The following is a 51810-nucleotide window of genomic DNA, read 5'->3' on the forward strand; positions in this document are numbered from 1 at the left end:
TGACAAGTCGATTGACAGTTACACAAATTCGTTAAGGCGCCGGGGATCATCACGTGCAGATCGTTAAAGAGTTCGCGAAGCAGCAACAGGAATTGCAAAAGAAGGATCTTGAGATTACGAAATTGAAGCAAAAAATGGCAGAACATATGTTGCAGAGAGGCGAAGGGGATTGCATGATTCAAGAGCAGATAAGAAAAAGGATGCTGGAGAAGGAAAAGGTGTTGGAAGCTATAATAAATAAGAGAGACTCGGAGATTGAGAGACTGCACAAGGATCTTCTCGCGTTAGAAAGCGAAAACGTTAATCTCTTCGATACAAATACCGCGCAAAACGAAGAATTAAGAGTACAGAGAGAACAGATGCGCAAATTAAATCAACAAATAGATGACCTACAGCAGACCATCAATACTTTAAAGGACGAAACGAATAATATCGACAATATGAAAAAAAAGTTAGTACCATCGTTAATTTTATCGTTAAAAATATTCGATCGATCTTTCTTAAAATCGATATTTATCGGTTTGACAGATTGATAGAACTGCAGATGAAGAATAATGATCTTAAGAATAAGCTTACACAAGCTAACGAGATTATCTCTAAGAACGCGGAAATAATAGCGGATCTGAAATGTAAAGATGAAAAGAATAGAATGGCTTTAACGCACGAAAGCATTAGATACGATGCTATGATAACGCAAAAGCAGGACGATATCGTGAAACTGCAGACCGAGAATCAATCGTTGTGCGACCAGTTGAGCAAAGTTGTAATTGAATTCGCTCGGAGCAACGACACGATTTCATTATTGAGAAGAGAGAGCGACAATATGGTCGTGATAAATGTTCTGCAAGCGAATCTATCGGATTTAGATCTGGATAAAGAGAAGCTATTGGCCAAAGTGGACTATCTGAAGAGCGAGATAGCGAGTTGTCAAAGTTCCACGGCGAACATCGAAAATGAACTACGGACGTTATCGGAGAGAAATGAGACATTGAAAACCGACATAGACACTGTAAAAGATACTAATGATCATTTGTTACATATAGACGAAGACACGATCAAACAATCCTTGAAAGATACATTGTATACACTTCCTGGGAAAATTTATGAGAAAATCATGCGCTTTCGAACGGAAACTAAAGAACATGACGAAGAGATGGAGAACGTGCCTGAGCAGTATCAAAATAAAGAAATTTTGGAAAATGTAAAAGAAAACCAACATGCGAAAGTATATGCTGATAAGGTAAATAAATTTACTAAATTTTATTGTTTCTTTTATCGTAATAATTATTTCGGATGCAATTTGAATAATGATAACAATTTCTTCCAAGTCTTGTCAACAAGATGAGGAATTTTACACGAGTCAATGCACGCGTAATGAATTAGTTTCGACCGTTCAAGAAGGAGATTCTAATAATGATAATGAGAATGTTGTGCACAAGTTAAGATTCCTCGAGGAACAATACGAGAGCAAACTGCATGAAATTAAGAATTTAATAGATGACGTAAAACTAAGAGATTACGAGATAAAGAATCTTCAAGAGTGCATTACTTATCTGTTGCAGGAGAAGAACGACTTACAAACTAAAATTAAAGTACATATATTTTTTTCTTTTGTGGAATTTTTCTTTTGGATAATTTCTTATAAATATTTTTACTTTGATTTAACAGTGCCAGGTAGAGGAATATCAAAACAAATTAGCATTGTTGAAGAAAAAATATGATAGCAGTTTGAACGCTTTACGTAAAAGACATAACGAGAACGTTGAAAGACTGCAAACAAGATTCGAAGATATTATGAAAGTCGAGAAAAGCCCGTTTGATGCGGAGAATTGGTTACAGGTATGCATGTGCAGAAAAGGAAATCAATTAATGCATCTTTTACAACCTTTATCATCCTTTCTAGTCGTTGAAATTGAAAGAATTGACGGAATTACATAATCGAATCAACATTTTGATCTCACACGCAGCTGAGAATACTGAATCAAATATTACACATACCGAAACGGAAAATCATTACAGACCTCGGAATAATTCCGAAGAGCATAAGTTCTATAATAAGTTCACTTTACATAAACAGTACACGAGAGAGAATAAATTGTCTTTAAATAGAAAAATAAGTAAAGATAAACTCATTTCTGAAAATCTGAATATGGAAAATAATGAGAAAATTGCTATAACAGAATTATACTCTCGCGATTTTAAACAAAAACATAGGTATTATGTTATGTCTTTCTCTCTCTATATATACATATTTATTATTACTTATTTTTTATATATTTACTTATTAATTTCAATATTAATAATATACACGTTTTGCAATAATGATTCAGATTTTTCGATGATGAGAAGAAACAAATGGAAAATACGGAATCGTCTAAACCTAAAATAGACAGAACTGTAAGTGCATGAAAATTAAATTATAACATTATGACGTTATTGTATTTAAACGTACATGTGAAATAATACGTTGCAGCTTGATTGGCAGAGAGAGAAATTTATCTATCAATGTAGCATACATCACAAATTGAACAACTCTCGCTGATATAAATAGGAAAATAGTATTTCGTAATACAAAGAGATTTCCAAGCGCAAATCGGATATAAAGCTCGAAATATTTTGTCATCTTTTTACTATTATTCTATTTCGTTATCCGCGCGCACAAATATTAACCATGTACATTTGATAAAATCAGATCCAATTGAAAAAGAATATTATACTTTTTATTTACTTTTTTCTTCGTATATATGTATACATATAATTTTTTTGACGTTTTATCCATGCTGTTATTCTTTGTCTAATTAAAGTTATGTATATTTATGTTACACCGTTCGTAGGAAACATGTATTTAAAAAAAAATGGACTTTGTAATAAATGTACATTATATAAAAGGCGAGAAAAAATTTTTTTCTCTCCTCATTTGCGAACCTTTATCAATAATAATGCACTTGTACAATCTTGCAAGATAACATCCGTAAAGAAAATTTATGAAAGTTTATATCCTAAGAAAAGAAAGTAGAACGAAGGAACTTATCCGTACTAAATATCGCAGCAATATTTGCGACAATGTTGCAATGTTGAAAATTGCAATTTACAAAACTTAGCTTTGAACTTTCGCCGTAATGCGAATTTGCGGTGCACCGCATGATACCCTAGGTATGTTACGGACACTGACAAAATGCCCCTTTGATCATTCTGAAAACAACTTAGCATGAGAGAGGATTGAAGAGAGGATATTTCTCTTTGCACGCATATGCGTGATGTATATCCGAGTCGCCGTGTTTCGTCGAAGACGATAAAACTGCGTTTCGTTCTCGCAACGCGGAGTTTACCGTCGTTCCTAATGCACAAGACGTCGGGTACACATGTGCGCCTGTTGCGATATTCCAGTGTTACGTCGACAACCCGATTATAATCAAAGGGAGACATATCTATAATTTCGCTTTACGAATAATGCGACTGTTTACGCGTTACTCTCGTTACATAATTATGTTGTTTTGCATCCGTTATTATTTCCTTCTCTACGTAGCACCTACGTATACAATACGCGAATTGACGCGCGTCCGACAAAAAAAAGATTGGTAACAAATTTTACAATGGAATAAATTTCTCAGATCGAATTAAAGAATTCCTGACAAACATGTCAAATTCCGCTGTATATTATAAAAATTAAAAAATCAAGCATAAGAAGTGCAAAATCTTATCTTGCATTTAATTCTAATTTGTCTTTAATTCTTTTTTTACATGAAAAGAAGCTACTCTTCTTTTAATAGCTCTTAATAAAATTTGTTAAACTTAAATATTTAATATCTTCTTTTATCAAACAAAAAATATTCTTTTTAGACTTTTAATATTAGACTATTATAAATATTCTTCCAAGGCCTATATAAATATACGAAAAAAAAAAAATTTAATTCCCGTGATCGACTATACCGGATTAACCGGGGTCACGGTTAATGTGGCCCTTGTCAAGGGGCGATGCATTATTAATTTTCATGGATAAGAGACACGCGCTTGCGGATTTTCCCTCGCAGAACCTTTGCCTATATATCCACACACACGCACACACATACACATACACGTACACGCGTATGCAAATACATATATAATATATCTTGTTTTATATTTTGCTCCCTTTTCTGTAATTTTCTATGTATTTATCTATGTATTTCAAGACGTTTTGCTTTGACATGTTACCTGTTGTTTGAAGTGTTTCTGTAGGTAGTTAAAATAAACGCTTTCTACTATTATAGTTAGTATGTGCAGCTTAGTCCTGGGTTAGCCAACGAGGGTGTTGTCGATGTTGAAGATCCAAGGTGGCCCCTCGACAAGGGCCAGGTACGCAGGCAAGCACAGGTAGATTTCTCCCTCTTCTCCCCCCCCCTCTCTCTTTCTCTCTTTCTCTCTCTCTCTCTTTCTCTCTGTCAGGAATTGCCGAGAAGGCGAGGCGCATACGAAGGGAAAAGGGTGAGCTTGCGAGCTTGCGCACTTGCAGGCCCATCCAGCGCAGCCTCCGGGATCCTTTTGCGGGGCGGTGGACGCGCGCGTGTCGCGGTATAAGCGGAGGACGGAGCTTGTCGGTCGGTGGTCGGTCGGTCGTCCCCGCGCGTCAGGCACGTCGCAACCGCCAACGCCGCTACATCGCAGGTCGTCCGCGCGTCTTCCGACCATGAGAAGAGAAGCGTCGGGTGCCGTCACCGCCGGCCGTCACCACGGGACGTCGTCTCCGCCAACATCGTCGTCTATATCAACGTCCCGGTTGTGTCTGAAATAAAAGAGCCGGCATTTGGAAACTGTCCTTTTATCATCGTCACGAGAAATCATCACAAAAAGAAGGATAAAAACTAGCGAATAAAAACCGTTGGCACGCGCACCGGCGGACCTTCTCCTCCGGTGCGACTCGTGGTCGCAGAAAAAAGAAAAGGAGAGGGAAGAAGGAATATATATATATATATATATATATATATATATATATAGTTCGGTAGAGAGATTGAGATTGAGAGAGAGAGAGAGAGAGAGAGAGAGAGAGAGAGAGAAAGAGAAAAAAAGAGAGAGAAAAAGAGGGTGGTTATACGGCATGCGGTCTTGAGAGTAGGCACAAACAGGTGGCGAAGCGAGATCGCTCGCGGACGACTTGGCGGAAGCTGGCGGAAGAGAGGGTGGATGAGAAGGAGGGAGGAGGCAAATGACGCGTGCGACGAGATACGCACGCAGGAGTAACAGGTATTGTGAAAAAGATATGAAATATTTCGAACTTTCTTCCACCTTCTTCTCTTCTTCTTTTTCGCCCCTCGACTCTTCGCTTTTGGAAATCACAGACTATTTCTACAGGGGAAACAAGAATGATCTCTCTTTTCCACCTCCCTGGAAAATTCATGTCCTGGAAGATTCTCTTGTGCCTATCGTCATTTCTCTCCTCTGTTTTATTCCTCTTGCTAAATAATTTTCTTGCACTTCTTCTTCTTGGATATTTATGGATATCTTTGAAGAATCGATGATTTTTTTCTCAAATATCGATGGAAAAAGTCGCAATCCGTTTGTTTGCGAATACAAATGGTAACAGAGAGCGAATTTAAATTATGCAAAGTCACGAATTGCATTTTTCTACTCTTATTCTCTTACTGACTTTAAAATTAGATGATTAACGATTATATTTTCCAATAATCTCTAAGTGAATGCGAAAACATAATTACAATTTTAATAATAAATATCATGAAATAACAAACAGAGTAATTAACTACAAAATTGGAAAATGCGGGTATTTTTAAAACGCTGCATCTGTTGTGTGTTGTAAAAAAATGGATCGCTAGGCGTATCGGAAAACTCCCAGAGCTACGCGTGGCTCATAAGCTTTAAATAAAAAGTTATCGTGTAACGCAGAACATAAATATTTCTTGTAAACATATTGCAAATCTTTTTCTATTTTAATCATTTTAACGATTATGAATGTACTTATAAACTGTAAAATTTGATTAATCGATAAATTTAATTAATTAAGTATCTAGCTCGTTTATTAATTTTTGAGTTATCGAAGATATTTAATTCATATTACAAATTATACAACCTAAAGTGATAATATAATATCTTTTATTAATGCATTCCGAGGTGTTTCGCACACAGAGACAATCTTTTTTATCAAAAACCACGAATTAATTTTATTTTAATTTAATATAATATAATTGATGAATTAATGCGCGGATTGATAATTCAAAATAAAGATTAATATGTGATATTTAAATACACACACACACACACGCACACACGCGCGCGCGCACACACACACACACACACACATATATATATATATATATATACAAGCATTAAAGTTGCATTCGCAATCAGTTTGATCGAGAGCAATCGGAGTGAAACGACTATCATTAGATTCGCGCTTTCACTAAAATTAATACTCTAGAATATCGATTTTAATCGTAAATAGTTTAACATCTTATTTCCGCGAGATTCGCGTATGCTATCGCTTCAATTTCCTACTTTTAACACGCTCGTTTTTTTATATTGGAAGCGATTTACAAATAATTCCAAATAATTTTAAATAATAATATGAAAAAGGAAATAAAATAAAAATCAATCAATAAATTTCGAATCAGTAACGTCGAGATTTCGAGTTAACGTAAGTGCAGTTAGAAAATCAACTCTGATTTCGTTTCGACTCAATTATGAAACGACATTATTGCACCGATGTGTTTAGCATATTTATGTAGATATATCGCGAAATATCAATATGACAAATTTTTAGAGACATGAATGATTTCAATTGTGTTGAATCTCGACTGATAATAATATTTATTTAATTAATAATTTATTTAATTTATACGAATTGACATTATCAGAAGCTCAATAACATATCATTGCAAAAATGAACTGGATTGAATGTCAATATATTTTTCGTAATACACATGTTACCAAATATCAAAGATTTATCTCTGTCGTGAACATGGTAGCTGTTGCTTGAAGTTATAACAATTTTATTAATATAAAATCCTTCGAAAGTAACGTTATTTATTAAAGAAATCTTCTTTCATGTTCACAGATGCTACGGCGCGGCTTTCGATAAATCCACGTAAAAGTTGGCGTCTTCAAAACCGATCGAGATACATCCTTGACACTTAACTTTAGTACACAAGGTGTTATTTTCTACACTATTGGAACCTAAACAAGGTAATCTGGACAATCAATCACCGCTGTGAAGATCAACTCGAGGGAAGCATCCTTCTGCTAACGACCTGTGATCATGCTCAGTCCCAAAATGCAAAAAACTGGTAAGATGTATTTCATTCTTTCAACTTCAAGCTTAATAAAATAATGCATGTAATAAAATAATGAATGTAATATAGTATATGTAACAGAGATATAGATTTTCGCAGATAATATTTTGCGATTTTATGATTCATATTAAATAATATTTATTTCAAATACAAGCATTAATATTAAATAGAATTGAAATTTCATGGAAGAATATTTTTTATAAATTCATGTGTTTTCATGCAAGATAATTTTTTGATGATTCATTACTCATTTTAAATATGCAACATTGCTATAATGAGAGTTAATAAATGCGAACGCGCAGTTTAATTGTAAATTAATATTTTAAAAACTTATTATAATAAACGACGTAAAATACAATAAATTAAATTAATTAATCATAATTATAACGAAAAAATACCCTTAATTATTAAATTACAATTGTATTAAATTAACAAGACAGAGACTCTAATTTTTTAATGGTATTTTCGTTTCAATAAATAATATTATTTATACTGAAACTGCGCCTATCAAAAAAGTTTAATTTTATGGTATTTTTGATATTGTAATATTTACATTGCAAAAATTTGTCTCTTCTCGTTGAATTGCTTTCATTGAGATAATGCTCATTTTATATAAATTTATTGTTTATATAGAAAATTTTCTATGCTTCTGTCGAGACTATTTTTTTATCCGCATATTAGATATAATTGTCGAGACTATTTTTTTATCCGCATATAATAATCAGTTTTATAGCGTTTTATCCGTTTTGCTCCATTTTTCGCGCAACACACGACGGCAATGCGGGCAAGTGAGTATTATACGAATTTTGTCGCCTATCCGCAGGAAACTTCGAGTTCGATTTGTTCGAGTGGAATAAAGTTTCTTAAATGTCGAGCGTATCTCCGTAAAGTTAACACACGATCACAAAAGTTTGCGACGTACGAACCGAGAGTTGCGACGCGGCGACTCCTCACAATTTACGTCACACACGTGTTGGTCGATCGAGCGGACGACTTTTGCGTTTGTGCTGCAGAAGCAGCAGTTAAGCCAAAGTTGTATTCGCACTGACTGAACTAGAAATTGTAGATCGTCGGAGATTGAAATCTCGGAGGTGACCCGAGTGTAGTGAACGATATCTCGGTATCGCGACTGTACAAATGTTAGTTTTGACAGATCGCGTTCAATCATGATTGTATTATATGGAATCCACAATTTTTTAATCTCTCTTATTTGTCTTGGTGAAATTTGTCATTCGCTCCCTCAAATAACAGCCGTACGCTTTTAATTACGAGCACCTTGTAATTTATATTGGACATTGATTCATTGTACGAACAACGGGATTTGAACAATATTGTTTGCTATCACGTTTGTCATCGGCGGAGATTATTAATATTTACATTCATATGATGCGGTAAACAAGATTCACCTCGGTACTTTGAATACTATTATTTTGGAATAGTATGATAATTCGACGCACATACATAATTATGATGCAGCGCGTTGCATTATGTATCATGCGGTAAATGCATAGATATATCCCGTATGTAATTTTGCAATTTGGATATATTTGTATATTGTACACTGATTTGCAAGTGTATCCCTATGTACACGATTAATATATATTCTCACAAAAATCGCAATGTAGCATAAAACTGGTAAACATATGCATTTCAAATATATTATAAAGAGTAAACGGTTAAATTAAAATAATTTTGACGTCAAAATATTTTTTTAAACAGAGAAAAAGAAATTTTTTTTCTGTAAAAATTTGCAAATTGTGCCTCATACAAATTTCATTTCGCGAAAGTGTTTGTGAAAGTTCGCGCAATGGTACGCAATTGCATGCGCTGCATTCCTTGCCTAAATCTGAGCGGCTGTTATATACACGTTTTAATTGTTCCATTCACACGCGCATTACGTGTCTGCGATGTGTTACAGTGAGAGTAAATGACGCTCAACTAGTCATGCTTTCGGAGAAAGCCCATTACGATCATTCGCTGTCGGGTTATTTGCACAAGCGGACAGCTGACTCCACTAAATGGCAACAACGATGGTTTGTTCTCTACCAGGTCAGTGAATTATTTGCTATGTTGTCAAAGATTGCGCACGATTTACTTTATTTGCACTGTAGAGAAAAAGAGAGAAAGAGAGAAAGAGAGAGAGAGAGAGAGAGAGAGAGAGAGAGAGAGAGAGAGAGAGAGAGAGAGAGAGAAATCAGAGCGATCTAATTTATGTGTTCAATTTGAATTTCACACCTGAGTCAGAATTTGAATCTGAATTTAAATTTACGTTTATTTGCGATCTTCATCTTCTCTGAGGATATATATACTTCTCATCTTATTTCTCATCTTATTAATTATAAAAAAATTATTTTACAATTATAGTGCATAGATTTTCCAACATTAATTATGGTTTTTCTCAAGAAGTTTGCTTGGCGAAAAGTTGTCATTTGTTGGCACTAAAAAAAAAACAACGTAATATTTTCAACTATTAATAACCATTAAAATAAAATAACGACAATATCTAAGTTTGCGCGAACTTGCATAAAGCACACTCTTCCTCACGATTCGCGGAAATTTCTTTACTGCTCATGGGGCTATTGTTTCTTCATGGCCGTTACGAACTTTCAAAAAAGCCTCATTAACTCTTGCGGCGTTTCGGGCTAACCAACTAATATAATTAAGAAAAGAGTTTCCGACATAGTTTGCGACAGATACTTCGTTATTTGGGAGGAACATCTACATCAAGAATTTGAATAATTTCTTCCTTTGTGTTTTCTTTTTTTTTCCATTCTCATAATACCTTAAATCGCAGGTAAATCATCCCGTTGTATAATTTTTGCGATCATGATGCCGCTCAATTATGACGGTGATGGTGTAGACGCGAAACTTGTAATTATTCTATTAAAGACGAGAGTCGTGTCATCGCATCGCAAATGAGTTTGAACTTTTTCAACAAAAGTTACGTTGCCGTATCATCCAACCGTTTAACTAATTTTAGTTTCGAAGAAAAACAATCTACCGAGTATCCTGGGATTTCCACACTTACTTTTATCTTATAGAAGGCAGAGATGGCTTATATACCGGAGGATAATGGATAGGGATCAAATAAATACAGGAAATATATTGTTGTTTACTTCTTTTCGTTTCGATATAATTAAATAAATACAAGAGGAAATATAAGTGAGGCAATTAATAAAACGTGATACCTCATTGTTGAAAGTTTGTCAAATAAATGCAGATATCATCGCGTGGTGAAGTTACTCGTTGCTCGAAACTTTTATATAGCTGAGAGATACGCGATGATCGAGTATCTCTCTTATCGAGACGTTCCAAGTCATTGGATAATAAAAGTAACTTCAGCTCTTTTATGCTCTTAAAGCTTGTTAAATTTATCGCACCTATCTTGAATTACCGAAGATCAAAAACTTCAGTCGCTTGTAATCGATTTTTATGCGAGAACGCTTATATTCTTCTAGAAGGCGTCCGTTCGAAACTAGTAAAAGGAATGAAACTCTCGTCCCGCGCGATAAAAATGTACATGCCTCCCCCCCCTACATATATATATATACTTCTAAGATAGAAGTTAAATTAATCTAAGATTTGTGCTCCGGGGTTTTTTCCCGAGAATATAGTTTCTTCTTTTCTTTATGAAGTTCGTTTCATAAAACTTTATTGCGAGACACATCAGTGTTATTGTCACAAATTACTTTTTATTTTATCGACAGACGTACAGCACTCTATTTAATAATTTAGCCAATCTTTTTTTGGGAAATTTATCGGCACAAAGCGATCTAAAACTCGGATGCGCTTCCAGTGCGATTGGTCAAAATATGTATCGTAAAGTATTTTTAGTTTCAAAGCTATTTAAAATTATGATCGCAACAATTGTAGATATTTGTTGATAACGTCACGTTGCAACAATAAAAAATCGTTTTGGATTTGTATCACGTATCAGCAATGGGAAATTTACTCCGCGGAATGTAACTGGCTTTATGAAATATGAGAGCATGTGTCGAATTGCGATATTTATCCCATGAATTTTCCGACAATGCGAACGCAATTTAATGTAAATCAGATAATAGTATGTTTTATGCAGTTTTTTAACAAGTAAATTTGTATCTATAAATTATTTTATTTCGCATAACTAATGTGCAACTTCTGTTTTTTATCCTTACAAATATTACAAGCTATTATTTCAAATAATTACATTTGGATTAATTTTTACGTATTTAATAAACATTGCGCTTATGATATAACTATGATGACAATTTTATGTGTGCACATGTGTGTATACATTTTTAAATAAGTTAAGAATTTTAATTACTTGCGAACATCTCTCGTAGAAATTTTTTACTGTATAAAAGATTGCTTTGTGTAATATTTTATGCCGAGCGAAGTCATCTTTCAGTAGAAGTGGTCTGGATATGGTCGGGCATATTCCTGCCTCTTGGCGTTGAAAAGATTATATGTCAAAAATTTTAGTAATGAAAACTTAAGCAGCATGCTTGGATTAAAAACAGATACCTAAATTAAATATCAAAACGTTTATAAATTTATTTTAATATGCAAATTATAAGAATGTAATACGATTATGTTACCCAAGCATGACACATTAAATATCACGATACCATTATCTTTCTACAGAAAATATAAGAAATTACAGCTGTTTATTTTCTCAGGTTTTTCTCCCGAGAAAATCGAGCTTATCCTAGACTCTGATGTTTGTTACAGAATTTGCTATTCTATTACGAGAGCGAGAACTGTTCACGACCCAGTGGCGTCGTTCTGCTGGAGGGCTGCTATTGCGATCGACTCATCACCGCCAAAGGCAAAGAGCCGGATAAACAGGTATGTGTCTTGGTATGCGCGCGTAAGCTCGCTAAGCAGTATACGCAACAATGTCCGTTATTCGCTACTATAAAGTCCGATGCAAGAAGTTATAATCCTCAATTCTCGTCCTCAACCCCCATATGCGGTTAAAACTAGAACTTTAGCGAGAATCGAGTGTCCTGCTTCCACTTCCGCTTCAACGTTACACGTGTTCCACTTTAGCACTATAAATGTGTCAATAGGAATTGCATACGCAATGGCTATCGGGTTATCGAAATTCCAAAGTCCATAAAATGCGTTGCTTTTAAGCTTTCGCAGACATGAAGTGTTCTGCAAAAATTACATTTTAGTGAAATCTAAGAAAAAATCATATTCCAAAATATACAATTTGTATCTGTCAAGAAGGTAAACAAATTTGATATGTTTTAATTATCTTTTGCCTTGCTTTTTTAACATTATATTGTAAAAATTATCACGGACGATAATATTTAAAGTAACGTAATTTCCAGACTTTTTCATAGGATGATGCATTCAAATGCATTATACATAATTCAAAAACACTTATTTTATGATAATGTATTTAATGTCAAAGGCTAATGGGTTATTTGTACGCAGAAGGGGCATATGTTAATTTAAAAATTCATATGCTACTTTTCTATTATCAACAATCAACAATCTATAGTTAACAATACACAAATGTTGGTTTTATATATTTTACTTTTTGTGATACTCAATTAGTATAGCGCATTAACGTTTCAAAAGCTTTTTGTACATTTGTTTTCATATGTGTATGCATTTTTAGCGATATGACAACTTTCAAAATAAATTCCAATTTCTAATATAAAACTCTCGAAATATTATGATCCGAGGTTCTCTTTACTGTGCACAATTGCGATAATTAACACCAAATGCAACCACTTAATTTTGTATTCTTTTTAGTTAATGTATAAAGATATCGTTTTAAATATTGAAGATATCAGTCAGAATCAGACTACTGCTACGCTATTTAACGCAATATATGCGGTGAATCTTTTGAATTTATGAACGCAAGAAGCAAAAACATGAGTTTAGCCATGTAATTGTGTTTTCCAGATTCTTGGCATCATAAATCCCAAGTTATTACGATGGATGAAACATTTCTTGACAAATTTCCGAGTATACAAACTTTAGGAGAAACTAACTTTCTCGTTCAACGGATAAATCCGAAATGCACCGAGCAATTAAGGGGTTTATCGACGATATGTGAATGCGTGAGATAATAGGGATAGAGGGAGCGTATCGATTTCTGCAAAGGTCACGTGATGCTCGTCGGCTTTCCCACTTTTTCTAAAGATATATCGGCCGTTTAGTATTTTCTTTTGGTCTCCTAGACAAGGAGGAAGCTGTTTTTTTCCTTATTTCCACTTTCGTTGCGACCAATAAATCGATCGCACGCGCCTGCTGCGAAAAATAATGCGAGGCTGTAACTCCAGTCGCTTCAACAGCTCGACTTTTAGTATCGCAATTATCGTCGATGAGAACTGCAAAATATACTTCATGTTTCGCTGGTTCATGAAATTTATACTATAGGTTTAGTTTTCAATTCGAATTGAAATATGTTTTTAATGACGTTTCGATGCGAGATTTAACAAAAATATGATCTCCATATATATTTCTTCATTTTTTTTAAATATTTATTGCAGTTGGGATTTTTAGAAATTAAAATATTTTAATATTATTATGTATCTGACAATAAGAATTATATGCTTGAGATAAACATTTTAATGTTAAATTAAATTGAAGTATGTTTAAAAAGTATACACATATACATATATACATACTTAATTAAAGAAAAGTTTTCCAGATCAATCAGTTGCTTTTACTATCAAAATACTTTTAATTAATTAAATGCCTTTTTTCAAGTTAGAGTTAAACTAGAAACACTCAATTTTTCGATTCAATGAGTAGCTCGTAAAATCGGAATTGATTTGCAGTTCTTTCAGAGTAAATACGAAATCAACATCAGCCTTGGCGATGTCGCGTTACGTAGTGATCGTCGCAAGGACGAGGACGTTGTTCTTCTTGTCCCAGTATACTCGTCCCATTTTACAACCCCATTGTCATTGTCGGTGGCGTCGTGAGCCTCCTACTGGATGCAGCGACGCGGGTCTGTTATGCGTCTCTTTTCTAAAGACGTGACGCGAAGACTGCTCTCTCCCTACCGCACATCTTTTTCGCAGCTGGTGCAGCGGAAAATGTGTTTACTCGGCAAACGTAAATTATTTAAAGACCTCGGTGGCCGTTTATGAGCAAAGTGGTACACGTCGCGGGTCACAATAAAATCAAATTATCCGATACTTTAATACACCGCGTGTTATATCTTCATGATTCTCTCGATTAAAAACTTGTTGTGTCTTAAGAATGCAGTTTATCTATCTTCTGGGATGCAACATACACTTCTGCAAATATAAATAAAGAGTAATATGCATACATTTGTTATACTTGAATGACTTTACATAGAATGTCCATTTATTATTTGATTTCATATATAATATCAATAATTTAAATATTATCCATCTGTTTCATTTAGCGAGTTAAGTGCAAATAATTATCAAAGAAATCGTCAGCAATTAATACCGGATAATAATATTCTAATTTTGTATATATATATATATGTATGTATATATGTATATGCATATGTATATGTATGTAAAAATATTATTCCAATATTGTTCGTACAAATTTCATCTCGCACGGATAGGAGTTCTCTGTGATGCGTAAACCATACGAATCGAAGGGTAACGAGAGTATTTTTTTTATGTTATTCTATAAAATAGCGTAAAAAATGTTTTCGTTCTGTAAAATGTTGTTAGATTTATCACAAAACAACAGGATTTGAATAAATACACACTGTGAATAACGGAACCGAAAAAAATATACATTCTGAAAATATTGAATTTTGTCGCGATTGTGGTAATTGAGTGAATGTATATAATATTGTATTTCTATTCGAACATTGATAGTATATTAACTGCATATTTATCCAGACCTTCCCAAACTGTTTTATGCACAGTTCTATTGCATAATATTTCAATTTATCAAACACTATGACAAACAATGATACTGCGAATCACTAAATTACATGGATAACGTTCAACGATTGGTATATTCAAATTATATTCTGGGAACTCGCGTTAAATGAGCTTCTCGTTTCCAGTTGGTTATTCTCGAGGTAATGTGGCTATTTGAATTAAGTTGCGGGAAAATGGGAAAATTACGAAAATACAAAGCGAAAGTTGACGAAATGAATGGTCGTCCAGATGTACCATAATTTCGGAGCAATATTATATGGAGATTGTATTTCCGCAATCTACCTGAGTTGCATAAGCGAAATGTGCTTTTGAGTTCTTTCTTAAAAAATAATTTTTATAAGAAGATTATTAACAATTCGCAAAAAAAAGTAATAAGTGCAATATATTATTATTATAAATATTATTAATATATTATTTGTGACAAAGTCAATCTTCTTCTAATTTCAATGTCTCGATTAAAAATCGCTTCCGGATAATTTTATTTTAAAAATAGTTATATATAATTATTTTCAAGTCTTGAGAAATTTTCAAGAATTTTCGCAGGATTTTCTTTTTAAGTTTAATATTATCTTGTGCGCTGTCGCGACCTTAGAGCATGGACAAATGTGGATCTTCCTATCTGAGAAAAGCCACTACTAGAATATTCTATGTCTTTGCCTGAGGTAACCGCTTTGGATTTCCTGCATTATCGAACATTGTCGTTTATTCAACAAACGAGACATTTTTCTTTTGTAAAATGTGACTGGATTATTCGTCATCGAGCATTAAGCCATCGGTTTGTCTTTCTTACATTAATGGATTTTGTGATTAACTTCTAATTAGAACAGTCATTTGGTAGTAAGTTTGTAACGCGATAAAGGGCAAAGTAATAGTGTTTTGATTAATTATTCGTGCGCTTGCATTTGTGAGCATCAAAGTAATTCAATTACCGTTTTATTTGAAGCTGTGCTTTTTGATTAGCGTGATAGAATATCCAAGTTACATTCTGTAAGTACAAATACATACCCACACACATATACCCAGCAGCTGAAAAATAGCTTTTAATAAATTATATTTCCCACTGTGGCGCAGTAGTAACCAGGATGTTCTTTATTCGTTCATGTTTGCGATGAGGTCAAGGATGGTGACGCTATATCGAGACGAGTGTGAAAGTTAAATGCGACGATTTTTAATCGAGAATTTTGCACCTTCGCTCACGCTCCTCTACAAACATGCAAAAATATTTCGATGTTACAACTGACCTTAAATTACATAAATAATGAGCCATAAATAATCAATCGTTGTTTTATCATTTTCAAATAAACTTTTGACGTCACCCGTATATTTTATTACGATCCAGGAATATTTTACCAATAGTTTACATGCTATAAACAAATTAAAAAACAATTACATTGTCTTCTAATTTGTTTTAAAAATGTCATCAAATGTGACGTAATATTGAGAATATTAAAAGAATTTTAATTATATATACAGCCAGAAAAAATGAACTGTAGTCACATATACATATATATCTACATATCTATTCACTTATCATACATACATACATACACACACGCATATACAAACACACACATTTCTTTCTTTTTCTCGAAATAGCTGTTCTGAAAGATATCCACCTTCGCGTTTAACGTATTTTCGATAATTGCAATCTGGCTGCACGTAATTAAAATTATAATTATTATCCGATGGTATATGACCTGTCGCTTATCCTCTTATGTACTCTGGAAACATGGTGTATAATAATGGATGTCGAGAATATCATAGTAACTTCCATCTCCTACATGCAGACTAAGCTCTTTTCTAATTTTAGTCGTTTTCGCTCTCAACAAGAACTACATACAATATTTATTCGTTGATTTATTATTATTATATATGTGTTCAATGTTTAATATTGCTTATTAATTTAATTAAATAGAGAATAAATGTTGTTTATAAAATCGACCAAGTATATTTGAAGAAAGTTTTGGAAAGATTGAAAATAAACGAGCTTTTACTGGATTAATTTTTCCCGTATAATTAAAGTGTATTATATTTTCTATCTGTTAAGATTATGCCATGAAAATTAATAATTAGATTCCTCTTCTCCTACTCAAAGATTTATTAATCACTCTTTAATTTTTCGAAAGTTCGCAGACTTCAGAGTTTTATTACAAAGTCAGTGTTGTGCTTTTTGATAGAAAATCCTGATATAGAATTTCTCTAATGTGACCAACGATATTGTATTAACAAGAGATTAATTTCAAAAGTCAGAACTCGTATTTATTCGAAAGTACCTGTCTGTTGCTTTGAAAAATTCTTAATTTATACATGCGACAAATTTGCAATTTCGATCGATGATCAATCGCGGACTCATTTTACATACCCTGAACTTGCATACACGTCGCATGCTCGTCCTCATTATACGCTCTGTGTTTTAATTCCATACTATATAATGAATTATTTCCTAACCATAATGCGTAGCAACCAAAGTTTGCTAATTAATATCGCAATGTAATTAATATTGGCACGTTAACATTAATAACGATGCCGAACGTAGGTTGAAGGATAATCGATACCGCCGTAAAAGCGCAACGCGAAAAATTAACTCTGAACGACAATGCCATTTCCCTGTAATTTGCTAAGCTCAATAAAGCTATAAATTCACCATATATTTGCATCGTTTTTTCGCTCGTCGCTACGATCTAGCTTTGTTGAGTATTCGAAATTTGAATGCTGCAAATTCACAGCCAGCTTTTCTCGTCAACTTGAGTGGCAAAATAATCGAACGTGCTACACTCGGCTTTAGAGAGAAAATCAAACAAGCTAAAGAAAGCCATTACATGACCAGAAGACAGTGAAAAACGAGCGTAATCTGTTGACGGCCACACATGTATGTCGCAGGATTTTCACACACATGTTAGCAAAAAGTGTGTGAGTTAAAAAGGAAGGATAGAAGCGCTTCAACTTCCCCTCTTTATAGAATCGTAATTTTATGCGAGAAATCATCTCGAGGATAGTTTCTCCGACCTTGTGAGATTTCGAAAATGTATTTGGCAAAACGATCGGCATTCACTCCTCTGGAATTGCTCATATTGTTAAAATATACATGTGGGGAAGCAAAATTGTCCTGCGAAAAGTCGGTTGGTTAGATTTGGTGAAATTTTATTTTAGTATTTTAGCGGAATATATGATTTTCGATAGCCAGAAAAAACGATTCACTTTGAACTCGTTCCCTGTTATATCAGATTCTCTGATATAAAATAACGAACAGGTTAATTTTTATCAAATGCCATAAATTCTTTTTCTATTAAAATTTTCAAGTCAAAATCTCGCGTTAAAATGCACAAATCATGTAATACGATTTACGTATAACCGTTGACACAACGTAATCGCCATGACAGGTCGCGGTAAATTGTCTGTTAATTGATTTTCGAAGAGAAGTTCCGTAACAATCGTCACGATGCTCTGTAGGGACTGAAAACGGACGGTATGCGTACAAGTAGTGAGGTGTATGCAAAGCACGCATCAGCGTAAATGTATTCGTTGCATTTGCGGCGCTTTAATTCGACGATTGCCATGCCAGGCGCGCAATGACAATTGAACAGGTGCCGCAGGAAAGGGCTCGAAGGGCCGCGTGTTGCGACACAGTAGTTGCATACATGTCACTCTTGTGTCCCATCTGTTCTTATCGCGTAGATTCGCGTCGCACGCCGATAAATGTCGTCCATATTACCTTCATACCTTCTCTTTCTCTCCCCTCGTCACCGTGAAATTAAATCCATTCTCTGAATGTATAACGTTAAATTCAAGCCACGCCGGCGTTGTAGAAAACTGACGCTCTTTCGAATGAGAGACAGGTCAAGCGTGACTCGAATGCTTTTCTCTATGCTTTTTCGTGCATCTCTGTGAAACGTCAAAGAGCCACGTTTGACATGTATAAATATTCCCCGTATGCATCTACAAATATTCGAATCAGTTTATTCATGCAGCAATTATATTATACAATGAAAAACTTGCATGTGTATTTTATACTGTATATCGCTGTACCAGTATTTTCATGAAAACGTAAAAGCCAAGCGTATGTTAGCTACGTGCTTATAATTATTGATATTGCAAGTTCGATTGTAGAAAATAAAATTGCCATGAAAATTCATGAAATTGACATGATCGCTGAAAGATACAAATTCCAAAATATTACATTAAATATAATTAATATTTTTATTTATGCCGCGCATAGACAATAAGGTTTCATATGTTAATTAACTTTCGCGAAGTGTCGATGTATCCCAATATCCGACATGATGAGATCACATCGAATTCGCTAAGCATCGACAATCCGCGTCGATGTATATCAGATCTATCAATGATGCTTCGCGATACTCTTGAATGAATCCATCACCAATCACGAAGATTAATGGACAACAACTATTCGAACAGCATTCACCATCAACGTTGTCGAGTATCTCGTCCCATGATCGATATTTGCCTTCGATCGACTCTCAAATTAATTCTATATCGATATATCGCTTTCTGACATATACGTAAAATTAAATTTATGTGTCAAAATAAAGAATTATATTCGAATAGTTGATATTTATCGATTATCAAAATTTGCTTGTATTTATTTATTTGTATTTGTTATTTTATTTGCATTTGCTTGTATATGTGTTATTTCCCATTTAAAATTAATTCTAGAATCCAAAATATTTATGCATATTTCTTTACAAAAAAGAGACGCTCTATATAATATAACTTTTCTAAAAATCAATAATATTGTTCATTTACGTAGAAGTGTAGTTCATAAAAATCTTCTCAGAAGTTTAATACGGTCGGAGCAAAATCGACAGGTTCTGATTCGTTGGTGAGGGGTTTACGATCAAAGCAGAACGAAGAGCGTATTTCGAAGAGATAAAACGCCTCGGATGCCGAAGTACTGAATTTTACATCGGTCTTTCTGACTGTGCTGTTGCATGGACACGCGCGGAATAGGGCCACCGGGTAGAAACGCCAGGCTATACCGGCGAAAGAGGGTCAGAGGGGCATAATGTGAGAGAAACAGAGAGAGAGAGAGAGAGAGAGAGAGAGAGAGAGAGAGAGAGAGAGAGAAGGAGAGAAAGAGAGAGAAGGAGAGAGAGAGAGAGAGAGAACCGTGGAGCTTTATCCTGAGACTGACGTCGCCTGTTGCTGCGCTACATGTATGTACACGTTACACAAGCACAAGTCGGTATATATATATATATATATATATATATATATATATATATATATATATATATTCGATGTTCCATCCGCTTCTTTCTGTCTCTTCATCCTCTCTCTCTCTCTTTCTCCTTCTTTCTTTCTTTCTTTCTCTCTCTCTTTTTCTTTCCCTTTCGCATAAGCGTCAACCACTACCCTCCGTATATCCCTCCCACGGCCTTATTCTCACCCTCGCCTTTCCTCTCTCTCCTCAGTTGCCGCTCTGCTTTGGGCTCGATGTTGTTGGTACCATCGCGGCAACTGGCATAGCATCAGAAGGGATGAATCGATTCTGTTTCCAGCTAAAAATAAGCTTCTCATGGGAGCTTACCTAGCACGGAGCATTCACGCTACTTATCCCTTATCTTCTTCCATCCCTCCTTTTTCACACTTCTTATTCCCTTCGCCTTCGCTAATTACATTTTTGAGGATTTACCTGGAATTTAAAATCAAATTTACATACAATTTCTTGTGACATCTAGCATAACAGCGTATGCAGCTAACGTCCTGTCATTTTCTCGGCGTGTTAATTATACGTCACAGGCCATTTTAATCATATTTTCTCGACGTATCGTTAATTATATGTCATGTATTATATAACCATATTTTATGGACTTTATTAATAACTAATTTCTTTCAAGTGAAAGTTTGTATACGTTATACATATGTAATACATATCTAATATTTCATATTATTTAATTTCATATTATTTAATTTCTTTTTATCACATTCTTTAATATCTAAATAATTTAATATCTAATTTTAGAATTGAATTTTTTTACTAATTTTAAATTCTAGAAATTGAATGTTTTTATTAATAAATTGCAAATATATATGTTCAAATTTCCTTTAATTATATTTTATCCTTTTATATTTTTATATTAATTTTTGCCTATTAATATGTACACTTTTCTTATCCGCCTTCTTAGGCTATTTCTAGAATGATGATAAACGCTTCTCTTACTCTATTTCTATCTTTTTTTCACTACACTATGAACAGTCGGATCAACTGCATTCGACTTTCCCGGGAGGACACTAATTTCTGTTCATTACGGAAATACATCCGATAGTGCTGGTGTATCATGTCGAGATTGACAGAAGGTGCACAATACACGGCCATTCGACAACAATAGTCGAAGGTCCGTTGAGAGTTCAAACGCTCGTCAATTAGATGATTTCAAGTGAGAATACCTCAGTGGCAGTGAGATGTATTGTAGTTAAGATTAACGGCGGCCCCATAGAACGAGATGTGGGTCGTAGGTGAGTGCCAACCGCGTAGGGACGAAATGAATTGCAAGAATTTAAACAATGTCTTCAATAGAAACAGTCGACAGACTCTTGTGGAATTGCCCTTTTTCACATGCGTGGAACTTTGTTCTCTTTATCATATGCTAAATCCCGTTATTAGAACATTTTTTTTCCTTGACATTAGCTATTATTATTTTATGAATGTTATAGACTATTTTGTGTGACGAATATCTTTCTTTATAAAAGAAATATCCTGCAAGAACGTCATCTTTTAGATGTAAAATAATTCATAAGTTCATATCTTTTGATGCAGTCCTAAGATTCCTCTAAATGCATTTGCAATTGCAAAAGCAATAATATATAATTATATGTCAAATTAAAATCATATAAATAAATAAAACGAAATAATTTTTCGCTTTAATATTTATAAAATAAAATACTTTATATTTCTAATATATATCCTCCAAAAATTTAAATATATCGCATTATATATAAGGGATGCATTAAATTTAAATATTATTAATACACAATATAGAAGTGATATTACATTACAGTTACATACATGTATTTTCAATATTTATACTTATGAGCAGAATATTATAATTATATATCATAATTTAATTGTGATATGATATATTAATGTAAGAATCAAACTTTTATTGTTAATAATTTGATGTATTTTAAGTATTTGATGTATTTAAAGTGTTAATTATAATACGTTCTATAATATTTATTTTTGTAATATATATTACAATCGTAAAATATATTTACACTATAACAATATTCTAAAATATGAAATAATTTATCTTTTAATTATCAATATATAATAAAAAAACACAGACTTTGTATTTAAATTATAATTGTATATTATAGATGCATAGATTTTATATGCACATTCCATAATCTATTTTCTTTTATTTATTTACACATCAAGTATAAATAATAGAAAGATTGTTTTCCATACGTTATATTTATATTTAAAGAGTACAGAAAATAAATACATGCAGGAAATACATGTTAAACAGAATTATGTGTACAGAAAATAAATATCATATTAAAATTGTAACTTATAGATAAATATTTATTTTCTTTTTCTTTTTATCTAAGATTTTATATTCAAAAAATAAATCTTTTTTTAAATATTTATAAAATATTAGAGAAAACACATATTAAAAAATACATTAGAATTAACTTATACAGATTTACAAAAACACATTTAATATTCTAAATATGCTAATTAAAGAAACTCTAAATCGTTTTAGCGACGATTATAAATTGATAATTAAACAACTAAGTATTTGGCCAATTGCATTAATTGAAATATTTGTCTTTGAACAGTTAATTCTTTAACAATGAATGTTATTGACAGTTTTATTTTTTTAAATTTTCATTCGTTAAATGGGATTTCAAATATTTTTATATGTTTGACATTTTTACCATTTTTTTATAAATTTTTTAAAAATATTTTTTAATATATTGTTATGTGCGTTTTGTTTCATATAGCTGTGTAGATATCGTTAATTAATAGCGGCAGTTTTCATATGAATTTTGCATTCCGATAAGGAAACATTCGGTAACAAAAAATAAATATAGGTGACTTGTGCGATTTAATTAATTGAGGTTCGCTGTAACTTGTCCATATCATTTCTTAATGTATTATTTTATCTATGTATTTTTTATTCAATTTCTCGTTTCTTGCTTTGTGTTAAAAACACCTCATTAATTTCTTTTATGCGTGCATTACGAATTCATTAATTTATATGTATACGCGACCACATAATATAATATTTCAATATTTTTATTATTTTTACGTTAATATATTAAAATATGCGTATATAATTCAATGACTCGCGAACGTTTTCACAAATTGAAATTTTCATTATATTTAATTCGAATAAATTACAATTCGAAAACGCTGTGAAAGCTAACGAATCGCTCACACGGTTGTTGCGTACATATAACTTTATGTTCGCGTATATATTGGCCGATCAAATGAGCAGAAGCAATTTTGTGACCTACAGAGAGGAAGAAAGAATACATTATTTTTCCCCCTTTTTGTTGTCAAATATTTACCCTTGGTATTCATCTTAATTTTTCGCTGTCCGAGGGATTGTGATTGCCACTATGTGCAATTTACCTTTATTACGTGCGAGGCTATAATGGTGAATTCGAAAAAGTTGATTAGGTGTTTCAGTATATTTCCGAAATACTATATCTCTATCTTTGTTCTTTTCTTTTGTTTATAATCTTCATTTTATATTAATAGTAATAAGTAAATTTTACAATTTTTATTTTGTTCGGAGTGTTTCATTCTCATTTATCAAATTACGTAATACCTCGATTGTAAGTATTATTTAGTAATGGTAATTTTTGCGAATTCATTAATTTAGAGCTCTTTCTCTTTCTCCTTCTCTCTCTCTCTCTCTCTTTCTCGCTCGTAGGAAACGTCTATTGAATCTCTGATTGACGAGGTGAAATATATCGGAAAACGGTGTTGTTCGAATTGCAATGCATTTGCACGTCGATAGAAGCGAACGGCAGAAATATCGGGAGATATAGCAATGTTCCGACGCGAATCATTTTATCGAAGACTCATCTCACGTGCGAAAATTTATAAAACAACCTAAACATGTGCTGCAAATCATGCTTTGCGCGTTTGTAACATTAGATGTGAAATTTCTGGAAAATCTTGTTATATGTGATAGTTTGTAACGTTATATCAGAAATCCGTTAAGCTTAGGATATGCGAGTTATATAACGTTATTAATCATTTTCAATTTTCACGTAGAAAGAATCTCTAGCGTACAAAAAAATAATCCATTTGTTAAATTAAACGAGATTGTTAGATGAATTATATTTTGTCATGAAATAATGTAAGCCGCTCACAAGCTTGAAAAGTAAAATTCTTAATTTAATGTAACTGTTTACAAACAGAAATAGTCTTTTACAAAATTATTAAATGTAACAGAATTACACAAAGTTCACAAAGAATAGAAAATATTCGACTTATAAAGATTATAATGTGCACGTTTTGTTCATTATGAATTTTCTAATTTACAATGAACATTAAAAGTACTGTTTCTGCCTTTGATGCGGATTAATGCTTTTGTTTCTCCTGCTCAACTTGAATTTCAAAAACAGCAATTATTTTTTCTTGTGCATAATTTTTCCTTATTCGTTTGTTCGTATATCCATCTTTCATGATGCCAGTACTTTCATTCGTTTGAAGATACCTCGTAAATTCGTATTTTTATTATTTTAAACTTGTTTTCGGTTTCTCACACGTGCACGGCATATAAAAATTGCATTTACAGACGGTCAGGCGACTCTCAAATGGCTGTTTTCACTTAAAAATTCAGAAGCACGAACATGAACCTTTCAGCAAGGATTCATACAAATGTAATATTGATACTATACGTATACTATACTTTGTATGTACGAAAAAAAAACTTTCTATGTTTATTCATGCAAACGGAAACACAACAATCGACAAATTATATCTGTAGCATCTTTCGAAAAAAATTGAATTTGTTGAAATTATTTTAATTTTTAGCCCACGGGTTACCATAGTATCCTGAGGCTGTCAAAAGTGGGTCAAATTTAACTCGGTTGACTCTTTGATGCAAGGACCTTTCGCGTAAAATATTTGCAATATTTTTGGCAAAAAACATACCTTTTTATTAAATGTAAATATTATATGTTAGTATAATGAAAAACAAATAAAATGAAATACTCTTTTTTTATTAAACTTCAACCATTTTATAATAAAATCATTTGTTGATATAATTTCTTTGGGTATTATATTGATAAAACAATTCATTCAAATCTTTTTTTGGATCCCTACATTGATATATCAAATGTCTAAATATCTGTATTTCGATTTGATTCAATGTGACATTTTATCAAAGAGAATTTAATGTTTTTCTCATTATTCATTTTAGTCTGTGACGATTTAACGAAGCTCGATAATTATGGCTCGATTAATTATGATATATCAATTATAGGCATTAAAAACCTTGTATATTTCTAAAATTAGAAAACTGAATTTAATAAAGTGAAAGAATTCATGTAATATATATATACATATAATATATATATATATATATATATATATATATATATATATATAATATATATAATAATATAATATATATTGTGCACAACACATTGTTCTCTCTGTAAAGAGAGAATTCCATTTGAATTCGGAGCAAGACAAGCAAATGCCTGCTTTTTAAACTGGTATTAAACTCTCAATCTCGAGATTATTATTAACACGCAATCTCTTTCATCAAATAGCAGATAATTTGCAGCTAGTGCGTATTTGCGCCAATGAAAATGATAAATTTACAAATCATAAATTTACGTCGTAATACGACCATAAGGCTTCATATAATTCCAGATTAAATCGCAAACCCAACCTTGGCATAAACCGAATATATTGAAGATTCTCTACTTCGAAGGAGCTGCATATTCCGATAATATGCTCGTCATTATTGCTTAATTATATAATTTATCACAAAAAGCAATGCTACATAGAGATAATTAATGTCTGAAATTTGGGATATGTAATATTCAAATGAATGTAAGATCTTTATTAAATGGAGCTAGTTAATTAGAATTCTCTGTGCAAATAAAGCCAGATAGAATCTATTATGCGTCTAATCTGAACGTAAGTTGATACGAGTTTCATCTTAATAAGAGAGATAGATAATAATTGGCAAGAGGATCCTATGTCATCGAATAAATTATCAGAGCAAATGTCTCTCTCTTTCTCTCTCTCTCTCTCTCTCTCTCTCTCTCTCTCTCTCTCTCTCTCTCTCTCTCTTTCTGTATCTCGACAGAAATTGTCCTGAAGCAACTACGAATATGTGTGACCGAGTAGTAAACTCCCCGTAATTTCTGACAGCCACTGGTCATATGATAGATTGCCAGCTTAGCGTTAGCTTACTGTGCATAGCCGAGCTGGTAATTCGAACGTCTCCTCTTTTAGTCAGCTGTAATAATGTAAATGTCAGATAATCTGAAGATTTATCAAATCTCTAAGATAGCTAAGCATTTATATTTAGTGTGTGTGTGTGTGTGTGTGTGTGTGTGTGTATTTTAATCTTTATATAATAATTTTTTATTAAAACGGATACCCCTTTATAAAAGTGTACACAATTAATGACATTTTTTTTTAACATTCGAAAAATTAAATCTGTAATTCAACAGATGTAAATTTTTTTAATTTTTTAAAATAATTTATTATATATTTGCAACTTCGACATTAGTATTTAGAGCGATTTGTGTTAATCCTGATATAATCAACTTCACGTAACATACGTAGAATGAAACAGTATCAAAGACTGCCGGCGTGTGTACATTAGAAACTCAAAAGCCGCATTGCGTAAACGTCAGATGTAATAGTGTCGAATAAATTTTACTCGAATGAGTCGTGCAGTCGTCAGAAACGCAAAGATAAACTTTTCCTATGTGGTAGTTTCAAGAGCAAAGAGCTCGTCAAATACACTGGAAACTACAGTACGTTTACGGCCTTACCGTTATTTTCGTGTTCTCAAGAGACTTTCTTTCAAACGCGCTCCTTTTTCCGGAATTCTCGTATCACCGTTAAATCCTCACGTCTTTTAGAAACCAGAGAAGAAAGTTATCCGAGCAAAGAGTCACCTTGATCGATTACGACGTTTTTCTTACGGGGTGAAAAAAAAGGCGTTACAATGACTTTTCAGAATCCGTCCTTAATATTGTCATCTTTTACGTGATATTATTAAAAAGTAAGCAGTATTAATGAATTCAAATTAAATTTTAGTTTGCATAATAAATTAGGCATTTATGTGATAAAAAATCCTGTGATAAGAAACTAAAAATTTAAAATATTATAAATTTAAACGAGGAAACGAAATTTAACGTCCTGTAATTTATGTAATCTATGGCATCCCAATAATCTGAATAATATCCTGAAAATAATTTACATATAATTTAATTTACGTCTTCGAAAGTGTATTAATTTACATATATTTGCGCGATAATAATAATATAAAATTATACAAAGTGATGCAATTACTCTTGCATCAAGAATAATCGTTCTTAAAAATGATATAGTTTAGAATATAGTATATAGACACAAGACACGTACATACATATATACATACATACATACAAATATATCTATAAATATATATATTCATAAATTGTAAAGAATCTCGTGTAGTGCGAGAAGTTTTGCAGTTTATTGTATAAATTTTTATGACCAATTTCTTCAAAGAAATATGTATCCATAGATGCAGAAACGGTGTTTAGAGTACACTATAACGTGGAGTTATATGCGAAAGCACTATCGCGATGCAAGAAAAAATGCGGCCGTCAGAAACTTAGAATATATATTTTGCTAACTCTTCCCTACATTCTTGTAATATAGCACTACAGTTAATTTAAATTTAACGCGAAAAGTTTCATGATGTATAAAACATTCATCTCAAATTCTGAAGTAAGATATAAGTATGAATTTACTGATCTTGTCGAATTGCAGGGTATCTTAGATCGTAATATTTTTTTACATTTTTTAAAAATTCGTAAGATTCTATTTATAATGTTTCATTTTTATATGTTATTACTATGTTTCCTTTATGATTGGACGATAATAATCGACATGTTAAAAGATAACAATCGACATGTATATTCACTTAAATTCTCATTTTTGTTTCCTCCAATATTAACAATTTCCGCAATATTAGCAAAATAGCTAATCAATAACGTATCCATTGTATAAGTCTATTCATTTATTCTCTTGTCTGGAGTATTAAGAAAGCAATAGAAAAAGCGATTTCTGATCAGATATATACGGCTTTATTACCAAGAGACATTAGGTTAATAATATAATGGTAAAAGAATCGCTCTTATATTCATTTATTTTCTGCTGGGAATTGATAAAATATTCCCTGTCTCAAATATATAATGGATTATCTGAATGACCGATATCTTTAGACATCGAAAATCGATAATACTAACTAATGGCGTCTCCATAATTGAAACTGTTCTCGAACTGTTCTGCGTTCAAAGTAATATTATATAGAAACCACTTAGTCCACTCGGACTTAGTCCTTCTCGGCTATATGGGTCATGAATATTCTCACTCGGATAGTCATTGTTATTACACCTGATTTCACTTACAATTGGCCTGTTGCTCATATCGCGTGCACATACAGACTGACAATCGCGTGAGCCTTTTGTCATTAGTTACAATAGGACGTTACAATCAATGCAGACAAAATATACGCCTCACTGACCAGTTGTAATGTAGAACCAGTTAACGAAGCTTAAGTAATATCGAATGCGCTTTAATTAGCCGCATTTCTCACGAGCGCTCAGACACACGCACATCAATTATGCTCATAATGATACCATAGAAAACTGATGAAGAAGAAGCAAATTTGAAGCAACCTTGTTAATTGGTTAATATTTTATTAGGCCATGCTTCTTTATCGCGATTTATTCATATTTATTTTGAAAGAAGGCACGTTAATTCGAATATCCTCTCGAAAATCTTTATTTGTTTAAATTGGTGAAATAAATGGACCGAATTAATATGCCTACGCAATTTTATATTTAAAGATGATTATATTAGTATCTGATGCTTTTCCTAGGCATCCTCCTCCTCGTCTTTTTCTTCTTCTTCCGCCTCTCAGATTGTCAGGATCGCGCAATATTTTATCCAGTCCCATATTCAGCAATAGCGAAGCAATATCCGCGAGAATCGCACTTCGAGTCGACGAGATAACTTCAAAGAAAGAACTAAGCTCGAAGCGGAAGAATACAAAATAGATGGAATTGACAAGAATCGTATTCACTCCGACTTTTGTCTCATGTATGTTTTCAAAATATAATGAAAAAAGAGAGTGTGGTATTCGATTATCTATATATAAAGATACGGTGACATCACGTAGTGCATGAGATAGAAGAAGAGACGAAATTAAAATGATAATGATTAAATAATTTCACTATCTTTATCGAGCAATTAATCGAATTTTAAGATTAAAATTACAGATTAAAATTGAACTGCTTATCAGAGCGAAATCGAAATATCACGCGAAGATGCAACGAACATACGCGACACACTGAAAACTGAGGCATTAATGTGCGCTCAATGCATGAAATGCGCTCATTACATATGAATTATTTATGATTCATGACAATGCATTTACAGTATTATTATGAGTCGTTTACTAAATTTTCTTTTTAATAAATCTTTCAGATCTTAATCTCCTACGTCGAGTACTTATCAATTATACCCATTTTGAAAGGGTCATATAATTACATAATTTCATAAAAAAATATGATGTAATTTGTAATTTATTTTATAATTGAGAAATTATACTTATATTGCATTTTAACATAAATATATAAATTACAAATTGAAATTAAGTATAAATATTCGAGAATATAATTTACCGATCGGATAATATTCGAGAATATAATTTACCGATTGTTTGCACGACAGATTTCGATCGAGTAAATCTTGCGATAAACTACAATACATTACATATCATAGGAAAGAAAAAATGAGTGCTAAACATAAATTAATTTATTATTGTTGCAAAATATTATAACGTAATATTATAACGCAATTCCAGAATAAATCCAGGAATATTGTTTCTTTAATTTCCAATTAATTATTAATTAATTAAACTATTGATTATTACTTTTCATTATTTTAATACGTTTAATTACTTTCTTCAACCGATTTTGCAATTTATATTTTATTACACAATTTAATTCAAATGATAAATATATTTAATTCAAAAAATTTAAGGCATCAAAAAAAATATATATATATATATATTTTTTTTTGTTTGATGCTTTATATATATATATATATATATATATATATATGTATGTACATGATTTTTAAAAGTATTAAAGATATAATTATTGTAAAATTTTATAAAGTTCATAATAAAATAATGTTATAATTTTTTTAAATTTTATAAAATCTATCTCTATTCTAGAGAAATATTTTATAATTCATAACTTTTATTCTTATTATACTTTGATATATTTTTTTAAATACCAGATAACCGCATGTAATACATTTTCGATAAAGACCTCATCATCATGATATAGTTTCATGAAAAATTTATTTATGAAAGTTATTGAATTATTAATTATAATAATAATAACAAATTATTTTTCTATAATTTGCGATCGAGTTTCAAGTATAACAATATTCGAAATGTCTTGTACATATACTGCTCAACAATCGCCGAGCGAAATATATGTAATATACATATGTATATATGCATAATATATGTACATTACATATATATATATGCATATATGCATAATATATGTACATTACATATATATATATATATATACACATATTATATTTACATAATATATGCATGTTATATTTTTTGAATTATTAATTATTAAATAAATTATTAATATATATTAATTATTAATTATATCATTAATATATATTAATTATTAAACTCGTAACGTTAAATACTCGATTTTGTGATTCATGTCTTACTTCGTGACACTAATTTGAATAGAAAATTAAATTTAAATCAATGAAAAATGTAATATCAAAATTTAATTTCATATTGATTTGATATTTGATTTCAAACATAATTGAAGAAATAATTATTGTTTGCAAAGATTTCAACAACATAATAATTTATAATTTTTATTTTTGTCATGCGCGCTTCAGTTTGTATTTAAAATAATAAATGAATGAATAGTGAGAAATATGCGTTATAAAGCTGATAAAACCTACTATCGCGATATAGTTACATGTCGTTTACAGAAAGTTAATTAATCGTTAATTATAATGATCGAAACAAATTATTTCCCAATATTAACACATTTTGAAAAGGGAATTCAATAATAGATAGAGCATCTTTTACAGACTTTACTTTTAAGAAAATATTTCCTTTTTTAAATTTAGGATTTTTTAACAGAGATTAGACTTGATAGTTTACGTATGCAAGTTGAAGCAAATATAAAACAGATTTATTAAAAAGTTCAATTGATTTATTAAGTATTTAATTATTTGAAAATTTTCTCTAATTTATTAATTAATGCAATTCTCTAGAGCATCAAGCAAACTGAATATAATTAGTAATTTCTGATTGCAGTCTTATATGCGAGTTCACGTTGGTACCGCAAATATTCAATCTGAGCACTCTGTCGATCGAAACTGATGCATAATCCAGTTTCCCGGAGAAACCCGTTATCTTTATTGTACTCTAATGCGTCACGCGTATAATTAATGCTTCTATTTTATATCATCACCTCAAATTTTAATTAATTAATATATTGGTTTGCGTCATAATAGCTGTGTCCGGAACCAGTATAAGCCGCAAACGGAAATTAGTTAATGTACGCAGCGTTACGAAAGAGACAGGTAACAGGTGCTTTCATTTTAACATGAGATCTATCAGAATCCATATGTTAATTCACTTTGTGCAAAATACGAATTCAAAAGAAATGCTCTATATTATCATAACAAAGTCACAAAGGAAATAATAACTGCAACTTATTTTGAAAAATAAATAACGCTACTCAACGTAATTAAATTTATTCGTGTTTTAATTTAAGAAATCACTTTTCTCCCCTTTAGTTAAACTCATATATAACGCACAAAAATAGCATACTTTCATGTAGTTACAATTTTCCAGCTAGTTAGTTTGCATGTAATAATATGTATAGAGCGCTTTAATCGTTTTTCTCCTTAAACGGCTGTAAATTTAAAACAAAATAATTTATCATACTTCTTCTGTGTTCAAAGAATTATTTCTTTATTATTAAGGTAAATAAATTAGCCGATAAATTGGCCGATAAATTGGCCGATTTGCAATATCTATATTAGCAGGTAATAAGAGATATATCGCGCGTCAAAAATATACGTATAAAACACGAATGCTTGCGGCATGAAAGAAAGAATGTTTGCGTGGATGCGACCTGCCAAACGCGCTTCGTGAATAGATAAAAATGACCCGAGAATTTTCTTTGAGACCGTAAAGCGAAATCCCCTCAGGAAAGACCTACCCGCTTCTACGTGTTTCCCTAGTGGAATGTTGTCGGATACAAACGAGCAGCCGGATAGAGGAAGCTCCCGTAATGCACGGCGTACGTTACATTCTAGCCCTTAAATAGTCATGTGAGCTCTTTCATGACGTGTAAATATTACTTTTTTTTTATAGTTATTATTCTACATAAAAAGGAAGGAAGATTGAGAGTTTTAAATTATTTGTTACTTTACATTTATTATGTCAGATATGTGAATAATATTTAGCGAGCGTGCATGCATCTAAAAACTGTCGCGAAAGACCACACAAAATACGGTCGGTGTTTGCGTCGCACAGTTTTGATTTACGTGAGTTTCAAAGCGCAACGTAGCTAAATGAAATCTTGATAAGGATTTACATAGTTAATACCTTCGTAAAGAGCTATCGCGCAAATAAAATCCGCGGATAAAACAGAAATAATACTATCGCGAAGAATAAAAAGCAGTTTTAAGCTTTTTGATTTATGCGAGCTTGCGGAGCAGTTAATGAAATCCGAGAGTAGGTTTCCGGATTTGTACGGTGTATAAATAGCAAAATGTGTAGAAACTGAGTTCATCCGATCGACGAGAAGGAAGCATAAAAGGATCGCGATCTCCTCTTTAAAGCGCCGTCGATTTGCTTCCCTACGGCATTTTTCCACGCGCACAATGCGCAAATCGAACGATGGCGGAATCGCGCTTTTTGTCGGTCCCGCCGTCATCCCTTCTACATTGGAGATAACTGAATTTTTTATTGTTCTTCTGTTGCAGCACTGTTTCGCGATATCGTACAGGAGAGAGAACCAACGGCAATACGAGCTAAAAGCGGCCACAGAGACGGACTGCAAAACATGGATCGATGCGATACGAGAAGCTAGGTAAAACAAAAGTTCGCGGCCGAATCGAAGATTGGGCCGATTAAAATGACGCACGCGTCGCCCTGATTTATGGAGATTGCGAACTGCTCGATTCCGTAAATCACTACGATCATTTCGATGACTGAGTGTAACAGGCCGCGCTTAAATTTGAAGCTCCAATTAAATTCGCCGCCGAATCGCGGTAGTCTCCGGCCGTCGATTACTTTCATTCGCGAAAATCGTGGAAAAGCTTCCCCGCTGTGGATTTTACAACGCGATAGTTACAATCGAATTGATTTCGACATGCCTGGACCTCCCCCATCGCGTGTTTCCCTCTCTTCGTTAAATCTTTTTTCAGATTTAAATCAACTATACGCGTGGAAGAGAAGATATTCGATATTCATTATCAATTCTCGAGTCGACGCGAATTAAAATATCTGTAATCCTTGATGAAATCGTACATGAAAATCGTGATATGAAAACATCGTGTATCCGACTAAATTATAAATATAATATAATTTGTATTTATTTTTCCGATACTATATCGATAGAAAAAATTTTTCATTGGTATTATAAAAATGGATATACTTTCGCGATTCTGTTATCGCGTTTGATATGCATTTTATATCTTTAATAATTGTAACGAATTAGTCTCAAATTACGCTAATTTATAATTTATTGTATAAAACAAAAAGAGAAGTGCGATCTCTTAAACTAAATCAGTGAAAATGCCATTAATTAAACAGTGACAAGATTTTATCTCAAATGAATAAGTTAAGAAATTTCACTGATGAAGGAATAAAGCTTGACTATCTGACTGATCTATTTTTAATGAAAACAATCACGCAATATTTCCATTTTGTGTTTCACTGATTTTATGGAAATAATTTTGTTTCAATATTTAAAAATTTTAAATTATATACATATTACATTTTACTCTTAAAATATGATAAACAAAACACGAACAAAATTTTTAATCAGAGAGAATCAGATATTTTTTTAATAATATATGCTACTGTAAATTTATCTCACATATATAACATTAAAAGATGAATTTAAAAATATTGAAATAGTCATTACTATTAATTTTTTTTAGGGATATTTCATCGGTTGTTACACAATGTTATATTTTATTGAAACACTATTTATCAGTGGTAATACACTGACTCCATTTAAAACAATATGAGATAACAGAATAATTCTCCAATGTATAATGAAATTTATGGCGCAATAATTAACTTTGTTTTCCAACATGACCATTTTATCCACTTTACTGTAAACCGTATACTTCGTCTATTATTCAGGAGAATTAATCTCGTTGATATGCTGATAAATACATTTACAGGCATCACATCGGGCTGTCTCAGCCACTATTTCTCTATTAATTCCAATCCTGTAATTTGCTCAAATTAATGCCAAAATAATCTTCATTATGCTATCAAACGTGCTTTAAGAGGTACGGATAAGCTAGCAACTGATTGCAGGGAAGTAGAAATGCGCAAGGATATGCGAAATGCAAATATATTCTAATTATCTGTCAATATATGTTAATAATTAATATTAGTTAATGTACAATCTAAACGATAAATTCCATAAAATAAAAATACAGTTATTTAAAAAAATTTCCATCCTTTTCTATTTTTTTTTCTTCTTTTGTAAAACAAAGAATTTCAAATTTTTTTCTGCCAACTATTTCGCAGTTAATTCGCGTTAATTCTTTTAAGAAAATATGCATGGATTACAAAACAAACCAATTTCATCAGTATTTTTCTGTCACAGATATCTCTTATAAAGAACGTGATCGTTACATTGATGCTCACAGATGCATCAAATGTCGTTCTAATATCTCATCATCATGCTGAGCTCACGATATCATTAGACGAGAAAAAATGATAGTCACAGATCCATGTTTTCACTTGACACTTCTCGAATTACTAAAGGATATTTATTTTCCGATATCGTCGCGAATAAGGTTTACCTCATTTTTTGCATTCTTGTCGTTACATTTTTACATTTAATTATTTTAATTGCTTGAATTGAAATTCGAAGAATTTCTTTTTAATTAATCGGCATTTCTTTAAATTCATTTAATTATTATATGATTTGGAAAAAATTATTACTATGTTATATTATTTTTCAATTAAGATACACCAATTTTTAGCGAAAATCAAATCATATTTACTTCCTTAAACATTAACTTAACATAAGGCATTGCAAACAACATGTGTACACGAAGAATATTACTTCCTTTGAATATTTCACGATATGAGAAGCTACACAATCTTCTTCCTCACTCCTCATTTTACGAACCAACTTATACATGTTTGCATTCAAACGATACGGCTATCTTCTCAGATTACTGCTATGTTGCACCATAATATGCATAGATAATGATATCCGTATTACTTCGGCAATTTTGCCGTGTATTCGAAAATATAGGGTTGATACTTCTTCGAGTATCTCATGTCACGCAGAGGGTCGATCGATAACCGCGATAACTTCTTCATGCAGCGTGGACCACGCTCGAGGTTGCTTGTTTGCGTAAAATTCAAGTATTAGAATTTCTCAAAACATTGCGCTCTATGAATAAATGCGTTCTATATACTTGCGCGACTTGTACATTTTTAAGTGTATTATAGATAAAACAATTCAATTAAAATTTCGATCAGATCGCACAATCTTACAGTCTAAATTTACAGTCTAAAAAAATTTGCAAATTTTAAATAAGAAATTTGCATATGTATACGTATATATGTATATATATAATTTAAAAAGAAAAAATATATATATATATATTTTTCTTTTTAAATTAAATTATAATGTTCTCAAAAATGAAGTAACATATGTACATTCCATAAATTAAAATATTAACAAAATTCCTTATAATATTGGATTTTAATTTTTTAATATGAAAATATTTTTAATATGAAAAAATATGTATGTGATATATCATCTTTCGTAATGTATCTTCTTTGAGAAGAAATATATCTCTTATTCCTTGTCTCGGATTTCACCACTCGTATCGCTTTCGAAGAGATATGAATGCTCGATTCAGTAGAAATCCTGCATCTCTCTTTTACCAAGATTATGTTGATGAGATGTAGATGTAATAAATTACATGAGTCAACGAGAGAAATTCTAATGAAATTCATCGATCATCTGTTTAACATAAATCTAGTAGTTTTATTTGTTGCAAGTATGAATTTTTTATAGTGAAAGGAAAAAATGTGAAAATATAAGTGTTATATGTATGATTAAATTTGCTGTGTGATTTTTTGTATTTTCTTTCATTTGTATGAAATTGTGTGAAAAAATCTAATTTTTTTCTTACTGAAAAAAATTAGAATATATGAAAAAACATGGAACTATATTATATATGAGTACATATTTTGTTTTGTTATTTCAAACCGTAAAAAATATTTCAAAATTTTGCGAAACTCTTCCTCAGCTTTGCGACTGCAGATAAAAAAAGTCGTAATTTCAGTGCGAAATTCCCAGAATGTACACTTTGTGCATTTTGCAGGCCACGTACGATATCTAGCGCTTTATTTTTCTTTGTATAACGAGTTCGTGCTTAAATAACACTTTTAACTGCAACACATGAAATACAGACACGCCAAATTGCTAACATGACCTTTTTTTTCTTGATTATTGATTCTAGCTTCAACAAATTGTTGCTGCAGAAAGAGGAGCTCGAACAGAAGCATTTGCACCTGTTGCAAATCGTCGAGAGCGAGAAAACGGCTAAGTGGCAGTACACTCAGCAATGTGAAGAATTGGCGTCAGAAATAAAAAAGCTCCGAGCAGAGGTCAGTTATACTAGTTGTTTACCATGCATATATACTTATCTGATGATATTTCTCTCAGGTAATTCTATTCTGTGTTCATCTTTAATTTGCTTATTCACTGATCACATTTCATAATTACTACTTATAACAACTAAACCAATTGAAAATCTCCTGTCTATCGCATGAGAAAATCTTTCATATTTATAACTTATATTTTAGAGATTATAATATCCCCAATAGCACGTATACGTTTCAAAAACGTTTCACAAATGTTTCTTTGAAACATTTTATAATCGTAACATTTTATAACATATTAAATATATATCCGTTTCATATCTCTTAAAAACGTTTCTGATTGGTTAAAATGTCGACTCGAAAAACATTAAGAGATACGTCTCTAAAAAAACGTTTAAAAAAGGTCGGTTAAAAAATAACAGTCAAACGTTTTCTTAACTATGATTTTAAAAATGTTGTTCTATAGAAACATTTCTTATTAATGTTTGATGGTTAAAAAACATTGGATACGTTTAAGAAATGTATATGAAACAAACGTGTGTTATTTGGGATAATATATGCGGATAAAAAGTTTTCTGTATTATTATTCTTCCGAAAATTAATTGAAGAATTATTTTAATATTCTTCATACATGCAGAGAGAGAGAGAATTATATTTTTTTAAATAAATTCTTTTATTGCAATATATTCTTTTTCGTAAAATATTACTAATAAAATCTCTTTTCATATTTTCAATTTGTACTGGTAATAAATTTCGAAATATCTTCGGGCGCATCGAAAAGTAAAATTTTATTAAAGTGTTTTATTTCAAGCTGCAACGTTATTATTCTTCAATTCTACCATTAATTTTTCTAATTCTATCATTTATTTTAGTTTAATAGTTAAATTATATCACATTATAAAACATGGAAAATATATTTGATACAAGCATTCGTTCAATATTTAATCCAAACTTTGTTGAGCATCCTTTGATTTACTTAAGAAATATAGGAAGATGTTTATTCAGGAATATTCCCTTTATATGACACGGATTTCGTTATCGTTTCAGCTGTTCGCCCTGAAAAAGGAGCTAAGGCCCTCCATAGTGCCGGCATACCATAGTAGTCGGCCGATGGTTCAAAGAACCATGTCCCAAGGTACCGGAAGTTTATCTTTCGGTAGTATTCCCGATCCCGAATTTGCGTGCGCAGACGCACCCGGATTACATGGTATCGCGGAGGGCTCTGTTGAAATGCAAAAGATCAAGAAAGTTCAAAGCTTCTTCAGAGGATGGCTGTGCCGTCGACGTTGGAAACAGATCGTTGAGCAATATATCAAGAGTCCGCATGCAGAAAGCATGCGCAAGCGGAACAGGTAATTAAATTACTGTAACGCGCGATGACGTCTATCTTGTTTGCAGATTTTATTTTCCGATTAATCGTTTATCATGTTTTTACGAATTTCCCAATTCTATTTTACGATATATATACGACAGTACAGCAATAGCAATGCGAGGTGAAATCGAAACATTTTAAGCGGCGTAATGTTTTACGAGATAAAATTACGTGATTTGTCTGTTATAGAGAATATAATTCCGAAAAATATTTTTATCTGAGTGGAATTTTCGACTGTTGTTTCCGCCTGTCATAGAAGGATTTTATTTTAATCAGGATGACTGATATTCCTTTTATTCACGATAATAACGACATAAAATCAACGATTATAGGTTTCATTTTATTTGTGCCGTAATCGATATATTAAATATATATCCAATCACTTTTTAGTCTAGTATTTCAAATGGTGGAGGCCGAGGAGGAGTACACGGAGCAGATGGAAGTTTTAGTAAGCTGTTTTCTGAGGCCTTTCAAGATGGCTGCCAGTTCAAAGAAACCCCCATGTAGTCACGAGGACGTGAATAGCATATTTTTGAATAGCGAGACCGTGCTGTTTCTTCATCAGATCTTCCTGAAGGGTCTTACTTCTCGTATGGAGAGCTGGCCCACTTTAGTTTTAGGTATGAACAAGCATTTTTTTCTTTTTCTCTTTTTTACAATATTAATTTATAATAATTTTATAAAAAAATTTTATAAGAAAGATTACATATTGATCAATTACGATGTCTCGAATGTGACGCAGGTGATTTGTTCGACATGCTGCTACCGATGTTATCGATATATCAAGAGTACGTGCGTAATCACCATTATAGCCTTCAAGTGTTGACTGAGTGCAAGCAATCGTCACCCCCGTTCGTAGCATTGCTCAATAGGTTGGAGAACAAGACTGCCTGCCACGGACGATCCCTGGAGATCTTTCTAACGTATCCTATGCATCAGGTAATAATTGTATAAAATTTCCATGCACGAATAAAATCAGCATAATTTTTCTATGTAGAGTAGAGAAAGTAATACAAATACATTCCTAGATATATAAATCTTTTGCTTTATATTACATTACTGCTGAGGGAGAAAGAGAAAAGTATAATTATTAAATTTTTAATGTTAATTTGTTTCACATTGTTATTCTCACAAGAAATCAAATTTTCACGCAAAAAAATAAGGAAAGTTATGACATTATCTCGATGATATACGAATACCTCTTCAGGGACGATCGATTGTATGAAATAGTTTGGGAGCTTTCATGAATATTGCATGAGATCTGATGATTCTGTAAAATGATAGGTCTCGATAGCGCGTAAAACATTCCATCGCTCCTTTCCGGAAATTACGCATAATAGGAAATTTTTTCAGAATTTTATCGGTGAAATATAATTAACGGGTGTAACGACTTTAAATACATATAAATATAAAATGCACGTGTATGAAAATATTAATATCTTTGCAATCTAAATATTGTATCACGATAATTAATTTTTAATTTATATATCTTTGTATATATCTTTGTTTTCTCTCTCTTTCTTTCTCTTTCAGAAAATTGATTAAAATTTGTTTGACAAGTTTTAAATCATAACTCCTAACTATTTTCTTTCTCTTTTTTGGATTTTAGTGGAACTTAAGCAGAAGTTCCTTAATCCAGCTACTTACTTTGCTCGTTTAGATTCCAAGATACATAATTACTTTGCACGAGTTATTGGCGCACACGCCATACGATCACGTGGAACGTAAGAGCCTTCAGAATGCCAGGCAACAGCTGGAGGATCTCTCGAGACAAATGCATGACGAGGTATTTGTCAATCGATATATTAATATTGCCTTTTGTCTCAATTTTGATATTGATCTAGTGTATCTTTTCTTTTGTTTTTCAGGTCAGCGAGACTGAAAATCTAAGAAAGAATCTAGCTGTAGAGCGGATGATCGTCGAAGGATGCGATATTTTGCTGGATGTCAATCAAGTATTCGTTCGACAGGGTAAGTATATTAATATTCTCTCTCATAATTTCTTTCACAGAAACTTGTCTTGAAGCTTCTTTTAAAATAAAATTTAAGTTATTCAATATTTATGCGATATAGAACACAATAAATTTATCGAAAAGTAAAATAATGGAAATTATTTTAATGGTATATATTATCATTTATATTATTTTTGGATAGAAAATACAACAAATTCTATTTAGGAATACAATAGAGAGAAGTAGCTTGTTTTGTTCATTAAAACATCGTTTTTATGTTACAAAAAATTAAGATATTTTGATTGGAAAAACTTGATATACCTCGTCAAAGTTGGTAAAATGGAGGCTACTAGATAACTCATGTATGTGACACGGCTTATCCTTGGCTGGGAAACTCAAATCTAGACTTGGTCGCTGTCGGTAAAACCCGTCAAACTTGCCATTGTTAGAAGTGGGAGAGGGCAAAGCGGAAACACAGGTGAAAGAGCGCAAACGCGTGGTTGCATTTTCGGAATCGATGACGCGACTTAGTGGCGTCGACATATTTTCGCACTTGGTTTCGCCTCGGTCTTGCGCGATATGCTCCGCCAGGGCCGACGTACTGTTGTACTACTGCCGGAATTTTGTCAAGCAAAACATCTTTATATAACTAAACATCAAATAATAAACAAAATATCGTGCAGTTTTAGATAGTCCAAATTTGATCGAGATAAAGTAACTTTTTTAAACAGTAACAATTGTATAAATATTGAAAGACAGCTATTCAAATCTTAAAAATTCAAATTCAAATCTTAAAAAGTACTAAAAATACTCAATAATAAGTAGAATAAAAATAAAAACGCCTAACTAAAATTTAAATCTGAGAAATTATATATACATTATACAATTAAAATTATTGTTTAAAAAAAGGAGAATATATGTAAAAATTAAAAAAAATAAGCTAAAATAAGTGAAACATTATATTCATAGTCTAATATGTACGTTTACTAAAAGTATTAAGAGATTAAGTAGTATAAGACTGTTTTAAGTAGTAAATGTCTCATAAATCAGACGGGTAAATATCTCGACACGTCCCTGGCGCCCCTCGTGCTTGACGCCGCATCACATGGTTATCACGTAAACGTCTCTCGATCGCCAGCACAGTAGTCCCTCCCGCGAACGTAATCATCCCTCTTGGTCTTTCGTCGCGGCGAAAAATCAGCCATCACGCGATATCACGCCTCATTCGAGGGCAATAAGCTAAAATTCATTCGGGATCTGCCTATGATGCGGGAGATGTTAGGCGGTTTAGCAGGACTGGGGGTCGACGAACGGACGAAAACAAGCGGCGACGAATCCGTTGCCATTTTGTCGATTCATCAATCCGGCATATCTCGACGTGCGTGAGGATCACGGGAGTTTTGCGACGTGTTGCGCGAGTTCGATAATATAGTTTCGATAGTGAGTAAAGAGGGACCAAGCAGTGTGTGTGACGCTGGTACCAGGGACCAAAGGGTAATCAGGAATCTAAGAATAGCATTTCGTCTAACAATAGGTGCATAGACACCGGCAAAGGATCATAAAGTTCGATTGTTAAAATAAGGTAGGCGCATGGCTCATCATTCCTGACGATGTTGAAGAACTTGAATAAATAATAAGTTCTGCGCAAAGTTCTCATTAAATCGATTAGACAATCGTAAGATTGCTTTTTTCGAAAAAATATGATGTAGTTTAATTTACTTGTAAGTAATGAATATGCGGTATTGCATTTAAAAAAAGAATAAAAAATAAAAATATACACATTATTAATTATTATAATTAATTGTTAAAGGTTTATTAGGTATCTTAGAGAGAGAGAGGCGGGAGGGAGAAAAAGAGAGAAAATAAACTGTCATGTTTGTATATAACATCTAAAATTCTCATATATCGGAAACTATCTGATTTTATATGGCTTTTTTAGTAAAAGATTAATCTACTGAATTGAAATTGCGCGGTACAATTGGATTTTAATCTTGATTTATGATTTCAAAATTATATAATTTTGCAATTATATTACATTTATAATATCGAAAGCTAATATTGGTGAAATAATGATTTTAGCCTCTGTAGCAAACGTCATCAAGAGCCTTGATACTGTAGACGTAATATCGCAAATATTGCATTCATCGCAGTAATACATTCGCCGTGCTATTTTTAAACGCACGTCGGTGGCCTCCCTTAATTGTATCGATTATTTTGAGAAAGTGCGCGCGGGTCACCGGTATGGAAGCTGTCACGCGAGAGAGATGTAGCTATTTTTACCGACACGACTGATTATTTTCTCGGATTTTTTTCGATGATATTAATAAGAATAACGATATTAACCCTTTCGCTACTGTAGGCGCCTTTAGGCGTTTTGAAATTTTGACAATTGCACATTATTGACGCCTTAAGGTGTTCAATTGTTATCACCTAGATGATGCTGTTGACGCCTTTAGGCGTTCAATATTTATATTATCATTATTCAAATATTTTCAGACTAACTGATACGCTTGTGCGATAGCGAAAAGTTTATAAAATTTTATAAAATTTTATAAACTTTGTCGCATATCGGTCACGGCTAAATATGTGTCGTCTGTTACACGCGCTCCGCATTATACTTTACCGCAGCAAAAAGGCTAATAAGAAGACTATGCGATAGAGTCACATTTAATTGCATGAATTTAATTGGCTTGTTTCAGGTACGCTCGTACAACTCATAGACAAACCGCGTGGTGCGCGAAGCAGATTAAGCGCTACTTTTGGTGGTAAATCCTCAAGCGACAAAGAGGTTGTCAGACAGTGTTTTCTCTTCTCAAATCATTTGCTGCTCACGACACGTCAATCCGATGATGACGGTCGCTTAAATCTGGTCTCGCAAGTCGGCAAGATACCTCTTTCCGACGCGATACTGATAGAAGATCCGAGCGACCAGGGTGCTGTGGATGATGATGGTAATTATTGATTTAGTTTTAATGATCTGTCTCATTAATTTCTCTCGAGATTTTGTTAATTTGACGCTAAAAGTTTTTGTTTAATTAAAACTTAATATCAGGTTGTTAATGAATAAAGAAAAAATTGTAAATAAAAAAGCGAAATATGCAATAGTAATCTTTCAAATAATCTCATGTTATAACACAATGCCTTTCTCACTTTATACTATTAATTTTCAACTGTTCTATTATAAGTTCTATTATTAGTAGTTATCTGCGTCATGGAAAGAATCATGAGAGTTACATCGCGAATCGTGTCTTGCTCATGAGAATTTATTCAGTGCTACTGAAGTAGCAACAGTCAACTGATTTTAGGATTGTCAGTATGTTCGATGTCAAGCGGCATTAGCGAAAGTAGCGGAAGCGGCAGTGGTAGTGCGACTTCGCAATTGCAGAATCGCGACTTCAAGATCTTATTTGATGTAAAATCCGGTGCACCGCAAGCGACCATTCACCTCGTGGCGCCTACTATGCAGGTAAATATTTAGATATTCTCATGCTTTTCTAATATTATACAAGTGTCATAACATGATATTGACGTGATCAAACTTCTCATAGGAAAAAGCAGCGTGGGTCAGCGATATTAGCCAATGCATGGACAACGTTCGCTTTAACGATCTACTTCACGGATCGTTGTCGGACACCAGTTCCGTCACGATGCCACAATCTATCCGGAACGACCCAAAGCTGTTCAAAGATGATGTGGACATCAGATTTAGTCGTACTTTGAATTCATGCAAAATACCGCAGATCCGTTCCGCGACGCCGGAACGTCTATTGCAGCGATTGACTGACCTCAGGTTCCTCAGTATCGATTTTCTCAACACATTCCTGCTGACGTACCGAGTGTTCACCGACGGCGTCACAGTATTGGAGGCCCTCAAGAAAGTTTTTTACGAAGCTGAACCGCCTGACGCACAAATGCCCACTGGATCCCTCATGTAAATATAATAAAGAGTGATAAAAATGTTTACTTAAAATAGATTTGTAATTTTAAGAATTAAATGTGGTAATCATAATTATGAATTATCAAAGTATCAAGAAAATTCGGTAAAATAATTATTTCGCGCATCATTATTATTATAAAATTAGAATTTTTTGTATAAAAAATTTTTGCTAATAATTATTTTTAATTTTTACAGAGATTATATGTTTTATATATTTATACTATATTATTATAGGTCTTTAGATGTGTTAGGAGCAAATGCGAGTGAATCACAATTGCATTCAGAAGATCGAAGAAGAAGTAGTTTTTCACCGAGACGAACTAGTGGCGCAAGCTCTGTATCAGGTATAAATTTCGTTAACAAGATTTAGTCAACAATTGATAATATATTATGAACAATCCAAATTAATTGTGATTTTTCAATTAATAATAATTTATTAATAATAATTTTATGCGTAGGATACGGATCGGAAGTAAGTGATAGCCGTGATGCGAGATCTCACGGTTCTTTTGACGCTAATACGAGTGCATATAATTCAAAGAGTCACTGGCGATCTGGTTACAAGAAATGTAAGTAGTCCTCCTCCTCCTCTTCCTCCCTTCCTCCCCCCCCCCGTATTTCTGACACATGTCAGATTTATAAACTGTAAAAACGTAATAATTTGACAAAAAATTAAATTAATGGAATGAAATTATCAAATAATTTATATGAAAGTTATTGAGTATTGAAATGCGATTTGAAAGAATTTCTCATATTTAGTAGATGAAGAACAACCGCTTGGGCTTATTTCCGAGACGCCGATTATAAAACGCAGTCCAACATCGCAAGCATCCAGTCCATCTAACGCGCAATCTCCGGTTACACCGCGAAAAGTCAGCATTCGCGTGGATAACAAGGATGTTGAGAACGATGGATGTCACCTGACGATACCAAAAGTAATAGCAGTGTCGTCCAGCTCCGAAACACTTACAGGTATAGTTAAGAATTGATATTTAAATTTACAAAGCTATATGCATTTGGAATTTATATGTATTGTATAAGATTTTATATTAATATAAAAAATAATTAATGTAAATCTAAATAAAATAATTGTAAATATTTTTTTAAATATTTACAGCTGTAAGAAAAAATATTATATGAAAATTATAAATATATAATTTTACATATATTTTTATTTAAAAAAATTATATAATATATATTTGCTAAGTTATGGAAACTTGGAATATAAGATGTTACAGTGATTAGTGCACCGTCTTCACCCAGTAACTTGAGCTCTGTAACGCTGGTTGGTTCGACAGAATCCGGATCTGGATCCGGATCGGATCCAAGTCCCCAAGAAGGAGGTACTTACTCACGTCGTGTCTCGGAAATCGATACACCTGTCGCAATGGGAGAGGATGCAAGAGGTACAACTAAACCTTACAAAGTATTAATCATTAATAAGAAAAGAAAAGCTTGCTCTCTTAAAAGAAAAAGTGCTTTGATTAAATGCTTTAGGTAAATTACAATTCGATTTTACGAGTTATTTCATTAAGATATGCGTAACCTGAAATAAATTATAGAAGTACAATTTACATATGACGACATACCACAACCATCACAATCAGCTGAATCTGCTAAACCGGATACGCCAAGGAAAACGCCTACTTCTCCACCGAGCAAGGAAACCAAAACAAGCAGAGAGGAATCTACGCCGAGCGATGACGAAAGTGTGAGCTCTTTTAAACAATCGACGCAGCAGAATCAGCAACAACATTATCCGGAACATAGGGCATCTGTCGCTTCTGCTCCACCGTGCACCGCAAGGAGTGGTTCGATCTCCACCATAACTGGGGTATGTGTGATAATAAAATCTTAAAATCTCTTTCCATGAATTTAGTAAATTAATTTAATCAATTTTCTTTCGAAAATTATTAAATGTATATTAAACATTAAATTTTTATAAGATGGTTCTTATATTAATTTATAGAATAATTGGAACAATTTTCATTTGACTTAATAAACTGTAATTTTGCAATGGTTTTGCAGAATTATTGGGCGAGCAGACGATCGATGCACGAAGAGGTTTCTTCGCAGCATAGTAATTATCAGCATGATGTTCAGCAAGTATCCAGCAAAGCCGGTGTAGTAATAACTAGCTTCCGTCAGAGTCATCGAAGGTTCGTTTAAATATGATTTTATTTTATCGTGTCTGCATTTTATCGTGTCTCTTAATTTAAAGACGTTCGTATATCGATAAAAGTTATCTCTATTTCGTTTTAGCTGAATGTTGAGTGCCACAAATGGCGATTTCCGCTTTCTAGCATGAGAGCTTCTTCTTGATATCATATTTCATTTATCAGATTCACAGTTAAATTCATTTTTTGGAGAAAGGAATTAGAAAGACATAGAAATAATCTATGGAGCATTTAATATTTTTTGATAGTCTAATCCGTAAGATAGTAAATAATTTTTTAACATAATTCCTCGCTCTACAAAAACTTATTTTTTAAAACCCAGTCTGAAAATTTCTAGCTATAATTAAGTCATATGTTGTGAAAAAGTTGTAAATATATTGTAAATATGTTAAATTGTCCGTTTCCCGTAAATGCTATTTTATATATAATTTAAAATTCATTTTATGCGATATATATTTTTTGAATAATTTGTAAATATCTTAATACCTTTTTATATTTGTTTTACTTTTGCTAAGTAAAATATTAATAATAATCATAATGCAAAAAATTATCATCCTATTGAAGATTTTTATTCCATTTTGCCCGATAAATTATGTATTCTTACCACCATCTCTTCAAGATCGAATTAAAAAGTAATCCCTTAAATTAGGAAGATGTTCCTGCTGTTTCTATTCAACTGTATTTCATGTATTGTTTTGTGTCATTCATAGCATTGGACCTGCACCTATCTGGTAAGTGGGCTCATTTTGAAAGCATCATTATCCACTGTTACGTGTAGCATGGCTACGATCCTTTTTCTGCTTGCGACATCCTTAAAACAATCCTGAAATGTCCGTTTTGTGTTCAATTCTATTATTATTTCTATTATTATAAATCTTTGTCTAAACTCTTAGAGTTATTGACTTCAAAAATCATATAATATAATCCTTACAAACATCGCTCTTTCCTTGCAATTTAATTACATTAAATTGATGAAACTATCGCTCACACGATATCTCATTCGATCTATTTGATCATTTATAGAATGCACCCCATAGCAAACGAGTGAATGGATCAAACGAAATAGAAATAGTTTTTACCCGATAGTCGCCTCACTTGATATATGTGCTTATAGTGCTAAATATTCCAGAATTGAAATTAATAGAATAATTCCGGTGGATTCGGATTTCGATGCTATTTTTATTTTTTTTTTCGTGATATTGAAGATGCGATAATTAGCATTCTTGTTAGATATCTGTAGCATCAAAATTTGAATTTGCCTAAATCGTCAATTGCCAATACCTGTTTCCAATACTTAGTATTTTGTATAGCGACACAATAGTAAATGAAAATAGTAAATGAAAGAATCTACACCGCTAACTTGCCGATATAGTAGAATTTCTTTTGCAAATCGATATGCACATTGAATATTACTCGCTTAGATCATTCACGATGCATATTGTATGATGATATAAAATATAATCAAGTATAATTAAAAAGGTACAAAGACATAATAATTGTGCGTTAAATTCTTTCCACGGTATCTTGCCTTTGTTCCTTCAGCACGATAACGTTTGAGAGATGCATCGCGAATGATTCGCAAATTAAAATGTAGAGCGGACGTAGAATGAACACATAGATCATCGAGATGAAAAATAATTCGCGAAATGAGACTCGCGATTTTTATTCATATTCAATACATCGATACGTTGCTAAAAATTAATCCCGAATACAGGAGCAGCACCTCTACGGCAGCAACCGCATTTGCCATCGCAACTTCTGCTTCGAGTAATCCACCGGACAAAGGCCCCATGAACGACGGGAATAATCGTAACCGGGACAAAAATAGGAGAAAGGAGTCAGTGATGTCGACTGCCGCGACGATGAGAGTATTGAACGTTCTGAGACATTGGGTATCTAAGCATGCCCAGGATTTCGAGATGGATCAAAAGTTAAAAAATCTGACTATCGAGTTCTTGGAAGATATCAATTACAATCCAAATCTGCTGCCGGCTGAACACAAAGCGGCCAGTCAATTATTGAGACTAATTACCAAGGAAGAATCGGACACCAATAAGGTCGATCTGAAGAAATTATTAACTCCGCCATCAGTAAGTAACAAGACACTATTTTTTTTCTATTAATTAAAAATACATATATAAATCATTAGAAAGATACTCTGACATTTATTATTTAAAAATATGAATAAAAATAATGAATAGAAAAATAGCTCTTGATATTAAAAATTTAATTTAATATATTTAATACTTGGCATAATATATAAAGAGCGTAGTTCTAGATAAATAATATATATAAAGGTTCGATTATGAATTTTCAGGTTCAGAGTAAGGAGAGCATCGAAACACTGTCTGCGCTCGAGATCGCGGAACAGATGACATATTTAGACTATCAGATATTTGTCTCTATCACCAGCGAGTAAGTAACGAATTGATTCATATCATTGCTGTTTCAATACATACATAATTTACTTCTCAGAGAATTTCTTGGACAAGCGTGGATGAAGACGGACAAGGCAACTCGGGCGCCTCATATTCTTCTTATGACGAAACGATTCAACGAGGTGTCGCAATTAGTCGTTTCCGAAATTATTCGTCGTTCTAACATGTCGGCCAGAGTTGCGGCTATCGAGAAATGGACCGCGGTCGCCGATATCAATAGGGTTCTGCATAATTACAATGGCGTGCTACAGATTTGCGCAGCATTCACGAATAGCAGCGTATACAGGCTGAAGAAAACCTGGGAGAAAGTTCCCAAAACGGTAAGCTAATAGAATTCTTAAATAATAATTATAAATTCATTCTTCAAACACAAGTAAATGCCTCTAATATAAATAATTAAGTAAATTTTTATAGTTTTCCATTATGTCGATAATAAAGCGTTATAACTGATAATGTATGATCAGATTATTACACAATTATTATTAACTTCCAGACAAAGCAGACGATAGATAGACTGCAACATATCGTGTCATCCGATGGTCGCTTCAGAAATTTGCGAGACGCTTTACATCGATGCGATCCACCTTGTATCCCTTACTTAGGAGTTTATCTCACCGATCTTTCATTTATCGAGGAGGGTACTCCAAACATTACAGAAGATGGTCTTTTGAATTTCTCGAAAATGCGAATGGTAAGCGGTATTTCAAATTATTTCTCAAAATTTCTTTTAATATATTTTCAAATTTTTAAATCCTTTTGAGATTAAAAACAGAAATAAATAGAAAAGAAAAATTATTAAATAAAAAAAAAGAATAAAATAAAAAAAAATTTCTAAATTTCATTAATAATATATATCATTTGATCTCTATCAATTATTTTATACTATGTTTTATACTATTTGTATTATTTTATATTATGTTGAATGAAATGCTAACTATGTGCATTTTCAGATCTCTCATGTAATTCGCGAAATACGACATTTCCAGCAAACCCCCTACAAGATCGAATTAATCAGTAAGGTAACCAACTATTTGTTGGACACGTCGCTCCTACTGAACGAAAAAGATTTGTATCGCATGTCCTTGGAGATTGAACCCAGAACGTCCAGGTTGAGTAGTTCCGCTTTAATTAATCTGCCTCCTTCAGTCAGCCATACGTCTACGAAGTGAATTTTATCTCTCGTAAAGCAATTCAACTATATCTTTATTTCCTAATGAACGATAAAAGAATCCTGAAATTTCGAGAGGATTAACTCTTTGTTGCAAGCGACCGATCCTTAGGACGATCGCAAATGCGACTCGTCGCGTTTTTCACAGCCCCGTCCATTATTTCTGTCCACTTCTGCTTCTAACGTAACATTCGACGTCCACTTCTGTTGTCATTTGCGTTTCACGTTTACAAGATATTTGCGTAAGCATTAGATAAGTAAGCTCAATAATGATCTCATCGTTGCACAGAATCGGCCTCTTTATTCGCGGGAGAAAACTTATCAGAATTGTTTGATAGGCATAACAATTTCAACATAGCAAAACTGATTAGAGTTCGACGAAATATTCTAGAATTGCTATCTCTTCCAGCTTTTAATTATTCTAATAGTGTGTTTTTAAGTTTTTAAGAGAGATCCTGTCTCTCTACCATAAAAAAGTTGCATAGGAGGATGCAGAAAAAGAAAATCATAGATTTTAGTAAAAACATTTAATAGTAATAAAATGTAATAGTAATACGAGTATAGAGATTTCAGAAGATTGAATACGGCGAAATGGCTGTGTAAAATCTGCTGATGATTACAGTACAAGATTAATAACGATCGATGAAAGAGACTTTCTTATAATAACATGATTATGCTTAATGTTCTCTCTCTTTCTCTCTCTCTATCTTTCTATCTCTCTCCGTGTTGTTGATTCGCGAATAAATTATTCAAAGCGCTCCGAAATGTGATCTGAAATCAGTTTGATCTGTCCGCTTCAAAATAACACATATTTTGAGGAATATCCGAATTTGTTACGAGATAGAAACTATCATTGACACTGATAAAATTATCTCGGCTAAAGCAACAAAAAGCCGTCACTGATTTTAGTTTAACCCAATTCAATCGAGCCAGTATTATTACACGAGGCGTATATAAACAGTTCAAACGAGTACCTTTAAGAAAACAAATGAAAAGCGCGCGTGAGAGGTGAATGGAAATTGTATTTTGACAATCAATAGTATAAAGATATTGTTGTGTTTTCCGTTTCTAATTCTAATTATTGCTACGAATAAGAAAGAAAAGAATAAAAAAGAAAAAGAAAAAAAAGAAAATATCCGCAATCTTGGAAATTAACTTTTCAATCATCTCAATTATATTTTCGAAAAAAAAAAAAACAATTCTATATTTTAATAATTCTATTATAATCTCATTTTAATTAATCAAAATCTGCATTATCAACATTTCACAATATTAAATTTTTAGTTATATATTTCGACTTCGTAAGCACTTATTGCTAAAATAATATATTTATAAATGCATCCCTATACAAGAATTTCCTCTGTTTATCAAACGAGATAAAAGTCTTGTAGACACAGAGGAGTACACATATCAATTATATTTAATGTAATT

The 51810-nt window shown here is 32.4% G+C and overlaps 2 protein-coding genes across 5 annotated transcripts; both read left to right on the plus strand.

Moving 5' to 3' along the window:
• Window positions 1–534: 534 nt before the first annotated feature.
• Window positions 535–2649, plus strand: LOC105252827 (interaptin-like). The gene is made up of 6 exons (XM_025406571.1): window positions 535–1240; window positions 1329–1592; window positions 1669–1839; window positions 1904–2214; window positions 2331–2397; window positions 2474–2649. The coding sequence occupies exons 1-6, from the start codon at window positions 545–547 to the stop codon at window positions 2540–2542; spliced, it is 1578 nt and encodes a 525-aa protein (XP_025262356.1). The 5' UTR covers window positions 535–544; the 3' UTR covers window positions 2543–2649.
• A 2361-nt stretch (window positions 2650–5010) lies between these two features.
• Window positions 5011–51559, plus strand: LOC105252826 (ras-specific guanine nucleotide-releasing factor 2). Of its 4 annotated transcripts, none has more exons than XM_025406613.1 (26): window positions 5011–5220; window positions 7046–7274; window positions 9199–9329; window positions 11994–12110; window positions 33447–33553; window positions 37194–37341; window positions 38383–38687; window positions 39098–39327; window positions 39450–39646; window positions 40368–40493; window positions 40576–40678; window positions 43359–43610; window positions 43965–44125; window positions 44208–44590; window positions 44831–44940; window positions 45055–45165; window positions 45356–45568; window positions 45826–46002; window positions 46159–46430; window positions 46625–46755; window positions 47484–47504; window positions 48488–48863; window positions 49091–49188; window positions 49249–49531; window positions 49705–49902; window positions 50162–51559. In XM_025406613.1, exons 2-26 carry the CDS (start codon window positions 7247–7249, stop codon window positions 50378–50380), a joined length of 4497 nt encoding a protein of 1498 aa, XP_025262398.1. In that variant the 5' UTR covers window positions 5011–5220; window positions 7046–7246; the 3' UTR covers window positions 50381–51559. The 4 variants fall into 4 exon arrangements, with proteins under 4 accessions (XP_025262398.1, XP_025262401.1, XP_025262399.1 ...); XM_025406616.1 differs by having other exon boundaries at window positions 46204–46430; XM_025406614.1 differs by having other exon boundaries at window positions 43974–44125.
• The last annotated feature ends 251 nt before the right edge of the window (window positions 51560–51810 follow it).

This window comes from Camponotus floridanus, unplaced genomic scaffold (assembly GCF_003227725.1).
Source record: "Camponotus floridanus strain SB8 unplaced genomic scaffold, Cflo_v7.5 scaffold15, whole genome shotgun sequence".
Taxonomy (NCBI): domain Eukaryota; kingdom Metazoa; phylum Arthropoda; class Insecta; order Hymenoptera; family Formicidae; genus Camponotus; species Camponotus floridanus.

Excerpts from the sequence above, each read along its gene's own strand:
- LOC105252826 (XM_025406613.1), top strand. The coding sequence starts at position 7,247 with ATGCTCAGTCCCAAAATGCAAAAAACTG. Across the intron at positions 40,679-43,358 it reads TCAAGTATTCGTTCGACAGG|GTACGCTCGTACAACTCATA; the intron begins GTAAGTATATTA and ends GGCTTGTTTCAG. Across the intron at positions 49,903-50,161 it reads ATTTCTCGAAAATGCGAATG|ATCTCTCATGTAATTCGCGA; the intron begins GTAAGCGGTATT and ends GTGCATTTTCAG.
- LOC105252827 (XM_025406571.1), top strand. The coding sequence starts at position 545 with ATGAAGAATAATGATCTTAAGAATAAGCTTACACAAGCTAACGAGATT. Across the intron at positions 1,241-1,328 it reads CGAAAGTATATGCTGATAAG|TCTTGTCAACAAGATGAGGA; the intron begins GTAAATAAATTT and ends ATTTCTTCCAAG. Across the intron at positions 1,840-1,903 it reads ATGCGGAGAATTGGTTACAG|TCGTTGAAATTGAAAGAATT; the intron begins GTATGCATGTGC and ends CATCCTTTCTAG.